Source organism: Salvia hispanica, chromosome 4 (genome assembly GCF_029641045.1).
Source record: "Salvia hispanica isolate PSC_SH4W2 chromosome 4, Shi_PSC_v1, whole genome shotgun sequence".
NCBI classification, from domain to species: Eukaryota; Viridiplantae; Streptophyta; class Magnoliopsida; order Lamiales; family Lamiaceae; genus Salvia; species Salvia hispanica.
In genome coordinates, this window is record NC_142695.1 from 14476299 (window position 1) to 14548387 (window position 72089).

A 72089-nucleotide genomic window follows, 5' to 3' on the forward strand; every position below is an offset into this window, starting at 1 on the left:
TTAAACTTTAGTAATTAATATATTATCCTTTAATAAGATGTTTAAAAGATTAAAAAAGATTTAATTATCCAGTCAATTAAATACCAACAGAATTTAATTAAGCCTTTAATCTACCCTAAGGCTAAGGATAATTAATTAAAAACCATAACTTAAATATCTAAGCGATAATTACGAACTAAGTTTGTATATGGTCTCCATCGATTGGTCCACAACTTATGAAGCTAATTTCTGAATCTTATCGCCACCCATGCTGTGGGGACAATAATCCTAAGAAATAGCGAGTTCATATAGGTGGACTTCTCACTTGTAAATAGTATGGACTAGAAAGCAGTTTCCAATATTATCGCCACCCATGCTGTGGGGATAATAATCCTAAGAAATTACAAGTTTCAGTAGTCTAAACAGAATTTACGAGATAGCTTGGTCTTGTTATCAACACCTGAGCATTGTTATGGGAGTGTGTTGTAGAAACGAGATACTGTAATGCTAAATCTGATGGTCGTGCTTAGGCAACATTTGGCGGCCATGCCGTGCTGCGGTCTCTGGACTATTCGCCGGTGTTGTGACCAGTAAAAATGTTAAAATTTTAATGCGTATTGACCTCTGCTTGAGGGTACAAAATTTTAATTTTACAGTTGTGAGAATTTGAAAAGTTTTATGGTTAATCTACTCAATTTCATCACATAAGTTTATGACAAATAGTATATATTCTGTTTTGCAGTGCAACCTAAATCGTCAACATGTCACTCAATCCTCTTTCTGCAATTCTTAAAGAAAACAAACTGGAGGGCCAAAATTACATAGAATGGAAACAAAATTTGTCGATGGTAAGGCTGCGATGGTAAGTTCGTCACATCGTTCCTCTGGCCCTAGGAAAGAAGAAAGTGACGAACCAGGTCGCACCTAAGGAAGCTAAGAGAAAGAAAAAGATGAGGTCGGGAAAGAAGCAAACCGGAAAGTGTTTCAAGTGTGGAGAGAAGGGGCATTGGAAGCCAGATTGCCCTAAAAAGGGCAAGGCTATAGGTATGCTCCAAGCTTTAGTTGTCGAATCTTGTTTAGCTTCGACTTCATCTCATACTTGGGTTATAGACACTGGAGCTACTGATCATATTTGTTTTGATCCTGACTTAATGCAGGGGACAAGACGGCTATATGATGGTGAGATAGAAGTCCAGCTGGGCGACGCTACTAAAGTGGCGGCCGTTGCAGTGGGAGACGTTTATTTGCGTTATAGTAGTGATAGATTTTTGGTTATGAAGAATGTTTTGTTGATACCTTCTTTTAGAAGAAATTAAATTTCAGTTTCTAAATTGGTTTTTGATGGATATTCGATTTCTTTTAATGACAGTTGTGTTATTAAGAAAGATGGTTCTTATATATGTCGTGGTATCATGGAAAACAATCTGTACACAATCATATCTACACAATTTAATAATCGCAAATTAGAACTCAATAATGCATCGAAAATTTCAATGAAGAGAAAAAAACTTTCAAGTTCAATGAATGAAACGTACTTATGGCACCTTAGACTTGGTCATGCCAACCAAAAGAGGATTCAAACTCTCGTGGATTAAGACCTTCTTAAAGGGCTAGATACTGAATCATTTTCCACGTGTGAATCCTGTTTGGAAGGCAAGATGACTAAGAGACCTTTTAGGGTGAAAGGTAATAGGGCCAAGGAAGCACTAGAACTCGTTCATACTGATGTGTGTGGACCAAAATCAACCGAGGCAAGAGGCGGCTTTCGCTATTTCATCACTTTTATTGATGATTACTCGAAAGTCGGATATGTTTATTTGATGCGCTTTAAGTCTGAAGCTTTTGACAAGTTCAAGGAGTTTAAGGCTTATGCGGAGACGCATCATGGAAAACGTATCAAGAGCCTGCGATCTGATCGCGGAGGCGAATACCTCAGTGCCGAGTTTTTGGACTACTTATTAGTAGAGGGTATTGAATCCCAAACGACTGCGCCGGGCACACCCCAGCAGAATGGCGTAGCTGAAAGAAGGAATAGGACCTTGTTGAACATGGTCCGATCGATGATGAGTTATGCACGACTGCATATTTCGTTTTGGGGGCATGCCTTGCTTTCCGCGAGTCATATTTTAGACAATTTACCGTCAAAATCTGTTCCTACTACTCCATATGAGTTTTGGACTGGGCGCAAGCCCAATCTAGAGCATCTCAAGATATGGGGTGTCCAGCTCATGTTTTGGAAAAGGATCCAACTATGCTGGGCTCAAGGACAGAGGTATGTTTGTTTATAGGGTACCCCAAAGGTTCGAAAGCTTATGAATTCTATAGTCTCCGAGACAAGAAAGTCATTGTTAGTACTCACGCGACGTTCTTAGAGGAAGACTTTGCTATGAATCATAAACCCAGCAGTGAGGTAGCTCTAGAAGAGCTTACTTCAGTCACAAGTTCCATTAACCAAGAACAAGTACCAATCGTACAACCTATTCCCGAATCTTCAACTTCTACACCTGATGTTGTAGTGTCGCGCCGCAGTGGGAGGGTCTCTCATGAGCCCGATAGGTACATTGGTTTGGGGGAATCCATGGATCACTCCTCGGACAGCAATGTACTAGATCCCTGGAATTTTGCAGAGGCGCAGACGGATGTCGATCATTGCGAATGGGTAAAAGCAATGGATTCGGAACAACAATCTATGATAGAAAAAGACGTCTACAATTTTTCCGTCCTACCCGAAGGTTGTACTGCCATTGGGAGCAAGTGGATATACAAACGTAAACGTGGACCCGATGGACGAGTTAAAGTCTTTAAGGCAAGACTAGTGGCTAAGGGGTATACCCAAAAGGAAGGTGTCGATTACGACGAGACCTTCTCCCTAGTGGCCATGCTCAAATCGATCCGGATTCTATTGTCTATAGCAGCTTATATGGATTGGGATGTATGGCAGATGGACGTTAAGACTGCGTTCTTGAACGGTAGTCTTGAGGAGACCATCTACATGGAACAACCCGAGGGTTATGCCGTGAAGGGCAAAGAGCACATGGTTTGGAAGCTTAAGAAGGCCATTTATGGCCTCAAGCAAGCATCTAGATCATGGAATCAGTGCTTCGATCAAACTCTTCATAAGTTTGGATTCGAAAAATGCCCTAACGAGAGCTGCGTGTACAAGAAGGTAGAAAAAGGAAATGTGGTCTTAGTTTTATATGTAGATGACATTCTTCTAATTGGAAACAATAAAAAGATGTTGTCATCAGTTCGAACTTGGTTGTCAAACCAGTTCGAGATGAAGGATATGGGAGATGCGGGACACATCCTAGGTATCAAGGTCCTTTGGGATCGTGAGAAAAGGATTTTGTGTTTATCCCAAGAACCCTACATCGATACTGTACTTAGTCGTTTTAGCATGCAAGATGCCAAGAAAAGTTTCTTACCTTTTAGACATGGCATCCATTTATCTCAAGAGATGTGTCCTAAGACAGCATCTGAGATAGCAGAGATGAGAAGGATACCATACGCTTCGGCAGTTGGTAGTCTCATGTATGCTATGCTTTGTACAAGGCCTGATATTTGCTTTGCTGTTGGCATGGTAGCAAGATATCAGTCAAATCCGGGCCAAGGACATTGGACTGCAGTAAAGAACATACTCAAGTACCTTAAACGGACTAAGGACTATGTTCTAGTTTACAAAGCAGCCGAGCTATGTCCTCTGGGATATACTGATTCAGACTTTCAAGCTGATCAGGACTCGAGGAAATCTACTTCTGGTTATGTGTTTACCTTAGGAGGTGGAGCTGTAATTTGGAAGAGTGTAAAGCAGAAATGCATTGCAGACTCTACCATGGAAGCCGAATATGTGGCCGCTTCGGAGGCTGCAAAGGAGGCTGTACGGCTCAAGAACTTTCTTATGGACTTAGGTGTGGTTACGAATCTTCCCAAGAGCATCACCATTTATTGTGACAATTCTGGTGCTGCGGCAAATTCGAAGGCGCTAGCTATCTTCGATTCTTTGGAGAATCATCAAGGTATAATGGCTGAACCTTAGAAAAGCATGTTTTAGGTTTCAATTAATTTACAGCATGTTATTATTTGAGTTATGAGCATGATACGTGAGATAATTACGCGAATAGAATTTGTCTAAATAATCCGCTAAATAGATCTGAATTATTTGTAATTGATTTATGTGAACGCTTCTGCTGCCAACCCCTTCAATTGGTATCAGAGCCAGTCTGATTATTTGGATTTAAATTTCGAGAAATTCATGGATGCATGCGTTTTTGTTTTTGAAGCATGTTCTTGTTTTTAGTTGTTATATTTTATGCATGATGAACTCAAGAACAATCGAAACAAAGAACTCAAATTTTTGGAACGCAAGAGACGTGCGATTCGTCGGCGCTTGCGCCGAGACGAATCGCGCGACATGCGATCCAATTAGGGTTGTCGAGCGAGTGGGAGCGAGGGAGGTGATCGGCCGGCGACACGCACACGAGGGTGGCCTCGTGCACGCCGTCGGTGAGACCGCCGGTCCCAGAATGCCTCGGGAATTGCAGCTGTCGAGTGGGAGAAGGCGAGCGATTTCGCGGCAACGTGAAAACGAGCGAGGGCTCGTCCACGCCGCCGGCGAAACCGCCGCGGGCCTCACCCCAGATCTGACGTCGTTCGACGGAGGGGGCGGCTGACCGAAGGCGCTGCTCGTTTCAGAGCAGCGGCGGTTCCACCGCCAAGAAACCCTAACCCTAAATCGAACCCTAACCCAAGACAAGTCCAGGCCATGCTACGCAAAACCCGGTGCGGCGGCGCCTTGCGCGGTGGTTGCGGGATTCCAAGAGGTCGTCGCAGACGATGGGCGTTCGTCGGAGCAGCGCGGCGCTTGCCGTGCAGAGGCAGACGACGATGGGAGATGCGGCGCATTCGCGCCGCAGTGGGAGAAAGGAAGCAGCCACCGTCGCGCGGGCTGCTGGAGAAAGCTGGGCGGCGAACTCGCCGTTCTGGCGAGGATCTCCAGGCGGATTTTCGTCGTTCGACGAGATAACGATGAAATATTATTTTAATGATTATTTGATTCCTAAATTAAAAGATATCATTAAAATATTATTATTTAATGGAAATAAAAAATATTTTGGGAAGATTTCCCTAGATTTTAGGAATATTTAGATTATTGACCATATCTAGGGATATCTTTTAATCCTAGATGATGTGGACAAGAATAATTTAATAGTTTCCTAATTATATTATATATATCTAGAATCCTAATAAGGATAGATATGTAGGATTTCATTAAATAATAAAATATATTATTCTCTTCCCAATCTTAATAAGGAATTAATTTAAGTTTATTTATTCATGTCCGTCAAAGATATAAATAATTAATTATTTTAGATAAATCTTATAGAAGACATGAATATGGATTAAACTTTAGTAATTAATATATTATCCTTTAATAAGATGTTTAAAAGATTAAAAAAGATTTAATTATCCAGTCAATTAAATACCAACAGAATTTAATTAAGCCTTTAATCTACCCTAAGGCTAAGGATAATTAATTAAAAACCATAACTTAAATATCTAAGCGATAATTACGAACTAAGTTTGTATATGGTCTCCATCGATTGGTCCACAACTTATGAAGCTAATTTCTGAATCTTATCGCCACCCATGCTGTGGGGACAATAATCCTAAGAAATAGCGAGTTCATATAGGTGGACTTCTCACTTGTAAATAGTATGGACTAGAAAGCAGTTTCCAATATTATCGCCACCCATGCTGTGGGGATAATAATCCTAAGAAATTACAAGTTTCAGTAGTCTAAACAGAATTTACGAGATAGCTTGGTCTTGTTATCAACACCTGAGCATTGTTATGGGAGTGTGTTGTAGAAACGAGATACTGTAATGCTAAATCTGATGGTCGTGCTTAGGCAACATTTGGCGGCCATGCCGTGCTGCGGTCTCTGGACTATTCGCCGGTGTTGTGACCAGTAAAAATGTTAAAATTTTAATGCGTATTGACCTCTGCTTGAGGGTACAAAATTTTAATTTTACAGTTGTGAGAATTTGAAAAGTTTTATGGTTAATCTACTCAATTTCATCACATAAGTTTATGACAAATAGTATATATTCTGTTTTGCAGTGCAACCTAAAGCGTCAACATGTCACTCAATCATCTTTCTGCAATTCTTAAAGAAAACAAACTGAGGGCCAAAATTACATAGAATGGAAACAAAATTTGTCGATGGTAAGGCTGCGATGGTAAGTTCGTCACATCGTTCCTCTGGCCCTAGGAAAGAAGAAAGTGACGAACCAGGTCGCACCTAAGGAAGCTAAGAGAAAGAAAAAGATGAGGTCGGGAAAGAAGCAAACCGGAAAGTGTTTCAAGTGTGGAGAGAAGGGGCATTGGAAGCCAGATTGCCCTAAAAAGGGCAAGGCTATAGGTATGCTCCAAGCTTTAGTTGTCGAATCTTGTTTAGCTTCGACTTCATCTCATACTTGGGTTATAGACACTGGAGCTACTGATCATATTTGTTTTGATCCTGACTTAATGCAGGGGACAAGACGGCTATATGATGGTGAGATAGAAGTCCAGCTGGGCGACGCTACTAAAGTGGCGGCCGTTGCAGTGGGAGACGTTTATTTGCGTTATAGTAGTGATAGATTTTTGGTTATGAAGAATGTTTTGTTGATACCTTCTTTTAGAAGAAATTAAATTTCAGTTTCTAAATTGGTTTTTGATGGATATTCGATTTCTTTTAATGACAGTTGTGTTATTAAGAAAGATGGTTCTTATATATGTCGTGGTATCATGGAAAACAATCTGTACACAATCATATCTACACAATTTAATAATCGCAAATTAGAACTCAATAATGCATCGAAAATTTCAAAGAAGAGAAAAGAACCTTCAAGTTCAATGAACGAAACGTACTTATGGCACCTTAGACTTGGTCATGCCAACCAAAAGAGGATTCAAACTCTCGTGGATCAAGACCTTCTTAAAGGGCTAGATACTGAATCATTTTCCACGTGAGAATCCTGTTTGGAAGGCAAGATGACTAAGAGACCTTTTAGGGTGAAAGGTAATAGGGCCAAGGAAGCACTAGAACTCGTTCATACTGATGTGTGTGGACCAATGTCAACCGAGGCAAGAGGCGGCTTTCGCTATTTCATCACTTTTATTGATGATTACTCGAAAGTCGGATATGTTTATTTGATGCGCTTTAAGTCTAAAGCTTTTGACAAGTTCAAGGAGTTTAAGGCTTATGCGGAGACGCATCATGGAAAACGTATCAAGAGCCTGCGATCTGATCGCGGAGGCGAATACCTCAGTGCCGAGTTTTTGGACTACTTATTAGTAGAGGGTATTGAATCCCAAACGACTGCGCCGGGCACACCCCAGCAGAATGGCGTAGCTGAAAGAAGGAATAGGACCTTGTTGAACATGGTCCGATCGATGATGAGTTATGCACGACTGCATATTTCGTTTTGGGGGCATGCCTTGCTTTCCGCGAGTCATATTTTAGACAATTTACCGTCAAAATCTGTTCCTACTACTCCATATGAGTTTTGGACTGGGCGCAAGCCCAATCTAGAGCATCTCAAGATATGGGGTGTCCAGCTCATGTTTTGGAAAAGGATCCAACTATGCTGGGCTCAAGGACAGAGGTATGTTTGTTTATAGGGTACCCCAAAGGTTCGAAAGCTTATGAATTCTATAGTCTCCGAGACAAGAAAGTCATTGTTAGTACTCACGCGACGTTCTTAGAGGAAGACTTTGCTATGAATCATAAACCCAGCAGTGAGGTAGCTCTAGAAGAGCTTACTTCAGTCACAAGTTCCATTAACCAAGAACAAGTACCAATCGTACAACCTATTCCCGAATCTTCAACTTCTACACCTGATGTTGTAGTGTCGCGCCGCAGTGGGAGGGTCTCTCATGAGCCCGATAGGTACATTGGTTTGGGGGAATCCATGGATCACTCCTCGGACAGCAATGTACTAGATCCCTGGAATTTTGCAGAGGCGCAGACGGATGTCGATCATTGCGAATGGGTAAAAGCAATGGATTCGGAACAACAATCTATGATAGAAAAAGACGTCTACAATTTTTCCGTCCTACCCGAAGGTTGTACTGCCATTGGGAGCAAGTGGATATACAAACGTAAACGTGGACCCGATGGACGAGTTAAAGTCTTTAAGGCAAGACTAGTGGCTAAGGGGTATACCCAAAAGGAAGGTGTCGATTACGACGAGACCTTCTCCCTAGTGGCCATGCTCAAATCGATCCGGATTCTATTGTCTATAGCAGCTTATATGGATTGGGATGTATGGCAGATGGACGTTAAGACTGCGTTCTTGAACGGTAGTCTTGAGGAGACCATCTACATGGAACAACCCGAGGGTTATGCCGTGAAGGGCAAAGAGCACATGGTTTGGAAGCTTAAGAAGGCCATTTATGGCCTCAAGCAAGCATCTAGATCATGGAATCAGTGCTTCGATCAAACTCTTCATAAGTTTGGATTCGAAAAATGCCCTAACGAGAGCTGCGTGTACAAGAAGGTAGAAAAAGGAAATGTGGTCTTAGTTTTATATGTAGATGACATTCTTCTAATTGGAAACAATAAAAAGATGTTGTCATCAGTTCGAACTTGGTTGTCAAACCAGTTCGAGATGAAGGATATGGGAGATGCGGGACACATCCTAGGTATCAAGGTCCTTTGGGATCGTGAGAAAAGGATTTTGTGTTTATCCCAAGAACCCTACATCGATACTGTACTTAGTCGTTTTAGCATGCAAGATGCCAAGAAAAGTTTCTTACCTTTTAGACATGGCATCCATTTATCTCAAGAGATGTGTCCTAAGACAGCATCTGAGATAGCAGAGATGAGAAGGATACCATACGCTTCGGCAGTTGGTAGTCTCATGTATGCTATGCTTTGTACAAGGCCTGATATTTGCTTTGCTGTTGGCATGGTAGCAAGATATCAGTCAAATCCGGGCCAAGGACATTGGACTGCAGTAAAGAACATACTCAAGTACCTTAAACGGACTAAGGACTATGTTCTAGTTTACAAAGCAGCCGAACTATGTCCTCTGGGATATACTGATTCAGACTTTCAATCTGATCAGGACTCGAGGAAATCTACTTCTGGTTATGTGTTTACCTTAGGAGGTGGAGCTGTAATTTGGAAGAGTGTAAAGCAGAAATGCATTGCAGACTATACCATGGAAGCCGAATATGTGGCCGCTTCGGAGGCTGCAAAGGAGGCTGTACGGCTCAAGAACTTTCTTATGGACTTAGGTGTGGTTACGAATCTTCCCAAGAGCATCACCATTTATTGTGACAATTCTGGTGCTGCGGCAAATTCGAAGGAACCGAGAGCTCACAAAGCGATCAAACACATTGAGAGGAAATATCATATCATCAGAGATATAGTGCAGAGAGGAGACATACAAGTGGTCAAGATTGCGTCAGAGAACAACCTGGCAGATCCTTTTTTACTAAGGCATTGGCGGTCAAACCGTTCGAGCGCCATGTAGAAGGAATGGGAGTTTGACTCGCACGAGACCTCAACTCGCTTTCAGTATAAGTGGGAGAATTAGACGTAGTGCACATTTTTTTGTATACTCGAAAGCTGTTTTGAGTATAAGTGGGAGATTGTTAGAGTTTGTATACTAGAAATCACCTTTCGAGTGATTGAATACTGTTAAAACTCTTATTTTATTTTCCAAATGAATAAACAGATTATTTTTGTCATAATGTTGTTATGTTTTACATTTAATGGATGTTTATTGCATATTTAAATGTATAAGTAACTTAACAAAGTCTAAGTCTTTGTTTTCGTAGACCGGTTGTGGGCGTCGTTCACTTTAAGGTAACACGGTCAGTTCTAAACAAAGAAAAAGAATAATTTCACAACCTAGATAGGCTTAGACTACCTATCGTGAAAGGTTGCAATGTCAGTCCGATTATTTCTAAGCCTTACTGAAATAAGATGACGTTGGTGTGGTATAGCACTGAATGGATCTAACAGCGAGACAGTCTTTATGCTATCTACTGAAAGACGAGGTCTCGTAAATTATTTCTCAATCAATGTACGTTAGCATTGAGGATACGGTATTGATTATGCACTACTTTGACTTACCAAATGGTGCGGGTTTTTCGCAACCCAATAAGCCTGGTATATTGGGTAGTGGTGATTAATATCTAGCGGTGCTAGGATTGCTATTATGTTGAATCATGTGCGAGGTGAGTCTCGTTTGATAACATCCTCAAGAGAAGCTTGAAATAAGGTTTTATTATTCGGAACCTAGCTAGTTGGAGTTTAATTACTCTATGAATAATAAATAAGATTTTCTTACTGAGTCCTCTCTTGGAATAAATAAGATATTAATTAATTAAGTCCATAGCAGACAATAATTGATTAATGGATGTTTCTATCTTAAGCGCGAGAAATAAATATAAAGTATTGGAAACCCGAAGTACTTATAATTTCAGATTTGGATGGGGAGTGCAGTATTACTTCTGCAGTGGCTGCTCGTAATACTCCAATTTTAAGCTTATATTAAATTGAGTTTAATTTAATTAGTAAAAAGCTAATTGGAGGAGCCCATTCCATAGATCCCTGTTTGGGCCCAATATGTGACTTATCATAAATAGGAGAATAGAGGAGACAGAAAATACACTTTATTTTTCTCTAAAATTTTCGGCCCCCCTACTCCTAGTGGTTGTCGAATTTTCTCTCCTCCGAGGGAAAGGATTTCTGTCTTCTCTATTTAAGTCCTAGTGCACTGGTGAGATCAGCCCACCCTAATATCAGTTCACAGTCCGGGAACCAGTCAGAAGATCCGCGGTTTTGTACTAAAGATCTTCACGTAGAGAAGGCGCTAGCTATCTTCGATTCTTTGGAGAATCATCAAGGTATAATGGCTGAACCTTAGAAAAGCATGTTTTAGGTTTCAATTAATTTACAGCATGTTATTATTTGAGTTATGAGCATGATACGTGAGATAATTACGCGAATAGAATTTATCTAAATAATCCGCTAAATAGATCTGAATTATTTGTAATTGATTTATGTGAGCGCTTCCGCTGCCAACCCCTTCAGACTTCTGATTTTTACTTCAATTCCATCTCTTTTGCATCTGCCAGCTCAGGTAACAGCAACTCCTAGGTCCGGCAGATTTACTACGCACCTGAACTCATAAACGCACATTAGCGCCCCACATGCACAGAATTTTAACCCTAAACCTATGCATGAAACGAGCCTTATCACCAGGCTCAATACACCAGAGCCTATAGCCTTTAACCCCCTTCTGATAGCCAAGCATAATACACTTCAGAGCCCTAGCTTCAAGCTTAGTTTGTCTAGTATGTGCAAAAGCTGCACATCCAAACACCTTGTACTTTGAGTAATCACTATGAGCTCCATACCACATATAATCTGGAGTTTCTGACATTAGAGCTGTAGTGGGGCACTTGTTGATTAGATAGGCAGCAATATATACTGCCTCTCCCCAGAATTTGCTGCTCAAACCAGAGCTCAGAAGTAGGCACCTCACCCTCTCCAGAATAGTCTTGTTCATCCTCTCTGCAACCCCATTTTGTTGGGGGTTGGAGGGGACTGTCCTATGCCTTTTCATGCCCTTCTCTTTACACCACATGTCAAACTCAATAGAAAGATATTCTAGACCATTATCCGTCCTAAGGAACTTCACACTCCTACCTTTCTCTAACTCCACCTCCTTACACCACATTTTAAATTTCTCAAAAGTTTCTAATTTTTCTCTCAGAATATAAACCCACAGCTTCCTTGTATAATCATCAATAATAGATAAGTAGTATCTTCCTCCACCAACAAAATTAACAGGAGAAGGACCCCATAGGTCACTGTGTATGTAGTCAAGAGGAGCTGTAGATGAGTGTATACTTGTAGGATAAGGGGCTTTCTTTGCTTTCCCCAGAATGCAATGCTCACAGGGATCTAGCTTGCTGCTGCTTTCTCCAGGGATTAGACCCTTTTTCACCAATTCTTTCATACTTCCCTCAGCTGGATGGTCTAATCTCATGTGCCACAGCTTCATATTATCAGTAGATATTGAATGAATTTCTCCATCAACAGCCTCAGCAGTTAGATAGTAAAGTGTATACTCTCTTTCAGCCACCATGACATCTTGCTTCCCTGATTGCACTAGAATCTTTCCCTGGCTCATTAAGATATTGAAACCTTTCTTTTCAAGCACTCCCAAAGAGATCAGATTCCTTTTAACTTCAGGAATGAACCTTACTTCTGTCAAGATCTTTATAGAGCCATCTTGAAGCCTCAGCTTCACATTCCCAAATCCTCTGATCTTACAGATGTGATTAATTTCAAGTAGAATTGTTCCATCAGCCTCCTTGAGATCATGAAACCAGCTCTTGTTGGGACACATATGGAAACTGCACCCAGAATCCATAATCCACCTCTGATTTACCCCCTTATCTACTACATTCAGAAGTTGGGCTGGAGGATCTACACCCTCTACACAATCAGAGGTGTTTTGTCCCTTGTCCTCAGATGCTTGCTTCCTCTTCCAAGCAAAGCAATCTTTCTTTAGATGCCCAGGCTTCTTGCCCCAGTGGCATGACCTGGTTTCTTTTTGTGTATCAAAGGTGGATCCCTTGGAATTTTCCTCATACTTCTTCTTGAACTTTGGCTTCTTGAATTTCTTCACATTTAGAGCTTCTGGGGCTTGTAGATCAGACCCCTTGCTGGTATTTCTCTGAAGCTCTTTGGCCATCAGAGCTGAATAGACCTCTGTGTATGTGATAAGCTTGTCTCTGCCATAGATGATGGCATCAATCAGTTGATCATAAGAGCTAGGCATGGCATTGAGTGTCAGGATGACCTTGTCTTCATCAGAAATCTTGACATCCACAAAGCCAAGATCATCAACAATCTTGTTAAACTCCTCCAGCTGCTCTGTGATGGACCTATCCGCAGTAAAACTGTAGGAGTAGAGCCTTTTCTTCAAGTAAAGTCTATTTGCTAAAGACTTAGCCAAATAGACTTCATCCAATTTCTGTAGAATCTCCAGAGTTGTCTTGGATTCTTAAACTTCTCTCAGCACTTTGTCTCCCAAGCACAAGATCACTGCACTGTGGGCTTTGAGTTGCATTTCATCCATCCTGGCCTGAGATTTCTCATCAAGAACTGGAGCCTTCCCTTTCTCCGCAGGTGTAAGAACTGCAGCTAAACCCTGCTGAATCAACACAGCCTTCATTTTCATCTTCCACAGACCATAATCATTTTTACCCGTGAATTTCTCTGCATCTAATCTCGCTGCCATCTCTGAAAATCGGCTGAACACTTCTGGAAAGACGCAACTTCGAATTTCCCACAGACGGCGCCACTTGTTAACACAGCAAGATCTAAACACTTTAATTATCTCACACACTCACAGTATGAATAATCTCACACACACAGAAAAACACACACTAATCTTGAAGAAGAACGAGAGAGAGTTTCTTGGAGAAAAGGGATTCTCTTATTGATTAATTCTGACTCTAAAAGATACAATAACCGAGCTACTTAAAGCTGGCATAAAAGTGGTAACTGCCACTAACAAACTGAAAACAAGAAACAAGAAACAAGAGCCTCAACGGCTACTTTCTAACAACCTAACTAACTCCAACGGTTAGTTCCTAATCTTGATTTCTGCTTCCATTCTTTAACTCTTCTAGAACTAGGATCTGAATGTGCACTCATTCTCATAAAGGTAAAGGTTCTGTAAGATTAATCATCACTAGGTCATAGTAGTTGGATCCTAAAACTCTACATTCTTTTGCCTGCTTTGTATTAATTATTTTTACACATTTTGTTATTTGGTTATTTATTTCTGTCTAGTTTTATTGAAATCAAACAAAAAATCTCCGTGTCTCTAAATAGTATATGACGCTTAGTATATGATAGTCAGTTGCAATCTCATTCCCTGTGTTCGATATCCCGGTACTGACCATTAGCTATACTAGATTGATAAACACGGGATTTGCATGTTTTTAAGTCCTAGATTTGGCTCGTTTTAAATGTTAATCTTGAAAATTATGTTCTTAAATTGCATATATTATATATTTTGGTATTTTGACGTGTTTGTTGATAAACGATAGAAAAAGATAGAAAAAATGTGCAAAAGTGTCAAGGTTCAACAGCCTCTGTTCGAGCCCATCTGTCAACGAGTTTGAAGTCCAATCAGTGCTTAATATATATCATTCTCTTCGTCTTCGAAAGATCTTCACGTGGGTACCTTGAACATCTAAATCGGAGTTCCGTGGAGAAAGTTGTGGTCATTTTACGAACAATGCGCAGTGCAGTCAAAATTAGGCGGAAATTAAGGAATGAAAGAAATTATTGTCAAATCTCTCCTATTAATTGAGGATTTCGAATTTACCATCTTTTCCATTACTTAGAGGGTACTTTTTACCAATTATAAATCATTTTCAAGCCTATATATACCTCATAAGCTAATTCATAATATTGATCTCAGAGCCTCCAATCCTCTCCCTCTCCATACTTCTTCCATGCCATATTCCACACTTAAATTCATCCATTTTCCATTGGAGCGGAGCTCTACAGATCCAGACAAGAGAAGACCGAAGACTGCATAATTCAACCTTAGGTTTTGTTTTGTTTTACTTCATGTCTAGTACTTTTTGTTGTTTTTACTTGTCTATGAATATTAACATCTTTTGTAAAAATTTTGGTAACATGCTATGATTATAAGTTATTTATTCATTTATTTTTCCTTGTTAGCTCTTTTAGTTATTTCGATTTCTCTTGTGCTTATACATTTATTTGATTGACCATTTTATAAATTCATGTGGATTTTATTATAATACTCGGGAGATGAGTAGTTTAATTTGAAAGAAGAGAAATTGACATCTTTGCCAATATAATAAGGAGATTTTGAGCCTTTGAATGAAACAAATTTATCTTAGGAGCTTTTAGGAGTTGTTGCTTTACTTCTAGGAAGGACACTTCGGTAGGTAGCAATCTACAAATTGTATGCTTCGGGAGAAGATATAATTTTACATCTGTGACAGCTTAGTAACTCTAGAGACCATAATTTAAGAAAGTCCTTTGGATATTAACTTTTGATTGTAGATCCTAAAATTCTACATTCCTTAGTCTGTTTTGTATATTATTTGTTTTTACATTTTCTGTTATTTCTTTATTTATTTCTGTTTAGTTTAATTTATCAAAACAAAAATAAGTCTTGTGTCTCTAAATACTATATGACGCTTGGTACATAATAGACAGTTGCAATCTTATTCCCTGTGTTCGATATCCCGGTACTGACCTTTAGCTATACTAGATATATCTTGTATACTTGCAAATATTTTTAGTGCTAATAAATAGTGTATCAAGTTTTTGGCGCCCTGTAAACTTGCAGGTATTTTTAGTGCTAATAAATAGTAAATCAATGCCGACCGGCTGCCCTTGCCACCGCTGTGTGGGTCGGCATCGAACGGCGCCCATTGCAGGCGAAAAGATTACTTATATTACTAAGAGCATTCACAATGGGTGCCGACCGGGCGCCCGTGCAGGCGTCGAGCCGTCGAGGGGGGGGAGGGCGCTGAGGTGAAGGCGGTCACCGAGAGTGGGAAGGCGCTAGCTCAGTGCCTATTGCGTGCCGAGCGACTGTTGTCCCTCCGTGACGCTCGGATTTTGCACTGTTTTAAGGCCATTAATTGATCCGTTTTTAATGTCAAAGTTGCATTACATGTCCATTATTTGCATAATTTATCTATTTGGTATTTTGACATGTTTTGTGAGAAATGTGCATATTTGAGCCTAAAAAGGGAGTTAAAATGCGAAAGTTGGAAATCTGGAGTTTCAGGAGCGTCCGGCGACCGCCGCAACACTTCCGGCGACCGACGGCGCTCAGTGGCTGACAAAGACACATCCAGCGACCGCCGGTAAGTGCGTGGCAATTTCCACCAAATAGTCAGAAGCTTCGGATTAATGCGCGGCGACCGTCGGCCAAGGTGCGGCGGCCCGCCACAAAAACATGGCGCACGACAGCCTATGTTCAAACTCATTTTTCCAATGATCCTGAAGTCCGATCAGGAAGTTATACATTTTATTCTCTTCGTCTTTGAAAGAACTTCGTGTTCGTACCAAGATCATCTCAATCGGAGTACTGTGGAGAAAGTTATGGCTGATATACCAAAGTCGCGCAAAGTTGTCAAGTGCAGAATTCTAGGCGGAAATTTACAGAAGAAAAGAAGACATTACCTTGTCAAATCTTTTCCTTCTACTATGGGGCACGGAAATTCCATCTTTACTATTGCTTGGAGAAATTCTTTTACCAAATTTAAATCATTTTCAAACCTATATATACCCCATAACTTGATTCATAATATTCACCCTTCCATAGCTCCCAAAAGGGGAGCCTCCAAGGCTCTTCCCTCTCCACTCCATATTTTAATTCTTCCATCATTCTTGGATATTGTTTTATGGAGACTTCAAGATTCGACCTTGGGTTTTGTTTGTTTATTTCATGTCTCGTACCTTTAATTATTGTTTTAGTTCATCTGTCTATGGATTACTAAACAATAGAATTTTGCGGTTTGATAGTAATTACTCCCCACGTCCCACATAATTTGGGACACTTTGACCCGACACGGGTTTTAAGAAATCTAATGAAAAGTGAGTTGAAAAAGTTGGTGGGATGTGGGTCCTACTTTTAAAATATTAGTTTTATAATAAAATGTGAGTAGGAATGAGTTAGTGGAATATGAGGTCAACTACCAAAAATGGTAAAAGTGAAATGGGTAAAATTATGTGGGACGGCCCAAAATGGAATACTAGGTAAAATTATGTGGGACGGAAGGAGTAATTTTTATGTAGTTCTTTTTATGTTTAATGTTCATAACTCGTTCCCCTTGATTTTTCTTGAACTTTTGTTCGACTAATAGGTTGTTACCTTGATTATTGTCAATCTTTGATCGGTTATAGCTTTGATTGATTTACCTTATATGTTCATACAATAATTGTGGCGTGAGTATTGATGCATGATAGGAAGAAATCGTGGTAAAACTTGAGTCGGATGAACGTAGAACTAATTAGAATAACTAAAGAGTTAGTGAAATCATTATCCTTGAAATTCTTCTATTTGCCTGATTCAATATTATTTGTTTTATTTCTTTTACTTTATTTACTTTTGTTTAGTTTCAAAGCTAAATCTCTGTGTCTCTAGATAGTACTTGACGCTTATTACATGATAGCCAGTTGCAATTCTATTCCCTGAGTTCGATATCCCGGTACTGACCTAGCTATACTATTTTTGCCTTGTATATACGTGCAAGTAGTTATAGTGCTAAAAAATAGTGCATCACTCGTCGGACGATTTATTTATTTTTATTCAATAAAATACCCTACCCCCATTTTCCAAAATTGTAACACAATGAATATTTTCCAAAACTCTCATCAATGTCTACTCAAATGAACTTCTATATTTTTTCCTACAATTAACTTCAATTTTGTTGTTCTATTTCTAATGAAAACACCAACAAATTAAAATAGGAGAGTGAATTAAAATAGGAGGGTTGTTGGGAAGAATGTTGGGAGGGCTGAAGGTAGAGGTGCCCACGGTTCCGGAATCGGCGGTTACGGTTCGGAACTGCCGGTTCCGGTTTTGGAAATTTCCAAATCGGAACCGAACTGCGAGGGTGTTTCGCGGTTACGGTTACGGTTCCAAAAGCGCCGGTTTCGGTTTTGGTTTGAAAATTTTTGAACCTGAACCGAGCCACGGTTCAAAAATCGACGGTTTCGGTTCTCACGGTTTCGATTCGAAACCGCAACCGCTGGTTACGATTTTAGTTTTAACCACCGGTTCGGTAAACCTTGGACAGGTCTAGCTGACGGTATTTTCGGGAGGGCTTAATAAAGTGACATGGGGTATTTTCGGGAAGGCTGTTGGGAGGGTTGCCTTACTGTGGATGCTCTAAGGTGTTCAATATACTCCCTCCGTCCCCCATTAAGAGTCACACTTTTCCATTTCGGTCCGTCCCCAATTAAGAATCACACTTCATTTTTTACCATAAATAGTAAGTAGGTCCCACATTCCACTAACTCAATTCACTCACATTTTATTATAAAACTAATATAAAAAAATGGGTCACACATTCCACTAACTTTTTCAACCAACTTTTCTTTACATTTCTTAAAACTCGTGCCCGATCAAAGAGTGACTTCTAATAGGGGACTGAGGGAGTACTAAATAGCTCTAAGGTGTTCAATATACCAAATAGAAATTCATTTGCAATAAAAATATAAACGACAATGACCATTTTACCCTACCTATTCCTAACCGGATGTGCTGCCGTGAGTGAGAGCAGACTGAGAAAAAGCACATCTGTGCCGATGGAGATGAACCAATCCTTTTTCCCGATGGTGGAGCTAATCTACTTTTTTTTTTTATCATCGAAACTCCAATATTTGTTTACCCGAGTCATACAACAATATGGTACAATCGAAAAACAGAATTAATCCCTAGCACCAGCTGAAACTAAAATCTAATATCAATACAAGAACCGCCCATTTTTTTCCCAGAATTGAATCTAAAATTCGACTAGTTTATTTAATTGAGTGTAAGCTAAAATGAAGGTTAAAACAAGCCTAAAATCAATTCATTTGTTCAATTTAATCTAAAACTATTTAAGAATTTTAAATATTACTCAGTCCGTCCACAATTTAAAGAGTCTGTTTCTATTTTGGTTTGTTTACAATTTATAAAATCATTTACTTTGTTTCACTTTTAGTAGGTGGAAACCACATTGCATCAACTTTTTCCACTCACAGTATAAAATTAAATGGGTACTACATTCCACTTACTTTCTCTCTCTCTTATCCACAAAGTCAAACAATTTCTTAAACTCGTACCGAATCAAAATTACTCTTTAAATAATGGACGGAGAAAGTATATTTAATCTAATATTAGTATATTGCTAATAACAAAAATTCTAAACTTAACTCATAATTTTCAATCGAATCAATATCAATTAAATCGAGACAAAGTCATTAATACAATCTTTCAAGATTGATTTCACATTCAGTTTTAAAGCCTTATGAGTTTAATACCAATTCCTTCTATATGTGAATTTAAAGTAAAAAGGTATTAATTCACATATCAAATATTTGGAGTATTATGATTTTTGAGCTTATCATTCCTTGTGTGTTGTCTCATACTTACGCATTTCATTTTCAGACTTTCCCAAACTATTTACATTATTTTTATTTTAAATAAAAAATTATGATATTTAATTAAGATATTAGAGTTAGTTAGTGTGTCCCCTGTCTTATTATATTTAAAATTCTAATTTATTTACACGGTCAAAGTGAAAAGTGCAAATAGCATGAGCTGGAGGGAGTACACTCTTTATAAACTGCTGTATAATTTTGTCATTGTTTTAATACTCCATCCGTCCCACTCTAAGTGAGACAATTTCATTTTTGGAATGTCCCATTGCGAATGACCCATTTCTAAATATAGAAACATCACTCTCTCTACTTCTCCTCTTTCTCTACTTTATTATCTTTATTTTAGCCACGAAACAATACTCCCTCCGTTCCCAAAGAATATGCACTTTGGAGACGGCACGAGTTTTAATGTAAAATTGGTAAAACAAGAGAGATGTAGAGAGAAAAAGTAAGTAAAGTATTATTAGTGGAAAATGGGTCCCGCCTTATTAGAAAGAAGGCACTTTCCAAAATTAGAAAGTGCATATTCTTGTGGGACGGACTAAAAAGGAAATAGTGCATATTCTTGTGGGACGGATGGAGTATTACATACAATCTCGTACCGAATTAGAATTGCTCAATTTAGAGTGGGACGGATGGAGTACTTATACTCTTTCCGTCCCCCAAAAATAAATCTCAATTCATTAAAGAGAGAAAAAAAATCCATAAATAAAAAATTTTATTTTTAAGAAAGGAACTAAATTATATTTTAAAAATGGAGGAAATATTATTTTTGCTACAATAATATAATCGAATTAATGATGCATTGATTCGACCAATTAAATCATGAATGAATAACCTCATCAGTAAACTGGCCAATCTGATTTAAAAAAAACATTGCTGCATGAGTTCATCAGCAATGACACGGAAGTAACGACTACTCTACCACCGTACATTATTTCGAACTCCCTCCGTTTAATAGTAGTAGGGCATTTATTTTCGGCACGGAAATTAAAAAAAATGTATGTGATATTAAATAAAAAGAAATAAAATATTACTATTACGGAACGGATGAGGGAGTATTTTATAGAGTTAAGGTCAAATATGGTCCTAAACACATAGCCGTTTAATCAATTTGGTCCTGAACATTATCTTTTTGATTATTTGGTCCATCACAAATGAACTCGGACCAAAATCACTCCTAAATTGACAAAACTGTTAAAAGTAACGGTAAAAATAACGTCAAGCAGGTGTTTAGCCGATTTTGACCAAATTAAATTACTAATTTTAATTAGTTACACCTAATTAAAGTTATTAAATTAAAAAATTAAACACTCTCCCTCTTCTTCAAATCCCACCCACGGTGACCTTCCCCTCCTCAACATCGCCGGCCAAGACGCCACCGACGCATTCGTCGCCCACCACCCCGGCTACGCCTGGTCCCACCTCGCCCCCTTCCACAACCACCTCCACCTCCACCTCGCCTGGTCTCGCCTGTGACGGCGCGTTCCTCCACGCCCTCTGCGGCGGCGGCGGCGGGTGGTGCGCCGCAACCAATTTTTGTTAATCGTGGTTGATTTGCAGGTACCCGACGTTTCCTTTACAACACCTACAAATACCACAAACTCCATCGCCAAAAAACATCCGCTCACAAAATATCTTCTTTCCTAATTCAATCAATTACAGTGTATCTTAATTTTTTCCCCAAATTTCGCATCTCACAAATTCATCAATGGAGAAATTCGAGCAATCCGAGAGAGTTTTCAGCCACTTCGATTCGGACATCGGCGGTAGAATAAGCCCCGAGAAGCTGCGGCAATGCGTTGCCTCGATCGGCGGTGACATGGTAGCGGCTGAGGCGGAGGTGGCGGTGGCGCTGACGGATTCAGAGGGGGACGGGCTGTTGAGTTTGGAGGATTTCATGAAGGTAGTGGAGGGGGCGGGAGAGGAGGAGAAGCAGAGCGTTTTGAAGGTGGCGTTCGAACTCTACGCGCCCGAGGGAAGCTCGTGCATTAGTCCATAGAGCTTGAAGAGAATGCTGTGTATATTGGGGTGGAGAAGAAGTGTTCACGGCTGCAAGAATATGATCGCCCCTTTTGATCTTAATGGTGATGGAGTGATTAATTTCGATGAGTTTAAGATTATGATGTAGTTTTGTTGATACGTCTCAGATTATGGAGGTTTCAATTTTTTACTTAAATTATTTTAGAATAATAATATTTATATTTGAAATAAATAAAAAATCTGATAAAAATATTTAATTCGGTCAAAATCGGCTAAACACCTGTTTGACCGTTACTTTTAACGGTTCTGTCAATTTAGGACCGATTTCAGTCCGAGTTCATTTGTGAGGGACAAATAATAAAAAAGATAATGTTTAGTACCAAATTGATAAAACGGCCATATGTTTAGGATCACATTTGGTCTTTACTCTATTTTATACTCCCTTCATCCCTTAGAAATAGGTCATATTTCCTTTTTCGTCCGTCCCATAAAAATAGTGCATATTCATTTATGGTAATCTTTTTTCTTCTTCTCTTTTACTTTACTCCCTTCATCCCATTTTAGGAGTCCTGGTTGAGTTCGGCACGAGTATTAAGAAATGTAAAGGAAAGCTGGTGAAAAAAGATAGTGGAATGTGGGTCCTACCTTTTTATACTCCCTCCGTCCCAATAAATATGAAACATTTGGTTTACGGCACGGGATTTTATGCAGTGTTGTTTTGTGAGTTGATGAAGAGAGAGTAAAGTACGAGAGATGGAAAAGTAGAGAGAGTGATATTTCTATTTTAGGAAACATTTCATTTTTAATGGGACAACCTAAAAAGGAAAACGTTGCATTTTTAATGGGACAGAGGGAGTATTAGTTTTATAATAAAATGTGAGTGGAAAAATGTTATTAGAATGTGGGGCCTAATACCTTTTATGGAATATTCTAATCGGGACTCCTAAAGTGGGACACCAAAAAATAATAAACCAGGACTCCTGAAGTGAGACGGAGGAGTATTATTTATGGTTTCACCACCCACTATACAATTTCAATTATTTTTTCTTCTTCTCTCTTAATTCTTAATTTATCAATTACACATTAAATAATTCTTAATTTATCAATTACACATTAAAATTCGCGTTAATTCCGAAGGCTTATTTCTATTGAGCGAAGTGTAGGTAAAAAGTCAGTCCACTCTCTTTCTACTAACATTTTACTAAAGTATATTCCATCTAAAAAGTCAGTCCACCCTCTTCCTCTCTCTTTCTCTCTCTCTCTCTCCCTCTCCATCCCCTCTCCCTCTCCCTCTCCTTACACCGTCACAGACACACATCAGATGTCTTTCTCCCTCTCTCTATATCTCAGTCCTTTTTGAATCTAATGGCGTCGGGAGAGTCTATATTAGTATTCTTCCTGCAAATCTTGAAGGAGGAGTTGAAAGGTTACAAGGGTCTGAAAAATGGAGAGCAACGTGAGTTGGAGCTGCTTGGGAAAGACTTTGGTAGGTTAGAGGCATTCCTGAAGGATTCAGTCGCTGTGCCCGACAAGACTCAACTCTTCAGAGAAACGGTGAAGCAGATCAGAGAGGTTGCTTATGAAGTCGAAGATGCCATCGAGATGTGTTCCACCAAGAACGCTGCAGCAAACACCAAGAGTGTCTTCACCCGCCTCCGTAAATGGTTTAGCACCAGCATCGCAGAGCAAGTTAAGACCCTAAGAGAAGTAAAAGTCAAACCCATTTTAGATTTAATCGACAAGGATTTCAGTAATATTGACAGATCCATCCCGTCCACAGGCAGACCCTTTACGGAAATCAATTTGGTAAACATTCCTGAACTTTCCATTTTCTTTTTCTTTCCTTTGCCTTTGTTTTACGCTCTCTTGTCTCTTTTTAAAAGTAGACTCATTTGCTATTTGAGGATAAATTTGAAAAATAAATCAATTTTATTTATGAAACTTTTTCCTTCAATGAGTGGGTTCCATTTTGTATTTACAGTATGAGTGAGAAAGTACTTTCCCTATCCCATAAAAATAGGGTATTGGGCTGATACGAATTTTTATGTGTAATTAATAAAAAAAAAAATTAGTTGAAATAAGTAGAATGTGATGAGATTCATAAATAATACTCTCTTCGTCCCGGATAATTTGAGTCAGATTGACCCGATACAAGTTTTAAGAAATACTCCATGTTTAGCTTTGTATTAAATGAAGATATGTAGTGAAAAAGGGTTCCACATTGAATGGTGGGGTGTGTGAATAGAATGGTTTTTTTATGTCATTTTTGGTAATTTTGAACTGGGACAAATTATGTGGAATGGACTAAAATAAAAAATTGGGACAAATTATTTGGGACGAGGAAGTAACGGAGAACATAAGAAAAAAAAATTCATAAATGAATATAGACTAATTATATGAGCGGAAAAAAAATAAATTTCAGCCTATAAAAATGGAAGTAGTAGTAGTACTTTTTTTAAAAACCAGATTACTGTATAAGTTTCCCTAGCAATACTGCACTTTTCTTCCCTCTCTAAACCTGCACCGACAGATCTTAAATTGTGGACACTCTCTATATCCTTAATTTAGCTACTCCCTCCGTCCCATAGAAGTTGGCATACTTTGAAAATGTCACGAGATTTTAAGAGGTTTTGTTTTGTGTGTTAAATGGAGAGAGAAAATATAATTTTTATATTCATGTGAGAGAGAACTTTTTCTAAAAAGGGAAATGTGACATCTTTTGTGGGACAAATTAAAAAGGAAAGTGTGTCAACTTCTCTGGGACGGAGGGTGTATTATTTTCAAATAAAATTGTGATATAGATTTAATATCTATCTCAATGTCGTAGCTGGGATTCTTGCTAAAGACCTAAAGGTTCCCTGGTTAAAATAGTTTTATCACTTTATGTCTACAGTTTACACATAGAACAAAATTTGAGATAGATATTAGAAATTATATTTCTATACATAGAAGCATGATTTTTGCAAAAGACGACGGGACAAAATGTAGTCAATTTTTCCAGTACAACTTTAATTGCTTTAACCAAAAGTGTACCTGGTAGGAATTAGAGCTGTTAATTGTGTGGTTGGGCTCGGTGAGGGCTGGCTCAGGCCTCGCCCATCAGCTAAACAGAGCGATCATGGACTAGGCTCATAGGTTGAAATGAGCTTGATATGATCCATTTTCAAACCCAGGCCCAGTCGAGCCGAGACCTAGGATTAGCCCAACCCATACCCAAATGAAACCAACAATTATAAATCTTACTTTATACCCTATTTAGAAATGTGATCAAATGAAAACTCTAAATATTGTATAAACTTAAAACTATGATCTGGACCATTGAAAAATGTCAACAGATCACATACAAAACATCAACAGGAAAATGTCAACAATAGTCATTGATTGATGTTGTGTTGATATTGTGTTGATAATATGTTAATATTAAAATCTTGAAATTTTACATTGAAACAGTGTTGAAGCTGTGTTGAAGCTGTGTTGAGGAGTTTAGAGTTTGTACAATATATAAATTTGTATTTTATCACTACTCTATTGTACTATGCCTTTATAATATTAATTAACATAATTAATTATATTTATTCTAAAATTGTTTTATTAGTTTAATTTTTTTTAAAATTATTCCTTACATATATTCTAAAAAAATTGCAACAAGATAAATTCGAATATAAATATTCAAAATATTAATGTAATTATTTTATAATGAATATATCTCGTTTTTTTTTTAAAAAGTGGGGATGTGAGGAGAAATGATTAGAAGATATAGAACATCAACTTGATTAGAATTTATTGAAATTCTGATATGCATAACTTCTGATTTCTGGTTTTCATTATGCATATTTCTAACAATTCTCTCATTATACAGGATCAATCAATTATGCAAACGCCTGTAACTGTTTTAGCAGATAATTCAACGGGGCAACATTCTGCAACCACGGCACAGAATGAGGATCAGTCAAACATGCTAGATAAAGTAGTAGATTTTGAAGATGAAGCCACCATTATGAACAATCTAATGGAACCAACGGATAAACTTGGTGTTATCTCCATCCATGGAATGGCAGGCCTCGGCAAGACAACACTAGGGCGGAAGATTTTTCATGAGAAAACAATCTGTCGAAAATTCCCACTACGCATTTGGATTGCCGTTACTCAGAAGTTTGACAGTAGGGATGCGTTTCTCAAAATTATGGAAACACTTACCCCAGGGGGCACGTCTAGCCCGACAGACCAAGAGTTGGTCACAACACTTCGTCGGTGCTTGGCAAGTAAACAATTCTTGCTAGTTATGGATGATGTTTGGACAATGAAAGATTGGGAAGTTATACAGAAAATCTTGCCAGAGGAAAACATGGAGAGCAGAGTCCTAGTAATCAGTCGTCTGAGCAATATTGCTAAACAAGTTAATATCAAAAGGGAACCTCATGAAATGAGTACTCTAGGAGAAGGGACGAGTTTGGAGCTTCTGAAATTGAGGGTTTTCGGTGATCTTAAGAGCTGCCCTACGGAGTTGGAAGACATAGGGCTGGATATAGCCAAAAAATGTGGTGGATTGCCGTTAACAATTGTGTTGATTGCAGGAATTCTTCAATATCAGTACACCAAAACACGCGCACCCATTGGTGTTCAAAAGAACTGGTCGACCACCTATGAGAGTATGAATAAGATATTAGAGGACGACGAGGACAAACTCATCTCAAATGTTTTAGAAATGAGTTACATTACCTTGTCCGGGGACATGAGATTGTGTTTTCTTTACACAGGGTTGTTTCCTGAGAAATATGAGATCCCCGCCTCAACACTGATCCAGCTGTGGATTGCAGAAGGATTCATACGACCAAGGCAAGGGAGCTTTGAAGAAGTTGCAGAGAAAATCTTGGAAGATCTTATCAACAAGAGCTTGTTGATAGTGACAAAGAAGAATCTCGATCAAGTTAAAACATGTCGTGTCCATGATATAATACGTGAATTCTGCAAAGCCAAAGCTAGGGATGAGAATCTATTCAGAGTAATTAAAGAATCGAATGAAGGGGTACATGACCCTCCACTTTCTGAGTTACAAACATTCCGGCGTCTTTGTCTACATTCTGATCTCTCAAAATTCCTCTCTGGAAAACCAAATGGACCACTCGTCCGTTCCTTCATCTGTTTCTTGGAGAAACCTTGTAACTTGGATCCAATGCAGATTTCAACCATTCCTTTCGATGTGCTTAGGGTTTTGAACTGCAAGTCCATCAGATTCGGAGAATTTCCCAAGGTCACTGGACTAATTTTGTTGAAGCACATCACTTTGTCTATTGATAAGCTTGATGTTCTTCCAGAACAAGTGTCCCAGTTGGTGAACCTGCGGACTCTCATAGTGATAACAAATTCACTTTCCATAACAGTGAAAGCCAATATATGGAAGATGAAGCAGTTGACACGTTTCAAAACTAAAGCAGCAATTATCTTGGATGAGAAGAATTGGACTGGTAAAGCTTGTGAAAACCTCCACACGCTTAGCAGAGTGTCGCCCAAATCTTGCAAGCCAGCTCTCTCTAAAAGAGCTCCTAAGCTGAAGACACTGGGGATTCAAGGGAAAGTAGCAAATCTGTTGGATACATTTTCCCTGCAGGATTTCCAATTCCTTAAAAAGTTGAAGCTAGTGAACGAGTTAGCACCTTCTCCACTGGCCCTCACTAGACCAGATTGCTTCCCCCTAACACTCGAGAGCCTTACCTTATCGAGCACCAACCTGAAATGGAATGATCATAAGTCCGCATTGGCAAATATCAGCAGCCTTAAGGTCCTCAAGTTGAAAGATAATGCATTCGAGGGAATCCATTGGGACGTGGATATTAACTTTGCAGAACTCCAGTTCTTGCTGATTGAAACCACAAATGTGGTTACGTGGACGGCCTCGGCTACTCATTTCCCGAAGCTTAGGTGGCTTGTAATTAAATCGTGTGGGCAACTGCAAGAAATACCAGTGGGTCTGGCGACAAACCTGGAGAAGTTGGAGATTGAGAACATCAAACAAAGTGTAGTTGAGTCAGCAAAGGCAATAGAGTCAAACAAAAGTCTGGCCGTACAGAACCAACCATCCATTTCGAGGGTTCCATTTACTCTCACCATTGGCACCATATGGTTCTAATCAGGTACCTTACATGTCTAATAAGTCATTTAGCTACGTATCAGTTTGAAACTGTTTTTGAAACTCACTGCTAAAGCACAGTGGGACAATCTATCAATGGAGACTGCATAATCAAATCAGGACAGACATATATCAAGAGCCATCTCTTGTAAGGCCTGTTTATCATCTTCTCACAACATCAAGTCATGAAAAACTGCAAAAAGGTTAATGTTTTATGCTTCTTGTAATAAAGTAATAGACACTTTAATTGGTTGTGTTTTGTGTAATGGAGAATATGATGGATTCGATATTAACTTCTCCATTATCTTTGTGTTTGCGTTTGTGAATGGGGTTTTTGGGCCTGATGTTTTTCTAGCTTCTTATCGTTTGGGATTAATTTCATGAATAGTTACTGAACCGTAGTGTTTGTATAAAATTGGTTACTAAAATTTGATTTGTTTTAATAATAAAAAACTTTACATTTTATATTATTTATAGTTTAATTCAATTTTATTAATTTTTTTAAAATGCCACATAATATTTTCTATTTATGTTAATCATATAATCCATTTACAATTCCTTTTATTTCCAATTCCTTCTTTATTCCACATATTTTTGGGATGAAGTTGTTCAGATTGATAATTAAATTCAGCTTGATTCGACTTACTATTTTCTATTCTCCCTGTCCAAAATCCGATTTTGCATGGTTCTCCCATTTTAACCTGCCTCAGAGATAAAATTCCTACTCCAAGATTTTGCAGAGGATGAACAGTTTTCATGGATGGAGCGATGCACGTCTTTGATGCCAAGCAAAACGTTATTATGTATAGACAACCTAGTTTGCCCTTTTATTCCTTCTCCTAATCCATCTTCATAACTTTTCACGAAGAAGATCCCAAACAACTTTCCTCGCAGTGAGTTAATAAATACTACTGTATGAATATTCGTACAAGAAAATTGCTAGTTGGTTGTAATAACACTAGTTTTTTGACCAATTAATTTCACACTTGCTGGTTTCGTTCTTTGGTTGCTGGCAATATAACGTCGAATCCATGGTATGGCATCTTCGTTGGCTTTTATCATTATGAAGAAGATGAGCCTGTATATGATTATCATGCTGAATATAATGCTCAAATCAACCCATTTCGATTGATGAATGCCGATTTGAAAAGTGTTTTCCAAAATAAACTCTCCTGAGAGCTTAGGCAGATTAGGTGATATGTCGTCGAACATCAACCCTTTCAAATCATTCTTGTATTGCCCCTGCATTAAGCGTCATGTCATAAACTCACTCCTTCTCTTAATAATAATCCCTATTTCCATTTTCATTCTTCCCTTAAAATTATACACATTCTATTTTAGGAATTTTTTTCAGTACAATGAGGTAAGACTCATTCTCCACTACTAATAATAATTCAATCACTTTTTATTTCTATCTCTCATACGTTACTTGTGTGCTGTGGATTAAAATACACGCCCCTATAAAAGTTCTTATTTTTATAGGACGAAGGGAATACTCGATTAATTTTGATGTTTCATGCATATGCATTGATTGATTGCACATTACCTGTATAGCCCAGAAGTGAAAACTTATGTATGACAAAGGATAGCGCCAGACAGGCTTTGGCATGTCATTTGGGAGTCGGAAGAAGCCAGCCGCAAGCATAAATATTCCCTACAACACAGAGTGGCATTGAAGCCAAATATAATACTACTACAACGAAAATCAGACAGATGTTCTATTTCAAATGCATAAAAAAATTAGACAAGATCCTAGATGTCAAAGTAGTCTCCCAATTCCCATTTTCTACTAAGCGTGGGTTGTTAACTTAGCAACATAAATACATGAATAATTAAGCACCAAATTGTATGTATATATACATCTATAATCTCAAGCTAGAGATTTCACTATGTAATTTTCAGATATCATTACAATGAGGGGGCATATATATATGTATAGGCAAAAACAGTGAACCATAATCTTAGACATAATAGGAATCGGGTTGAACCTAAATATATATTGTACGATAAGCCCAACAAGATGATAGATATTTTATGTTATAAAAAACTAGCAAAAGAGAAAAGGAAAGAATTGAAGAGTTATGTTTGGACAGCTTAGGCACCTGAATTCCGGCGCCGACGACGATCCCCAAGTGGTAATCAGGAACAACACTAGCTATGGCCATCATGAGGCTCTCAACCACACTCAAACAAGCATATAGGATCAATATGAAGTATGCATAGTGCCAGAAACCAGAGTGGAACCCCACCATGAAATAGCAGATTGTTGCTGTCATTACATTCATCACTATCAAATATGGCATTGCTGACAAAGTGTTGCTTACAACAAATGCAGCCGCACCGTAGTGCCCGTTCAGCCTCTCCCTTTGGAAAACCTAATCAAATCCACTTAATTTAGCAAATTTATTACTTCTTCATGGAATTAGTCTACTCATTTGGTGAGACTGAAATATTTGAAATTAAATCACTATTTAAAATTATAGGTTACCTTCATATCCTCCACAAAAGAGGGGTAGCCTCCGATGCACATCATGGTTACAACCGCAACGACGAAAGACGAACATGCTCCCCTCGCCTGCATTTCTCAATTATTATTGTTGCTACTTCAAAACATTAGACAAGAGTTGAAAAGAGGGAAACTACACAAATTTGTGAAAGTAAATAGTAGTCCAAAGTTGTACTTATATGAAATGTTACCTGGATGGAAGTATAACCAGTTCCTATATCATAGTAAACAGATCCAACACAGACTGCGGCAAAGATGTATAAGACAAGCCTCAGTCGATAATACCCAAAATCCCTCCACATATTAACAGACGATCGCTGTGTCAATGCCATCGCTTGTCTCAAGAAACTCGCCTCGCTCCCTACAAAATCTGCAACATCTCCTTTCTATATATGCAAAAACAGAACAAAACTTATATTACTACTTTTTTAGATAAAACAACCCAACAAAATAGATTGAATATATTATAGGCCAAAACTAACTTACAAGTTTAGATATTTCCTCAATCTTTTTATTTGCTGAATAATAATATTCTGAGTTATGATAAGAGTCTACGAGAATTTCGGTAGCTTCAGCTATTGTTATTTTGTCTAGAGGATCACCATCTGTCTCAAACTGGATCAAAATTAGGATTAGAACCATAATTTGTATATATCGAAAGGTACCAAAATGGAACGAAAAATCCATACCTGCAGCTTCATTGATCCTCTCAGAGTTGCCTTCACTTTGTCGAAATCAGAGTTGATGCAATGGATGAAGTGATCGGCCGGGTTCCCGAATTCAGGGCATGGAAAACCGGCTCCAGCAAAGAACTGTGTACGATTAAATTAATCCTCCAACATATTTCTCATATTACAACATAATTAATAGAAACATGCCTGGTCAGCTTTTGATGCTTGGCCAAAATAGACTGTTCTGCCACGTGAGAGCAAGCATAGTTTGTCAAACAGCTCAAACACTTGGCTGCTAGGCTGGTGGATCGACGCTATCACTGTCTGTTGATCTTTCGCCAATCCGCGCAGCGTCTGAGTCACAAAGTACGCCGCCGCACTATGCACCTCACAACATATTAATCAAACAAGGCAATACACAGGAATGGATATTGATAGGAATGAGATATTTGACCTGTCTAGTCCACTGGTTGGTTCATCAAGAAAGAGCAATTTTGGCTTCATGAGGATCTCAAGTGCGATGCTGACTCTTCGCCTTTCGCCTCCACTGATCCCTCGCAAGTGCCAGTTTCCGATCACTGTATCGGCACAGTCCTGAAGTCCCATTTCTAGGATGGTGTTTTCTATGATCTCGGACTTCTCGGACCAGGGCATCCCATCCGGGAGGCGGATCCGAGCTGAATACGCAATTGTTTCTCTAACGGTTAGAGTCCCAAGCAAGCTCTCATCTTGTGTTACATATGCCTAAAACACCAAATAATAATAGTTATCAACATTTGTTAAAGATAGGATGGAATAAGCATTGTATCGAATTACTCACAACGGTTCGAAAAGATAAGTTGGCCTTGCGGCCGTTGAGGAGAATAGATCCAGAGAGGAAGGCATCGGGGGAGAGGCGGCCGGATAAGGCATCGAGCAGCGTGGACTTGCCGGAGCCGGAAGGTCCGATGAGAGCGGTGAAAGTTCCTGGCTGAGCATAGCCGGATAGTTGGTTGAGAATAGTGTGTGTTTTCCCGATCTTCACAGTTAAATCCTTCCACGCAAGACTGCATGCAGCTGCACATTCCATCTCCATCATCTTGGCCCTTTGAGTTTGACCATGTTAAAACTCTTAAAAATCTTGTCTCACATCGAGACTTAGGTGATGATCCTAGCTATTCTATATAAGTGTGGATAACCCTCCCCTATTTCTAATATGGTACTGTATTTCATTAATCAAATGATTGAGGATCTTTTAAAAATTACTGATCATAATATTCGTTAATCCCAAATCAATTTTAGGACTAATTCTTCAATATAAACATTTTATTACTAAAACGCTGCGATTGACCTTCTTCAGTAAAATTAAAAGGAAAGTAAGAACAGTTTCAAGAAGAGATAAATTAGTTTAGATTGGAGATCGTGGACACAACTAATGATATCAACTCATATAATCCATAATTAAATATTTTGAGTAAATATATGAAAAAGATCCGAAACGACACCATAGTGGCACATGCATTTGTCAACGGGATCATGGGCCCAAGGAATGTAACCATATAGAGCACCTAGGGTTATTATATGATTAATTAAAATATATCACGATTCACGAACATAAAAGAATTGGGTATCCAATGAAGCATGACCATTGTCCATGGTAATGTGTATTGTGTTAAGAATATTATAATTCACATCCTCAATTGGTATTACATATGGTGGTAGCCAACAAACTAATCAAATTCACTATTGTAGTAACTTTTCACTTTAAAAAGGAAATTCTTTCACTCAAAATCAGCAATAACCTAATCAAAAGAAATAGTAGAAGCAATGTGACAAATTTAAATTCTACGGGTTTTTGGTTAATTTTTAAAGTTTCTAAATAATTTATTAGTTATTTACCTAATTTTCATTCTTTCAAACATCGCTTTTTGCCTGTGTAAAAAAAGCCCCAAAATATTTAATTTACAATAATCAGCAGTCAACACCACCTTTCATAATAGATACAGAATGTTCTTGGAAAGTTGACCCTTTACATGCGATCAAATTTGTCTGCTGAAATCCTGAAAGAAAGAGTAGAGTTTGAGAATGGCAGCTTATGCAGCTCTAGTCTCTCTAATGAATCTCACGGATCAGATCCAGGAATATAATCCTGTCCATTCCTTTTCTTTTGATGAAAAACTGATCCAATCTCTTCTCCAAAATGTCAGTTTCCTCTTGGATTTCATCGAGAGTTCTCCTCAAGGTGCCAAACACCCAGAAGATTTGGATTTGGAGGGCCAAATTATAGGTGCAGCTCATGCAGCTGAAGATTTAATCGAATCTCAACTAGTCGATCAGATTCTTGCTGGATCCAAGAGGATTACTGAAAGTCCAAGCCCCTTGCTTGATCTGCAGAAAATTATTCAAAACATGGATTCCATCAAGAAAAAGGTTGTCAAAGCTGAAGATGGAAGCACATCTAAAGACCAGCAGCCCAAATTCTCCATTCCTGCTGCTCCATCAAGACCTCTTATCACTGGAAACACTAATATGGTGAGATCTGATGACGACTTGATTAAAATTTTGGATATGCTTACGGAAGAGCAATGCAGTCGCCAAATCATCTCAATTGCAGGTTTGGCTGGTATTGGTAAGAATACTTTAGCCAGAAATGTTTATGAACATCCTTTTATTACGGAGCATTTTGAGTTTCGTGCTTGGGCTACCATATCAACCGATTATAATGTGGGAGATATTCTTTCACAACTTCTCTCTTGCAAAGAGGATATCAGTCGTTTATATTTATGGGAATTAGGTGAAATGTTATACCAGAAGTTGTTTGGCCTTAGATATTTGATTGTTCTCGATGATATGTGGAGTACAGAAATTTGGTACAAGATACAACGTTACTTTCCGGATAATGGCAATAAGAGTCGTGTTCTTTTAACGAGTAGGTTGTTCATGTGATTCCTCGTTTAGGATGGATTTGTTAGATGAGAATAGAAGTTGGAAGCTATTATGTCAAAAGGCATTTAGAGAAGATGTTGATTGTCCAGTTGAGTTGGAGAAAATTGGGAAGAAGATTGCTCAACAATGTAGAGGACTACCTCTATCAATTGTGGTGATTGGAGGCCATCTTAGGAAATCATCAAGAACGGTGGAATACTGGGAGTTCGTTGCAGATAATATAAACTCGCTCTTGATGAGTAGTGCAGAGGGAGGTCGATGCTTGAATATATTACATTTGAGTTATGCACACTTGCCTGCTCATCTGAAGCCATGTTTTCTGCATATGGGGATGTTCCAAGAAGATGAGGTTATAGATGCTTCCACGCTTGTCAGACTTTGGGTTGCAGAGGGATTCCTTAAACCAAACAAGGAACAAAGCTTGGAAGAAATTGCAGAGTCTCACTTGATGGATTTGGTTGACAGGAATCTCATTTCGGTTCAAAGATGGAGCAGAAATGGGAAAGTCAAAACCTGCTACATTCATAGTGTTTTAAGAGATCTCTGCTTAGAGATGGCTGAAAAGGAGAAGTTCCTTCGTGTCTTGGAGCGTACACCGCGGCCTCTAGAGAGGGAGCGTGGAGGATTCGGAGATAATTCTTTTGGCCATGATGTGTTTGGTGCTCTGAAATCAGCCCATCTCGTCCGTACTGTGATGTGGAAAGCCGGAGAGCTCCATTTTCAATTCAAATTGTTGAAAACACTAAAAGTGGGTCCTGGAGGAAAAAAATACTTCTTGGATGTTCATTATCTGAAATCCAAGTTTAAACAAATTAACTTGCGGTACCTTTCGCGTGAAATAAATGGGATTGGGGATAGAGATGACTACATGCATCGTGAGCCGCTGCTTCTGCGTCTGCCTTCCTCAATATTGAAGCTCTGGAGTTTGCAAACACTGATTATAAAAGAGCGCCACGTGAAGATTATTGCACCCTCTGAAATTTGGAAGATGCCGCAACTTAGGAATATTGAGTTGGAGCTGGTTTCTCTTCCTGATCCTCCCACGAAATTAATGCAGTTGTATTGTTAAACCTGCAAACACTTTCAAAAGTGGAGAATTTCAAGACAAGTGAAGAGGTTTGTAAGAGGATGCCAAATATCAATAAGTTGGAAATAAGTTACAATGGTGAGGTGATTAGCTGAGACTCCGAGTGTTTTCAGCACAATATTGGCTGCTTCAGTAAATTGGATTCACTGAAGTGTGAATTCATGGCAAGGCAAGATTGGCGTGATTTTGCGTTAAGCCTCAGCTTCCCAAGCTCGCTCAGGAAGTTGTCCTTGAGCAGCTCCTGCCTGCGTTGCCGAATCTTCAAGTCCTCACACTGACTGGTGGTTATATGGTCGGAGAACCGGAGTGGACTCCAATTGAAGGGAATTTTCTCCAACTGAAATACCTGAAGATCAAATACTATGAATTGATAGAGTGGAATGCAGAGGGCTATCATTTTCCAGTTTTGGAAAGTCTTGTTTTGGTAGGCTTATCCAAATTGTCTGAGATCCCTTCAGGCATCGGAGAAACACCAACACTTAGATATATATATCTGAAACACTGCAACTTGTCAGCCGCCATTTCAGCAATGAGGATAGTAGAGGAGCTAAAGGATGGTGGGAATGAAGACATTCGAGTTGAAGTCGAGTTTGGGGAACAAGAGGAGAGTGAGATGTTCAGGAAAATGGTGAAAGAAGAGGGCTTCACCACCAATAATCTTCATCTTACAAACTAAATTGCTTAATATTTTGTTGTTCTTTTTTGTTCACTGCTAGTCTGGTATATCCCTTTTATTGGAATTTCTCTAGAAGGTAACTTAATATAAAGGTAGCGTTCAAATTAATTTTCCAAGAGACTTGTTTTATTGAATTTTGTGAGTATTGAATGGATATATTTAATGGGCCTTACATTGGCGGGTGTCGACCGCGACCGTTGAATGTCTGGTAGAAATTTAGGGCCCGTTTGATAAGCTAGTAATACCTAGATATGGATATGTATCTATACATTTTTTGGTATCATAATTACACTACCGTACCAGCCCGTGTTTTTCTCTATAGCCCATCTCGGCCCAGCAGATTCAGCTTTAAAATGAGCCGATATGTATCTCTCCAAATTGGTCGGACAGCAATCTGCAATCTGCCTCTATTCATGTATCCAGAATAAAAATTTTATTTCCTTCATGCCCTTTTCTTCCAACGCTCTTTCAATCCTTTATCTCTTTCAATCTCAGAATATACTTCTTCCAACACTCTTCAAGCAAATCGCTGACATCTGCAAAAAATAATCCGGTGAGTGTTTATCAATTGTAGAATCTTTTTCTATTTCTCTCTTATCTTCTTTTTCATGATGAAATTATTTCTGAGTTATCAACTCGTTGCCGCCCTATTGTTGAATTATTGTTATTTCAAACTCCCAATTCAATATTAACGATAGATTTTGTTGAATAAAGTTGATTGGAAATAAAAACTTGTTCATATGTTTTTCAAACTTGCTTTCTACATCTCGAATCATAGTTTCATGAATTTTCAGCTTAAGAATTTTTTTTTTGTTGAGGATTAACACATTTTGGGCAGGTATTTCACGAATCAGAGATTCAGAATTCATTAAGCAAATCTCTATATTTTGGTTTCATTAATTCTTTGTGTAGTATAATTGTTCGTAGTTCTATTTCTTTGTGCCAACATAGAGCTTTATCTATTCCTTATGGAGTAGTATTTATTTTGTTTATCATGGTAATTTTATTGTGTGTAACTCGTGGATATGCTGACATTTTTTGGAGTAAAAAACTTTTCAAAATTTTACTGTGTAGCTCATGAATATGTTGACAATTTTGGGGCTTCAAACCATTTTGAAAATGTTTTGGGTGCATAGAACATGAGTTTTTGAAAATTATGCTTCTGTTTTATTCTTTGATGGGTTTTTCTTTTAAAATATTCTGCATTTCATCTTTAGAGACATAGTGCTAGGGCGTGATGACACGATGTTGATGCCGGATTGCAGCTGCGGAAGGGAAATGTCTGTTTAGTGTGTGGGCAAGGATGCGCAACCATGGTGCAATGGCTCTGAAAAGAATCTGAAGTCCAGTTAGTTCTAATCTTCATGGCTATTATGTTCATTTTATTAGATTTGTAATTGATAGACTTGTGTAAAAACAAAATGGAACTAATATGTAGTAGTTTGTGTGTGGATTTCAAGATTTCACTTTCTACAGAGGGAAACTAGTATTATTATTTCTCAAGTTTTGGTTTTATGATGGTGAACATGTTGTGTGTGTTTTGTTAGTTATCTGCTAAACTGCCTACACATTTGCTGACTGAATCAAAGATTTTTTGGAGTCTACATTTATAACTCTTTATGGAGGCATTTGCTTTGAAAGAATCACTCTCATCCACTTCACCAAATGCTCCATTTCTTTCTCCAATATTCTGCAGAGAAATCCCCAACAGATATCATGGTGGTGCTCGTCCTTCAATCTTGCTCAATCAAATGAAAATGTCAATTAGCAGCATATTCGTTCATTCTTCATGGTTCATGGATAGCAAGCTTAATAGGAGTAATACTTATGTTCAATCACCTTAATAAAATCTAATTAGGTTCACCAATCACACCAAAATGCAACAAATATACCCTGAGTTTTATCAGCAGCACCAGCACCAGCACCGCTCTCATACTTTGGGCTGCAAAAAACGCAGAAACAACATCCAGCTAAGTTAATGATAACAACTCAGACAATGTGTCCTCTGGTTCAATTGATAAAGTTCTGCAGAGCGTCGATCAGAATCCATTTCTGACTCTTCCAAAACTTTGCCCAAAGCCAAGAATGCTCCTCCCTCAAATGCAGCAACTGATGAGTTGCTTTCACGTGTGTGGATTTCACAACAGTCTACTACTTTCAGAAATTTCAAGGCAAAAAACTTGGAATCAAAAGATTCAAAACTTAATTTACATCGGAGTTATTTAAATGGTAGTGAATATATCAAAGTATGTGTTGCTTAAGGACTTGTATGTGGAGGTAGAGAGAATGCAGCAATGTTTTTTTTTCCATGCCATTAAAGAGAGAGACATGATGAATATTTGGTCATTATTCATATATTTATATGTTCTCTTCTTTTTTTTCCCACATAGAGTATATACAAAAATAAACAAGTTTGATAATTTAGGTTTGGAGCAATCAATCGTCAGAAATAAGGAGGGAAAAAAGAGAGCCAAATCTTTTTGTTTTCCACGTAGAGTATATACGAATTTAGTAAATTTGATTAGGTCAATGCAAAAGGACAATATAGGAAATAAATGAATTTAATTAGGTCAAATTTGTCATTGCATATTTATTTCTAATTTCATAACTTCCCTACCAAACAAAGTGGACTTATTAGAAAAAAATTAACTAGGGTATCAAACGTGTGTTATTAAAATCATATCTTTCCCTAACATGGTTCTAAATCTTGGTCACTAACTAACCTAGGTATATCCCACATCACTTATCAAACGGACCCTTAGTGTTTATCATTGGTTGATGATCAAACTTCAATGATCACGAGAGCTACATTTGAAGAAAATATATTCTTATTATCTATAGGTAATTTGAGTACTAGATTGGAAAAAAATGTTTAAAAGATCCATAAGCAGTGAATTTCTAAACATTACTACTAGTTCACATGTTACATTCTCTGAAGGGAGGAGACAGATGAGTTATGCTCCACTCTAGAGGAAAATGGTCTTGCTGGCTTTGAAAGGAGTTCAAATCAAGGACTTCCTTCAAGTCTTAAAAGGTTTTCACAATCGGGTATCGAAGAAAAGAAAATTCACAAATCATAGTCAGTCGAGATCTTCTGCTTGCTCAACTTTTGTATGCTATCTGCTTAGCTCACACTGAACAGAGCGACTCAAAAATCGCATAATCTGCATATTACGATGGCTCTTTCCTCTGCGTCTTAAGACTGTACTTGGAGCTGCTTTTGTGATTTTAATTTGGTTTACTCTGTACGTTGTTATGGATATGTTACATACTATTATTTCTCACGTTGGCCTCAAGATGTCTTGAACTGCAATGTTAATTTCTGACGCTGATTTTTTTTTTCTTTCTGAAGTGTTGCCTTTTATTTTGGTCTAATTTAGTAGTGTTAAAGTTCAACAATGCATAAGCTAAAAAGCTTGTCACGATGTCTAACTATCAAGGTCGAACACTAAGGTCCATCTATAGACTATAAATTAGTTAACGAAAAAATACTCTGTCAAATAATCCAACTTTCGATTATGTCTGTTGCATAACTTACAAGAAATTCGTTTTCCACGAATAATCTTGGGTTACATTTTTTTTCCACAATAAAGCCTCTTTCATTTGCTTTTCAAATAAAGGGTGGCAATCAATTACTTCAATCTTGGACAAATCTTCATAGAATTTCCAATACAACTCTTCCAAGTTGTAGCAGTGATGTATGCTCAAGCACTGCAACCTCCTAAAACTCTACGTTTCCCCACCAATAGTCTCTCCACGTCACAGTCTTCAATCATAAGATACTTAATTTTCATAAATGAGTGTCCTTCGACTTCCCACTTTGATCCTTGAAAGGCATTGCCTCTCAGTTTCAGAACTTCAAGATTAGGCAAAGAAGCAATCTTGGTCATTTCTTCCCATGGATAGCCCAACCCACTCAAACTCAACCTTTTTAAACTCGATGGAAGAGCAGATAATGGAGCAACCACCCCGTAGCTGTAGTCAGGATTCACGACCACACATTTAAGGGATTCGAGTTCTTTGAGCTGACAAATATGGTCAAAGCAGCTCAACGGCTCAATGACATCGGGTGCCAGTTCAATTTGAATCCCTAACTTGTTCAAATTAGGTAGACTTTGGAAGATGGTCTTGGTGCAACTGAGAGCGCTCACACCTAAGAGTGTTGAGAGGTTTGGCAAGATTGCCCCATGTAAGTTTGGTAGATCACTTCCCGTGATCTGCAAATGTTTCAGTTCTTTCATATCCCATATACTAAATGGCAAATACGATGAAGTTTTGAAGTTGAAATGTCGACTGACAATCAAGAAGTGAAGGCTCGAGAGGTTGGATATTGAAGCAGGGAGGTCGCAATTGCAAGTGAGGGCGAGGTATCTCAACCGGACTAGTTCCAACACCTCCAGTGGGAAGTCATAGAAATGGATATTAAGAGCATCGAGATGCTGCAGCAATCGCAACTCAAAACATAATGGGACTTGATATTGATGATATGGGCGCAAACATAGGAGGGATTTTACAGAGGATGAACAATTTTCCTCAATGGAGCGATGCACGTCTTTGATGCCAAGCAAAACGTTATTATGTATAGACAACCTAGTTTGCCCTTTTATTCCTTCTCCTAATCCATCTTCATAACTATTCATAACATGGAAAAACTTGTTTTTCTTGGCTTCTTTGCAACAAAAATGCAACCAAGTTGAGTGAAGGCCACAAGTTTTCAAACTCAATCTCTTTAAAAATGTTTTAGACTTGCTTTTCTTGTACACCATAACAAGTGAATATGAAGCAAGTTCCTCCAAGCACTCTAGAGCGTAATCTTCCATGCTTTGTTCAATTATTTCCTCAACAATCCACATATTGATAAGCTTGGATTTAGGGATTTCATAATTATGAGGAAATACTCCCATATATAGAAAACACTCTTTCAAATGTTGAGGTAAGTAGTGGTAGCTAGGATACAGTACCTTGGATAATTCATTGTAGGCATCAATGAAGAGCGGGTGATTTCTGGCCGCACCAATCTTGCCCCACTTCTCAGGTGTTTGCTCGACACCTGAAAGGAGGTTGGCAATAGTGACGATCATAAGAGGAAGACCATCACAATGCTCTGCAATTTTCTTTCCGGCTTTGGCAAGGTGAGGAGGGCAATACTCCTCGCCAAACAACTTCTCACGAAGAAGATCCCAACCTTCTTCTTTATCCAGCAACCGCATATCAAAGGAACATGCAGAAACCGAGCCAACAAGTTCAGCTACTTGTTGTGCCACTTTTCTGACCGTCGTAGTAAATAGGACTTTTCACACCATTATATATTTCTGCATCATACACATCATCCAACACAATCAGATATCTCTTACCATCCAATTTTGCTTTCAAAAACTTGTGTATTTCCTCATCTTCGCCTTCATCTTCGTCTTTGCCATTCGTGCCAGGATCCACCTGAGATAAGACAGCTCGTGGAATGTGGCATGATTGACAACACCTGCCTACTGTCACCCACGCCCGACAATCAAAGTGTTCCAGAATATCGAGATCTTCAAAGATCTGTCTAGCAAGAGTAGTCTTGCCAATACCAATCATACCAACAATTGAAAATGAATTCCGGAATCTATTCGAGTCCCCAATAATATCTTCCTTGAGTTGATCATACTCATCACACAATCCAACCATCTTCGACCTGCTTTCTCGATAATCAGATCTGGAGGAAACAACAGCACTACTAAATCGCTCCACCGTCTCCTTCAACAATTGGATCAAAGTGTGACTCTCTTGCTTCAGATCCTGCAAATCTATGGAGAATAAGTATGGTTTAATTTCATCAGGATCCATGTTTTCTTCAGATTGTGCCAGAACTTGCTCTTCGAAGAGGGATGTGAGCGTGCCGTCGAACCTACGTATCGCTGTAGTGATTTGTTGAAGTGAAGCTGACACTCTGCTGCGGCCGTCCAATCTTTTCAGATATTTCTGAAAAGACTTCAATTCCTTGTGTAAAATTTCTGCAATTTGTAGTGAAGCAGGATCTAAACAAACATCAAAGTTGCATAGTAGGCGTTCCATCGAAGATTTGAGATCGACGATAGCAGCATAAGCAGACATCTCCACAGCAGAGTTTGCTAAGTAATCCCAAAAACTACTTTGGGGAACAGACAATCTCGCTAGTAATTGCAATTCCTAATCTTAGTACTTTCTCATACTCATAAATTAGGCTCTTTTTGTATTTAGGTTTATTCCACAAATATCTTTGTTTATATTTAGATTTATTTTATAAAAGTAATTTATTTATATTTTTAATAATTTCTTTTTAGAATAAAGGTCAATTTTGGTCATAAATATATAGCCAAAATACGAATATGGTCCAAAATATTTACTTTTTGAAAAACATGTCCATAACAAATGAAATTATTGTCGATTCAATCCATTTTTTTGACAATTCCGTCGATTTCTGATTAGTGAATTTTTGACCCGATTAGACATAATCTGGGATTATTACCCACTTAATTATTTTCTAAATATTTAGCTAATTAAATTTTTATCTATTTCTTTTGTAATTCTTTTTCCATCTCCTCCCTTTCCTTTGAAAACACGCTGTCTGCACATCTCTATATCTATCTCCAATTTCTATCATCGGCAATGCTACCTATTTCCAGTCCCTCGAGCTCACCGCTTTGCCCTATCAAGCCCTCGGTCCTCTCCGATGTCCGCCTTCGCAGCTCATCGTCGAGCGGCTCCCCCAGAGGGAGCTGCTTCCACCATCGTCGGCCCCTGATGTTCGGTGTTCGTTGTCGAGAGCGAACAGCGCCGTCGCGGTTAGAGTCACCGTTGAGTCCCTCTATCTGCGATGAAACCATCTCTGTCCCCAAATTTCTGTTGGCTCGTCACGGCGCCAACGCCTCCTTCCTCTGCTCTCTTCGTTCAAATTCAGACGTTGGGACAACGTTGGACACCCGGCCGCGTCACCTACTGCTCTCGAAGCTCCGTCCACACATTCTCACCGCTATCACACATCACATACCAACAAATCTCTCCAAAACTCTCACACACCAACACCTTCCCGCTACCCCGTGCAGTTCACGTCCATCTGTGATACGATTGTGATCGGATCTGTGCGTCCGACAAGAGTTTCCGAAGGGGGAGGATCGTTCGTGAAGGTTTTCTCCGTCGAGCAGCCGCCGTCCACTAGGGTTTTGGAATGATAAATTTGCAAGAATGAAAGAGACGGTAAAAGTAAAAGATGATAAAAAGATAATTGTATTTCTTAATGATTGACTCCAATGATAACAAAGACTCTAATTTATAGTACTACTAATTAATAACCCAACTTAATGATCAAGAAATAGGAAATATATGCTAAACAATAATATATTAAATAAAAGAGATATGGGAATATCTTGTACATATACTCGTATCAACTCCCCCCTCTATGAGATTCACCTTGTCCTCAAGGTGGAAACCAAGAAGCAAGAAGGCGGTCCAACTCACAGATTTGGCTACCATGAAACACTCCAAGAAGCTCTATCCCCATGCTTGTAAGTTGCCAATACAATAGAACAACATCTGTTGTAAGTTGCCAATACAATAGAACAACATCTGCTGCTGCAATCATCAATCTCAGTGCACTAAAATTCAAGTCAGCACCACTAATTATAGCCACTCCATTAGCACCCTTGAGGCCATAGTACACACCATAGGTCTCAGCTCCAACTAGAGGTAGTTTTAGAATACTCCATATCTCCTCAAACATATTCTTTATTGATGCACAAGTAATATGGCTAACAAGACACATATGTTGGAATAATTGAATGAACAATTACATAATGCTCTCTATGATGATTAACCGAGAACAGCGGAGAAGGAACACAAATTGTAAAGCGGAAACGTACCTTGATCCATAACGAATTGAACGGTGGAATTGCTTTGCAGCGCCTATGGATCTTCCAAACGATCAGAGACATTCTTTGCAATAGTCTGCCGAGAGAATACAAAGATATCGAATGTTCTTCTGACGTCTGGGGACCATAACCCTAGCTTATATTTATATTAAATATAAACCCCTTTATTTTCTATTCGGTCCCTCATCAAATAGAAAATCACAAAATGGTATTACACTTATTTCCATAACAAAATAAATACACTTTAGCCCAAACTTTAATCTTTAATAGATCACTTTAATTGGGGAACTGAAAGATAGCCATACACATTAAATTAGTCATGTGGAAGCCCAAACTTCTAACAATCTCCCACTTGGGCAACACATGACACCAAATAAATGTGTACAAACCGAATGAGCGCTCAAAAGTGCTATCACATAGTGTATTTCCGAACAATCTTATTATTAACCATATCGACATAGGACTAAAGGGGCAGTCACCATATTTTTTCATGATTAAACCCAACAGTAATCACATATGCAAATATAATTAACAACAGATCAATTATGGAGTGTAGCATGGAAATTTCATGCAATGTGATCATACATGCCTATTTCCAACTGGTCCTCCCAAAGTGAGATCAAACCTAAAATAATGGACAAAACATAATACTTTATTTCTGCAGAGAATAACATGAGTTTTATAACTACATGTTCAAAACACAATATAGAGCAATAACCAAAACTTCTCCCACTGAACGGAAGTATCCTTAAACAACATAACACCCATTTGGGCTACATGCCCATGAAAGACCTTGGGTGATAGTCCCTTAATGATTGGATGTAATCATCAAATCCATTCCCTTATGCTCTATATGTATTTGTCCATTCAGAATTCTTTATTTAACAACCAGGAAGCTCCTGTTGTTTTATAATATAATACTGTAGAGTTATTGTCACAACATAACTTAAGTGGTCTTTCAATACCTTACAATATGCAGCCTAGTGACAAAATTTCACAGTCATATTCATTAACTAGATGCCCCAAAACAAGTTACGAATTCTGTTGTCATGGCAGAAGTAGCTACAAGTGTTTGCTCAGCACTTCTCCACGAAATGGCTCTACAGCCAACAGACACACGTAACCTAAAATGGATCCTTTACTGTATTGGCATCTAACAAAATCAGAATCAAAATGCCTAAAGATCTCTCCAAATGATCTAATTTTCTGTATGCGAGCATGTAATGCTTAGTTCTCTATAAATATCTCATAACCCATTTTGCTGCTTCCTAATGATCCATATCGGGTTATTAAAATATTTGCCCAACATATAAACAATTAAAACCAAATTGGGTCTAATACACACTTGAGCACACATTAGTCTCCCAATCACCGAAGCATATGGAACCTTCTGCATTTTCTAAATCTCAAGATTTATCTTAGGGCACTGAATGACACTAGGTTTGTCTCCTTTAGTCATAGGGGTATTTCTTTATTTGCAATTTTGCATTTCAAATACTTTAGGCACCTTTTCACTATATCCCTTCTGTGACAATCGATAATTATTTCTTTCGATTTCAAATACAAAAGAAGATGCATTTGCTCCCACTGAACTTGTGATACACATAACCATCAATAGCATTCTTTTTTATTCCAAATGAAAGAATTACTTCATAAAATTTGTGATACCATTGACGAGAGTCTTAATTGAGGTTGTTGAGATTGACTTTAAATGATATCATTCGCATGAGATTGAATGTTTACAACAATATCATCTTGAGGTTCTTAATATGCTTCTTCTTCTTCTTCAATGATAGTAATTGATACATGATCATTGTCAGAAGCAGTAGTAGGTGTCTATACAGGCTCCTCCTCAAATGTAATGTTCCTTAACACATTCTTCCCCCCAAAATCAACATCCTCGAGGAATACTATATTTCTCATCCCAAAAATTAGTTCCTTTTGTGGGATCATAAAATTTAAAAACCCCTAAATTTTTCTGAAAGACCAAAGTGAGAATATATGCTACAGTCTTTAATGCCTCTCTCTAAAGCGAATGCGACAAGGAAGAATGATAAATCATACTCCTTCACATATCTTTAAGAGTTTTATTTCGTCTTTTAGCTACACCACTCATGCTAGGCGATCCCGGCATGGTGTACTAAACGACGATCCCACACTCTTCCAAATAGAAGGCAAAATGTCTTTGACATTGTTCACCTGAGCAGTCATTTCTGTCGTAGTATTCGCCACCACGGTCATATTTGACTTTCTTAATGCCTTTGTTGAGTTGGAGCTCAACATAAGCCCTGAATATTTTGAACTTGTATAAAGCCTCAGACTTTTAATAGATTAAATGTAGGTGCCCAAAACAAGAATATTCATTTGTGAATGATATAAAATATTGTTGATCATTCCAAGAAACCGAAGTGAATGAACCACAATTGTCCGTATATATCAATTCTAAAATGTATAGCTCTACTGGCACCTAATTTCTTAAGTTTGGTCTGATTTCCTTCGATACATTGAACACACAAATCAAGTTCTGAAAAGATAAGTGTTGTAACGCCCCGTCTTTCGAACCCTAATTTTTGTGACGTGAAAATTTTTGCATTAAATGCTTTTAATGCTATGATATGTGGAATTAATTGATGAGTGATTTAATTGCAATATTCTATGTGAAATTATTGCGATTTTGAGTTGAGAATCAACTTGTTGAATATGTGACGTGGCTATTGAATAGTCAACATGGTGGAAAATATGACGTGGCCGTGGAATGGTCAAAGTCGTTGGAAAATGTGGAATGGAGGTGGAAATTCGAATATGTGAATATTTTGATGTGGGAAGAAATAATATTTTTTGGTGAATTGTTTTTCTAAGGGATGAGTGAGAATTAAATAGGAGCATTTTTTTTAAGTATGTGGAAATTTTCGACCCTCTCCTATTTATGGGAAAGAAATCCTATTTTTCTTGGATTTAATTATTGCTTGGGATAATTATCCAAATTAAATCCAAAGTCCGATTATCCCTATTTAATTGATGAAAATTTCGAAACCTATGTTGGTCTAGAGGGATTTTTCGAAAATCCTTATATTATGGGAGAAGGGAATTTATTATTATTTTATTTGATCCCTTGTTTATTCTCTTCCATAAATAAATTCAAATATCCTAGCATATCTTGCCAAACCTAAGAAGATCCTACCATATCCTAATTAAATTAGGATTTATATTAAATTCCTTGTAGGAATTTGATATCACACGCCACTTTTGGCTATTATTGGGGGAGATTTATTATTATTTTCTTGCTCCGTGATATTTTATTCTACTCCGTGGAATATTCAAATTAAATCATAGGCTAATTAAATAGCCTAAGAAATTCGAAATCCCCTTTCTTCTCAACGGTTTTAACGCCAACTCTTCCTAAATCTCTCCAAATCTTTAATTTATTTAATTATTGGAGTATATCTTGCACTCTATAAATATAAGAGGGAGAATCAAAACCCTAGGATCAAAAACCGTCGCCCACTCCTCCAAATTTTCGTCCACTTCTCTCTCCCCACTCTCTCAAATTTTTCTTCTACTTTCTCCATTAATTCTTCATCTTTTGGAGAAGAATTGAAGCTGCAATTCAAGAATTTATTGAAGAATCAAGATTTTACTTGTTTCTACCGATTGTTTTGCAAGAAAAGGTACTTCTATTATTAATCTTTTCTTCCTCTACCGATTAATCGGTGTTCTTGAATCCACATGCATTTAGAACGAGTGAAGGGGGATTTTAATCGGTGAAATTTGATGCATGTGTGTGTGTGTGTGTGTGCACGCCTCGGTAGGCGTGTACATGCGTGGTGTGTGTGCGTGTGTTGTGTGTGGAAAAACACTCATGCGTGACACGATTTGATGATAAATCTGGAGTTGTTGTGTGATAAAAACGATATGATAATCGTACTTTGATTTTGATTGATGATTTTAGAAATAATCAAAGGGAAAAGGGAAACGTGAGATCATGCATAATTTTAATCTATGATTTGAGACTTATTTGAAAAATATGAACTAAAGGTGATAGTTCGCGTTCCCGGTGGGATATCAAGAAGAAGTGCATTTTTGTTGAACTCGAAAGAAATCGAGGTGGGCTTTATTCTAAACTCTCTTCTATGTGCAAATTTATGATGTTGGAGAAATAAGGGTGGATTGAACTGTTATGCCATGCCTATAAATTATTTTGGATATTGTGATTGCCTGATGCCTAGATTGTGAGTACGCTCCATTAGCTATAGCGGCTATAAAAACGAATTCGGGTCTGAGTAGGGCCGCAAACCCTATCAGGCTAGTGCACACGGTGGGATCGGGAGCCGTCCTTGCTAGTCGGCCGATCTCGTGGGCGAATAGTGTGGCCACACTTTCGTCGCACTATGAAATGATGATTGATGAGAAAATGGGAGGTATTGTTTGACTGGCCAGTCCATGATATATTTTTGTGATACTCGATGCTTATCTTTAAATAAATGCAAAACTCGAGTTCACTATGGTAAGGGTGGCATAACTATAAAATGTTTTGGCATGAGTCCACTGAGTATGTTTAAAATACTCAGCCCTGCATGTGTTTTCCCTATGTGCAGGTTGAGCGGCGATGGGCGGTCGGTGGTGTTGAGAAGATTGAATCGAATAATATGGATGGTTGGGTTTTTGAGTGTAGTCGTGTCTTCATACATGGCTCCGCTTTCTCTTGATATGCTTCCGCTGAATATTTTTGGAAAACTTATTATTTTGGTTATGGTGAACTTAATTCTTTGTTTTGGATTGAAGGGAATTATTGCGTTTGTTGGATTTATGCTAAACCTTTGACTTTTGAGCCTAATCTATTAAGTCTTGATTCTCGTGAGTTAGTCGTTGACTTATGGCCTTGATGCTCCATTAAATTCTTGGTCAAATCTCTTTAATTGAAACCCTAGTCTATGTTCTTGTTGCACTTAAGTTCGCCTAGTTAACAGTCGCCGCATTTATTATACCCTAGAAATGTCGGGATGTTACAGTTGGTATCAGAGCCTCAGTTCTTTCCGCTCTGGACCCAAGAGTCTTGTTGAAATAAAATCTGAAATTTGGGGAAAATGATTAAATAATAATCGTCGAAGACTCAACACCACGACTCGTCACCGCTCAACCACGATGAACGAGGTAACAAGTATCTCTTTAATATTGATTTGAATTATGAAATATTGGAAGTTGAAGCGAATGGGAGTTGTTGTGATATTTGGAAATTTGTGATGGGGTATAAAATGATGATTATGCATGCAATTGAAATTTGCGGATTATGATTATGCAAAATAAAAGATGAATGTTGTTATGCAAGTGATTTGCGACTAAGATCGCTACGAATCGAATAAATGAGAGTCTATATGATTTGTGATTTTCGTGATGAACGACATCTATGAGTATTGATTTGAATTGTGAGATGTTGGAAATTGCGATGGGAATATTACTCTGGTGAAAATGAAAATATTTCAATGGTAACAGAAGTTAATATGACGTCTTTGAAAAAAAAAATATTGCTGGGAGTGCGAAATGATGTATATGCATGGATATGAAATTGCTAAGTGCGATTATGCCAAGTGAACCTGTATTTTACTCGATAAAGAAAATCGGCGAATACGTGTTAGACTTCTATGTGCCTGGATGAATGAAATCCTATATGACTGTGATTTCTTGATTGTATGTGAAACAATACCTATGGGAAATGTGAAGTAAATACTATGGCTTTTGGAAAATGTTGTGAAGATATGAAATGGGAGACATTATGAGAATATACAAATTGTTTTTTTTCAATGAGGCATGAATGCGTTGAATGTGATGGATATTGAAGTATGATTGTGAACTTGTATTGGTTGATGTTGAGATTTGTTATCACTTCTGCGAAACTAAAGAATTAACTTGAAGGAAATACACGTTGCTTCCATGAACGACAAAACTTTATGCCTATGTGATTGAAATTTCATGACTATGAAACTGTGAAAGGCAAAGCATGATACGCGTGTGGTTGCGAACTGTGATTGTGATGTACATGCGCATGAACTGCATGATTTATGAAATGCGATTCCATGAATGATTGATTGACTGAGTGTTTCTATTCACATATATCGATTTACGATGCTTGTTATGAAACACCAAATGGGTTATATGACAAACATGTTTGATTGTGCAATATATGTATGAAGTTTCATGTGGTGATAACCTATGACCAATGAAGTACAAGGCATCGTATAGAATCACTTCGAGAGTGAAATGTGAAATTTGTGAATTTTGTTGCGAGCGTAGAAGCCCAATGAAGCTTGAATAGCATTTAAGTAATGATCGAATATACGTTGAAGTGTGAGACTTCAAGCTATGCTTGAAATTATAGAGTACCTAAAAAGTAGGCCATTCTTAGGCCAGACTGAACGTGCTAGAACTCAGTTGCAAGATGACAACTGCAATATCACTTTCCTGAGTGACAAAACCAACGAAGATATATATATGTTGAACTTGGTGTATCCTTACAATGGTGAGATCATACCTAAGAGCTAATAAAACTATGCAGTCTTGCATACCCTGCCAAAGTGGCGACGCGACACAAATACGACGACGTTTATGACACATTAAAATCGCGTGTATAATGGCAATCGAAAATGACCATGTGACATGGCAAGAAGAAGACTTTGAAGATGAGACCATCAAAAATAGTTATTAATTTCGACGATACGATGAATCTCATTTTGGAACCCACGGTTTCATAGAACGATGTTACCACGTTCATGCTCGCGAAAAATGTGCGAGAGAGTGCGACCTTCGTAGCTTGAATGACCGATTTTTAAATCAACAGTACTTACTTGGATTCTAAGTTCTTTTCGGGACATTTTGAATAACCGTGAGCCATTGTCTATTTAAACGCCTTGGTTGATTCACAATTTGCAAGTGATATCCATTATTTCTTTTCCTATAACGAGTCATGACTCACTTGGCTTGAAAATTTGGTGTTTGCCCTTGTAACTTTGGACATCGGGATTGAGTGGTCTTCTTTAATTCGTCATTCATAAGGACGATATTTGATTTTACGAGCCTCCGTCATTGAACTTTGATCCTAAAGTTGTTTGCAGTTATGACCTTTAGTATGATCACATCTCTAGACCTGATTTAGTCAAATGATGGAATATTCTACTTGGAATTTTGTTCACCTCTTCATTTCGCCAGTTCGTTCTTGCAGAAGTGAAATTCTTTGTAGCTCAATGATTTTTCTTTCGCCAACACCAAGTTGAGGCTATGATGTTCTCTCCTTCGTTAACGGGTTTGATCGTGTTAATTTTCTGAAAAGTTCCAATCACTTTGAGTTGCCCTCAACAAACCCGTGAATCCATTGATGTGATTTCATTTTTCAATGACATGATGTCATTGAACCATTGATAGTGCTACTTCATGACATTTGTTTATGTTTCTAAATTCTGCCGCGACTGATTGTTTTAGGCTTTGACATGTTTGAACGATATCATTCATTGCTGTCCAGAATTTTTGCAAATTTTGATCGGGCAGTCTGCTATGGAATTTGAGATTTATGCTAGTTTCATCCTGTTTTCATGACCTACCTCATGTTCTTTCGAACTCTCGTCTGAAGTAAATTCTCAAGCTCTATGGGTTTTACTTGATCCCTCTAAACCCATTTAAAATTCTCAGAATGGACGAGTTAAGTTCAACGGAACTTAGTCCTTGCTTTGTTTCAAACCAATTGTCAATGATGAGATTTGAAAGTGTCGAGCTAGAAATATTATCCTTGTTTCCTTGATTAAGTTTGGAGCCTCCCGATGAAAGACATTTTGGTGGTGCTTTTTCGAGTTGAAATCAATTTCTATCCAAGTAAGACTGTTTGATCAATTTTTGAATTATTGATACTAGACTCAAGGAAATGTTAGAATGGTGCTTTCGAATCACGCGCGGAAATTTTTACACCAACTAAAAGCGTCGACATAACCAATAAACGAGACATTAGATCATCTGCAACAATGAACTACCTGTCACACGCTGATAGAAGATCGAACTTAAACAATAATCTCTACAGAAAGGAAATATGTGTGCGAATAGCTTATGATCAAGGCGTGACTATTAACGTGATAATTGTTTATCGATAAGATGATGGTGTCTTCACCAGTGGGTGGGACGATAGAAATCTCTCGAACATACTCGAATGTAGAAATTGTTATGGGAGAACTTAAGTTAGTCGCTCACGATTTGCAAGTTATGACGATGGAGGATATCGATATAATCTTAGGGATGGAATGGTTGACTACAAATTTTGCGACGATTCGTTATAAGGAGAAAGAAATACCTCTATAAGCTCCACAAAAGGAACCCACCGTATACCATTGAATCTCGATGAACCGACGAACCGCGATAATCTCTGCACTGCAAGCTACCGCGATGATGAGAAAGGGACGACCTGCCTATCTCGTCTATCTTCACGGAAATGAGAAAAATGAATGAAAAGTGGAAGACGTCGCTGTTGTGCGGGAATTCCCAGATGTTTTTCCCGAAGTGCTACCTGGACCGCCGCCGGATCGACAATAGGAGTTCACGATCGATCTCGAGCCGGGAGCCGCACCCGTATCTAAGGCACCGTATCGAATGGCACCTAAGGAATTGGAGGAACTCAAGATACAACTTCAAGAGCTCATGGACCTAGGTTTCGTTAGGCCTAGTGTCTCGCCGTGGGGCGCACCAGTGCTTTTCGTCAAGAAGAAGGATGGATCAACGAGGATGTGTATCGACTATAGGGAGTTGAACAAATTGACCCTCAAGAACAAGTACCCACTGCCGAGAATAGATGACTTGTTTGATCAACTTCGATGAGCAGGAGTCTTTTCAAAAATGGACTTGAGATCCGGATATCACCAACTACGAGTTCGAAGAGAGGATATACCAAAGACTGCATTTCGTACAAGATATGGACACTACGAGTTTGTTGTGATGCCGTTCGGCCTAACGAATGCCCCAGCTGTGTTCATGGACTTGATGAATCGAATATTCCATCCGTACTTGGATAAATTCGTTTTAGTCTTCATAGATGACGTACTAGTCTACTCAAGGAACGAGAAGGAGCATGAGGAGCACCTACGAATCACGTTGGAAACGTTGAGGACCGAGAAGTTGTACGCCAAATTCAGCAAGTGTGAATTTTGGCTGAAGGAAGTGAATTTTCTAGGACACATTGTGTCGGCAGAAGGAATCCGAGTGGGCCCCGCCAAGGTTGAGGCGGTACAACGATGGAAGTCGCCTTCAACACCAAACGAAATTCGAAGTTTCCTAGGATTGGCAGGATACTACCGAAGATTCATTGAAGGATTCTCCAAGATAGCGAGACCAATGACGCAACAACTCAAGAAGGGAGTCAAGGTGAATTGGACCCCAGAATGTGAAGCAAGCTTTCAACTCTTGAAGGAAAAGTTGACAACCGCGCCAGTGTTAGCCGTGCCCGAATCTGGAGTGAATTACGTAGTCTACACCGACGCTTCGAAGGTTGGATTAGGATGCGTATTGTTGCAAAATAATAAAGTGATCACCTACGCGTCACGACAATTAAGACCACACGAGTTGAACTACCCAACGCACGATTTGGAGTTAGCAGCAGTGGTACATGCCCTAAAGATTTGGAGGCATCATCTCTACGGAGTTAGATGTGAAATCTTTACGGACCACAAGAGCTTAAAGTATTTCTTCGAGCAAAGAGACTTGAATATGCGACAACGAAGATGGCTCGAATTAGTGAAGGACTACGATTGTGGCATCAACTACCACCCCGGCAAAGCAAATGTAGTGGCAGATGCTTTGAGCCGTAGAGATCATTCGCAAATAGCTACTTTTCTAACAGTAGAGGAGAGCTTGATAAGAGAATTTAGCAAAATGCGATTAGAAGTGATAAGAGCCCCCGAAACAGTGGAAGAGCGAATTGCCACTTTGGTGGTTAAACCAGATCTAAAAACGAGAATCGTTGCAGCGCAACAGATGGATGCGGAACTCGAAGAAATTCGAGTGGAAGTGAGAACAGGCAAATCGGGAAGTTTTAGTGAGGAGTCCGACAATGCCCTCATCTTTGAAGGAAGACTATGCGTGCCCGACAACGAGGAACTCAAGAATGAGATCATGAGTGAAGCTCATGAGACTCCATACACTGTTCACCCGGGAAGCACGAAGATGTACCAAGACTTGAAGAAGTCATTCTGGTGGAATGGTATGAAGAAGGATATCGTGGCGTTTGTGGAACGTTACTTAGCCTGCCAGCAGGTGTAGGTGCCCAAAACAAGAATATTCATTTGTGAATGATATAAAATATTGTTGATCAATCCAAGAAACCGAAGTGAATGAACCACAATTGTCCGTATATATCAATTCTAAAATGTATAGCTCTACTGGCACCTAATTTCTTAAGTTTGGTCTGATTTCCTTCGATACATTGAACACACAAATCAAGTTCTGAAAAGATAAGTGTTGTAACGCCCCGTCTTTCGAACCCTAATTTTTGTGACGTGAAAATTTTTGCATTAAATGCTTTTAATGCTATGATATGTGGAATTAATTGATGAGTGATTTAATTGCAATATTCTATGTGACCTAATTGCGATTTTGAGTTGAGAATCAACTTGTTGAATATGTGACGTGGCTATTGAATAGTCAACATGGTGGAAAATATGACGTGGCCGTGGAATGGTCAAAGTCGTTGGAAAATGTGGAATGGAGGTGGAAATTCGAATATGTGAATATTTTGATGTGGGAAGAAATAATATTTTTTGGTGAATTGTTTTTCTAAGGGATGAGTGAGAATTAAATAGGAGCATTTTTTTTAAGTATGTGGAAATTTTCGACCCTCTCCTATTTATGGGAAAGAAATCCTATTTTTCTTGGATTTAATTATTGCTTGGGATAATTATCCAAATTAAATCCAAAGTCCGATTATCCCTATTTAATTGATGAAAATTTCGAAACCTATGTTGGTCTAGAGGGATTTTTCGAAAATCCTTATATTATGGGAGAAGGGAATTTATTATTATTTTATTTGATCCCTTGTTTATTCTCTTCCATAAATAAATTCAAATATCCTAGCATATCTTGCCAAACCTAAGAAGATCCTACCATATCCTAATTAAATTAGGATTTATATTAAATTCCTTGTAGGAATTTGATATCACACGCCACTTTTGGCTATTATTGGGGGAGATTTATTATTATTTTCTTGCTCCGTGATATTTTATTCTACTCCGTGGAATATTCAAATTAAATCATAGGCTAATTAAATAGCCTAAGAAATTCGAAATCCCCTTTCTTCTCAACGGTTTTAACGCCAACTCTTCCTAAATCTCTCCAAATCTTTAATTTATTTAATTATTGGAGTATATCTTGCACTCTATAAATATAAGAGGGAGAATCAAAACCCTAGGATCAAAAACCGTCGCCCACTCCTCCAAATTTTCGTCCACTTCTCTCTCCCCACTCTCTCAAATTTTTCTTCTACTTTCTCCATTAATTCTTCATCTTTTGGAGAAGAATTGAAGCTGCAATTCAAGAATTTATTGAAGAATCAAGATTTTACTTGTTTCTACCGATTGTTTTGCAAGAAAAGGTACTTCTATTATTAATCTTTTCTTCCTCTACCGATTAATCGGTGTTCTTGAATCCACATGCATTTAGAACGAGTGAAGGGGGATTTTAATCGGTGAAATTTGATGCATGTGTGTGTGTGTGTGTGTGCACGCCTCGGTAGGCGTGTACATGCGTGGTGTGTGTGCGTGTGTTGTGTGTGGAAAAACACTCATGCGTGACACGATTTGATGATAAATCTGGAGTTGTTGTGTGATAAAAACGATATGATAATCGTACTTTGATTTTGATTGATGATTTTAGAAATAATCAAAGGGAAAAGGGAAACGTGAGATCATGCATAATTTTAATCTATGATTTGAGACTTATTTGAAAAATATGAACTAAAGGTGATAGTTCGCGTTCCCGGTGGGATATCAAGAAGAAGTGCATTTTTGTTGAACTCGAAAGAAATCGAGGTGGGCTTTATTCTAAACTCTCTTCTATGTGCAAATTTATGATGTTGGAGAAATAAGGGTGGATTGAACTGTTATGCCATGCCTATAAATTATTTTGGATATTGTGATTGCCTGATGCCTAGATTGTGAGTACGCTCCATTAGGCTATAGCGGCTATAAAAACGAATTCGGGTCTGAGTAGGGCCGCAAACCCTATCAGGCTAGTGCACACGGTGGGATCGGGAGCCGTCCTTGCTAGTCGGCCGATCTCGTGGGCGAATAGTGTGGCCACACTTTCGTCGCACTATGAAATGATGATTGATGAGAAAATGGGAGGTATTGTTTGACTGGCCAGTCCATGATATATTTTTGTGATACTCGATGCTTATCTTTAAATAAATGCAAAACTCGAGTTCACTATGGTAAGGGTGGCATAACTATAAAATGTTTTGGCATGAGTCCACTGAGTATGTTTAAAATACTCAGCCCTGCATGTGTTTTCCCTATGTGCAGGTTGAGCGGCGATGGGCGGTCGGTGGTGTTGAGAAGATTGAATCGAATAATATGGATGGTTGGGTTTTTGAGTGTAGTCGTGTCTTCATACATGGCTCCGCTTTCTCTTGATATGCTTCCGCTGAATATTTTTGGAAAAATTATTATTTTGGTTATGGTGAACTTAATTCTTTGTTTTGGATTGAAGGGAATTATTGCGTTTGTTGGATTTATGCTAAACCTTTGACTTTTGAGCCTAATCTATTAAGTCTTGATTCTCGTGAGTTAGTCGTTGACTTATGGCCTTGATGCTCCATTAAATTCTTGGTCAAATCTCTTTAATTGAAACCCTAGTCTATGTTCTTGTTGCACTTAAGTTCGCCTAGTTAACAATCGCCGCATTTATTATACCCTAGAAATGTCGGGATGTTACAAGTGTATTCAATATAACATATGACACAAGTCTCACAATCTTTTATTTTGAGATATAACCAAAACATTGGTGTCATAAATTAACCAAATTCTAATTATTTGATTTACTTAGTCCCTTTTGATTCAACATGTAAAGCTTCTGAATATGAAGTAACATGATTGAGCATACAAAGATTGTTATATGCACTTAAGGAAACAGTGCCCACAATACTAGAATTATTTGAAGGAAGAACTTTACTATTTCTGAATGAACAAGAGAAACCAAATTTGTTCAAAACAGAAACAAAAACCAAATTTTTTCTAAAAGACAGTACAATAAAGCATCCTTCAAAGACAAAACAATTCCAGTCTTTAATAACAATCTACAATGCCCAATAGTCTCTACTTCCACCGATTTGTCATGTCCCACATAGATGTATCTTTCACCATCAATTGACTTTCGGTAGCTCAGACAGCCTTGCACTAATAACCTTATGTGAGTAGTATCACCAGAATCTACCCACTAAATATCATTAGAGACTAAATCTAAATTAACTTTAGAACAGACCAAAATAAGAATTGTAACTTCCTTTGCACACCATGCGTGATATTTACAATTCTTCTTTTTTATATCCATGTTTACCACAAAAGAAACAACTATCATTATCTTTATATTGTTTCTTTTGTGATGGACCCTTATCCATAGTAGCATTCTCAATACACTCTCTTAATGCCCTTTTACTTTATTTCTTGAGATACTGACCAGATGTGCAACACCAAATGCACAAGCAAGTCTTTAAAATTCAAGCTTTACTGAAGCAACGTGAGACATTTGCATAATGTGCTCCCTTATGTTGCCCTTGCCCTTATAATTTATTGAGATCAAGCATGCTTGTCTCAGCCTTAATGTTTTTGCAAAACGTACCTTAATTTTGGCAAGGTATTCACTGTCCTTAGTGATATACTTAGATGTAGTGCCTCCAAAGGCTTCTAGGCTGCTATGCCTAATGATCAGTACACTTACACGATTCGAGTATTCCTACTTCTCGTAGTTTCTCCTTTGATAAGAAGCACTATAGTCCGTAGGAGAAGTAGATTGCTCAATCCTCAGCGCGTAATCTAGATCCATACAACCCAGAGCAATCAAAATATAATCTTTGTAATCCTTAAAATTTGACCCATTCAACACTGAAATATTGTTCATGATGGAAGAAACTGCAAAAGCTGACATCACAATTGAATAGAGAACAAAACCAAATTAATTGTCATGCTCACATCATAAAATTCAAATAAAATGGTAGCATCTCGAGGTACCGACACAACATTCAAATCAAGTCTGTGGACAGTAATATGAACTTGCAAGTGGTAACCTTTTGCAGTAATCAAACACTAACAATAAAATCATGTCAAGCAATGTCCACCTGTGGGCATCATATTTACTCACACAAAAACTGGATAATCATCACGTATTTATCACCACAGGTATGTGTGTGTTTCGTGCCAAATATTAATCTTCCTATGGGCCGACTAATATCCGCATTAAAAATACGCACACAATTACCGTCCTAACATTCGCAGTAAAGAAGTCTAGACAAGAGAGGTTACTGTTGCAACGTCTTATTTCGACTAATCTATTTTGAACATTAGTAAACCATATCGAGGTACCGAGCACAACATTCACAATAAGTCCTTTGACAGTGATGTGAATTTGTAAGTGGTAGCCTCTTTACAGTGATCAAATACTGACAATAAGATCATGTTAAGCAGTGTCCACCTATGGGCATCACACATTACTTACACGAAAACTGAATAATTGTCACGTATTTATCACTAAAGATATGTGTGTATCTCGTGCCAAATATTAATCTTCCTGTGGGCCCGACTAATATCCGCATTAAAATACACACATCAATAAAGGAACATGAGATGCACCAAAATTATTGAATTTAAAACTTTAATTGAATTCTTAAAAGAATTCTTAATTTTTAACGTTATATTAGAATATAACGTACATAAAAATAATACACATTCAATTGAATCATCAATTTCACATTTCAATTTGTATCAATGCATCAACAAGTATTGAAACGACTATATTAATTCACCATCATGATCAACAAATTCAATCAACCAAAAAACTGGTCTTGGAATGCGTGCATATAACATGATTGATCTACAACTTATCGTGAATTCTTATGTATAAGCATTAATTGAATTCTTAAAAGAATTCACACTAAACTGTATGTGTACATACATAAATTTTCTGTAATGAAATTGCTCACCAAATCCAACATGAATTAAAACAATTCATTAACCAAAGTTAGAATCTGTAGGCGTACAAATTATACACGCAAACTTAAGGATGCAGCGGCTAAAAAATGAATTCATCCATAATCATACCTCATGAATTCTCAAATCAATTAGTTTCCAATTAACCTTACGCATGAAATAAAGAATCAAGAAATCAATCCAGTCATATTCCTTCACGGTAAGCACGAGTTCAATTCATCAAAATTCAAAATAATCAATGTATATACACACCTTGAATTGAATACCATTCCTAATTAAACCATATTAAAACATTCAAATAAAATGACTTATATGTGTGCATAAACGTAGGTTTTGAAAAACTCTTCGAAAACCAAACCAAATTCTTAATCAAAAGATTTTATATTTTATAGCAATGAATTCTCAATTGTGATTCGACCCAAAAGGAAACTTGATTAAATTCTTCAATAAACGTAAATGGAAAGAATTCACAATAATATCAATCACAAGATATTTCACACTATGCAGAACAAATAAAAAGTTCACAAAACAACATTAAAAAAATGTTGCGGCATACACGAATCTTAAATCGCAATACAACTAATCAAGAATTTGAGAATTCAGTCACAAACCCTAATTTCAAGAAACTTAATTTCTTGAATTTCAATGTACCGAGTAAGAATATAAAACCTAATTTCCTTTTCCAAATTCTCAGAGAATCATCAATAGAGTGGCTCTGATACCACTTGTTGGAATAATTGAATGAACAATTACATAAAACTCTCTATGAATGATTAACCGAGAACAGCGGAGAAGGAACACAAACTGTAAAGCGGAAGCGTACCTTGATCCATAACGAATTGAACGGTGGAATTGCTTTGCAGCGGCTATGGATCTTCCAAACGATCAGAGATATTCTTTGCAATAGTCTGCCGAGAGAATACATAGATATCGAATGTTCTTCTGACGTCTGGGGACCATAACCCTAGCTTATATTTATATTAAATATAAACCCCTTTATTTCCTTCATCAAATAGAAAATCACAAAATGGTATCTACACTTATTTCCATAACAAAATAAATACACTTTAGCCCAAACTTTAATCTTTAATAGATCACTTTAATTGGGCAACTGAAAGATAGCCATACACATTAAATTAGTCACGTGGAAGCCCAAATTTCTAACAACATACCCTCGTCAATTCCTTGCTACAAAGATGATGGATATCCTCATCAAGTTCCATGACTGTCCCCTTAGCAACGAAACCTCCAGCTTGATTCAACTCTACTCGGTCAAGGTGCAACGATGACAGCATTACATTGGCATTAAAAGGTTTTAATTTTCACTTGTTTAAGTACCCACTGAACATAGGCTTCAATCTTCTTCCTATCCCATGCAAAGTTTTGCGAGACACTTCCTCTTGGATCAAATGCATACCGAATTAATAAGCGTTTCACCTCATTGACGATATGCGTCACCTTAAGGCGATCAATGACTCCCTCATCCATGGTGCCGTTATGCTGGGAGTCGTTCGCAGCTGGTGTTGGGGCTGCATCCGGCAGCGGTGCTGCTGAACATTGATGGTTCAGTATATCCCTGCAGGAGGGTGAACGCCGCAGTGGTGCTTGCTGGTCGCAAGATGACAATATGAGCTGAATGCACTGTCCGGGCAGATTATGCAGCGGCTGAGGAACACCAGGGAGTGAAAACATCAAAGTCTCCCATGGTGGAGGGCCTAGAAGGTGGGTTACAGGCTGATGCAACGACTGACTTCCAAGAGGCAACGGCTGAACAACTGGAGGCGGCTGTGCCTGTGGTGGTAGGTTGAACCCTGACAACGGTCCTGAGGTGGGCTGCTGCCAAACCGGGGGAGTGTTCGGTGGATCCGACTCAGGAAAATCAGGCAGAAGGAGGCTGTCCACGCGATGATCGGTGATGGCAAGATGAGACTCCATCTCGGCAAATACCCCCAACCTTCGGTCACGCTCGTGCAGCGGAGGTGCAGCTGCATCAGAGGTCTTGTAGAACGGCTGATTTTTGCGCTTTAAGGTGCTGACCCAAGCCTTGACCATAACTACATCATCTTGTTCTTCAGTTGCACATGAAACGTCTGCACATGAAACGTCAGCCGTCTGGGAAGGAATCGGCTCCATCGCCTTCTCTGCATCTACTACTTGAGAAGGGAAATCTGCCACTTCGGACAGAAACTCAGTACGACTGTCTTGTGCAGAGCTATCATGCCAGGCTTGTTTGTAACCACGTTGCCAATCCGGGTTCATGACTCCATTTTGCGAGTTACCTTTAAAATTCTACCAGACACGCCATCACTAATGTTGAGAAGAAACTTGGGAAGAGCAATTTCCACTTGAAACCCATGTCTACCATTAGAATGACAATATTTTTCATAATTCTCTCGGAAGATTGGATCCAGCATCCCTATGTATACTTTAGAAAAGAATTCAAAAAAATATATCTGGGCAGCCTCTCCATCCCTATTGTTCTCAGCTACCAGCAAGGAATAAGAGCTATTAAAAAGAACGCCAGGATCCCATGTAGATGGTACCTCATTCTCGGCTCTTTGTCTGAGCGAAATTGCAATAGAGGATCCCGAAATTATAACCGATACACTGCTCCAACCTCCTAAATTTGTCCATTTCGGCTGCTTGACATTGATGGCCTGCCAATCATCTTTGATCTCGGACTTTCTACATTAGGAACTTTTGAAACTTCAACAGAAACATCCAAGCCCTCTTCCAAGATCCATTTGTTATCCAACTCATTTCTTCCAATTACACTCTCTCCAAATTTCACATTAATCTCCTTAGATGCCTCAACATTACTCACGGTAAAAGAACCCTCAACACTAGAATGAATAACGTCTTGTGCCTCAACATCACCAATTGGATCTTGATTAATAAGTAATTGATCACTTAAAATATCATCATAATGAATTTGGCGAGATTGCACTGATTTATGTGCACCAATATCGTTGGCAAGGGACTCTATTGAGCCATACCTGATATCATGGTTGCACAGTGGGGAGTGTTGTGTTGGTGGCTGCTGCAGGCTGCCTGCGATGTCGGTGTTGATGTGCAGTTGCACGGTGTAGGGTGCAGCTGAGTAGTGCGGCGCTGAACAGAGGGGCTGGTGGACGCTGAACGCTGGGGCTGGAGGAGGACGCATTGCAGCGTGCGGATCGCTCAAGCGACGCTCGTGTGCATCCATCTGGGACACCAATTGTTCGACATCTGCGGTCAAGCGCTCAATCTGTGAAACCAAGTCAGCAATCGATAAGTTCGATTCCGAATCCAGCGTCACTAGATCACGTGGCATGCTAAGAGCCTCCGTACCCGGATATGGCGGTGTCTCCGGAAAATTGAGACCCATATAGGGAGGTGTTGGAGGATAAGGCCGTGTACAATAAGTGGATTAAGGCCAATGAGATGGCGAAGTGCTATATTTTGGCTTCTATGTCAAATGTGCTTCAACATCAGCATCATTCCTACGAATCCGCTTATGAGATCATGGAGAACCTTAGATCTCTTTTTGGGACTCAGAGTCGATCTGCTAGATCTCTAGCGATTAGGAGTCTCATGAATAAGACGATGAAGGAGGGCACGCCAGTCAGGGACCATGTCCTTGAAATGATGCGGCATCTCAATCAAATTGAGGTCTTGGGAGGATCGATTGATCCAGATTCTCAGGTGGACATAATACTCCAAAGTCTTCCGGCAAGCTTTCAACAGTTTAAAGTCAACTATGAGATGACTAAGCAAGACCTTAATTTGGCTGAGCTTCTAACTGAGCTTCAAAACGCTGAAGGCATTTATGCCCAAGCCAAGCAAGCTATGTTGGTTGACCGCGCCTCCAGTTCCAAAGTCACTAGACCTAGGAAGGATGGCAAGGCGGAGCAGGCTGCCAAGGGATTGAAGGCAAGGAAGGGCAAGAAGAAGGTTAAAGCAAGTAAAACTGGAAAGTGTTTCAAGTGTGGTGAAAAGGGACATTGGAAGCCTGATTGCCTCAAGAAGGGTAAAGGTCCAAATGGTCAAGGTAAACACCAAGCTCATGTTCTTGAAACTTACTTAGCAACTGTTTCTACCCATCAATGGGTAGTAGATACGGGAGCAACTGATCATGTATGTTTCGATCCCGCTTTGTTGCAGGATTCAAGGAAACTAAGTGAAGGGGAGATCATTGTCCATCTGGGGGATGCTACTAGAGTGGGAGCGATTGCAGTGGGAGCTGTTTATATTCGCTTTTCTAGTAGTAGAGTTTTGGTATTAAACAATGTTTTATTGATACCTTCGTTTAGAAGGAACTTGATTTCTGTTTCTAAACTGGTTTTTGACGGATATTCTATTTCTTTCAATGATGCTTGCATTATAAGGAGAGATGATTATTTTATCTGTCAAGGTATCATGGATAATAACTTGTATACTATACGCTCTACGCATCAAGTTGTTGAGTCGAATAACATATCTGTTTCTCGCAAGAGAAAGACTTCACCACATGATATGAATGATATGTACTTATGGCATCTAAGGCTTAGGCATGCCAATCCGAGAAGGATCCAAAAGTTGGCGAGCCTTGGCTCAATTGAGGGACTAAGCTTAGACCCTTTTCCAACTTGCGAATCCTGCTTGGAAGGCAAGATGACCAAAAGATCCTTTAAGATCAAAGGAAATAGAGCCAAGAAAGTACTAGATCTCATTCACTCGGATGTGTGTGGTCCATTCCAAATTCAAACTAGGGGAGGCTATGTATATTTCATCACCTTTATTGATGATTATTCAAGACTAGCCCAAGTCTATTTGATGCAACGCAAATCAGAATCTTTTGAAAAATTCAAACTATTCAAGGAATTTGCAGAAACGCGTCATAGTAAGACTATGAAAGCCTTACGATCTGATCGAGGAGGCGAGTATCTTAGTGATGAATTTTTGGGTTACTTAGCGGAAGCTGGGATTGAATCCCAACTGACTGCACCTGGCACTCCTCAACAAAATGGAGTTGCGGAAAGGAGAAATCGAACATTTCTTGAAATGGTTCGATCAATGATGTGTTATGCTCAGTTGCCAAAATTCCTTTGGGGGTTTGCGCTAGAAACAGCGTGTTACACCCACAATAACTTACCTACAAAGTCAGCGCCCAAAACACCTCATGAGTTGTGGACTGGGCGTAAGCCCAACCTAGAACATCTCAACATATGGGGTTGTCCGGCGCATGTGCTACTTAATGATCCAAGTAAATTGGACTCTCGCACAGAGGTATGTTTGTTTGTGGGATATGCTAAAGGAACAAAAGGCTATGAATTCTATAGTCCTCAAGACAACAAAGTATTTGTAAGCACAAATGCGAAGTTCTTGGAAGAGGAGTATATTAAGAATCAAAAACCCAGAAGTGTAATCACTCTTGAAGAAATGAGAGATGATGACGTTCCAATTACACAAGAGAAAACTCCACAAGAAAATATTGCACCACGTAATACAACTTCTTCTACTCCTACGATTGTAGAGCCTCGTCGTAGTGGGAGGGTTTCAAAAGAACCGGAAAGGTGGATTGGTCTGGGAGAGTCTTCAGACTCAGCTTCCGGACATCTAGAACCTGACCCCTGGAACTACAAAGAAGCAATAAATGATTTGGATAGTCTCAACTGGATTGAGGCAATGGATTCCGAATTACAATCAATGGAGGATAAGGACGTTTACGACCTTGAAAACCTACCCGAAGGCTGCATTGCCATTGGGAGTAAGTGGGTATTCAAGCGTAAACGAGGTCCGGATGGGAAAGTTAAATTGTTCAAAGCTAGATTAGTGGCAAAGGGTTATACCCAAAGAGAAGGCATCGATTATGATGAGACCTTCTCACCCGTCGCTATGCTTAAATCAATTCGGATTCTCCTATCCATCGCAGCCTACATGGACTGGGAAGTTTGGCAAATGGATGTCAAGACCGCCTTCTTGCATGGTAGTCTTGAGGAAACCATTTACATGAAACAACCCGAGGGCTATGAAATTAAGGGCAAGGAGCACATGGTGTGGAAGCTTAAAAGATCCATTTATGGACTCAAGCAAGCATCCAGAGCATGGAACATGTGCTTCGATAAAACTGTTAAATCATTTGGTTTTGATCAGTGCCCAGAAGAGAGTTGCGTATATAAGAAAGTTGAAGGTGCGAATGTGGTGTTCTTGGTACTTTACGTGGATGACATCTTACTAATTGGAAACAATAATAAGATGTTGTCGTCCGTAAGAAACTGGTTGTCTACCCAGTTTGAGATGAAGGACTTGGGAGATGCAGGACACATTCTAGGAATCAAAGTGATCAGAGATCGCAAGAAAAGAATGTTGTGCTTGTCTCAAGAATCCTACATCGATACTGTACTACAACGTTTTAGCATGGAAAATTCCAAGAAAGGTTTCGTCCCTTTCAGACATGGAATTCATCTATCAAAGGAGATGTGTCCTACTACACATACAGAGATAGAAGACATGAAAAAGGTTCCATATGCCTCGGCAGTTGGAAGTCTCATGTATGCTATGTTGTGTACACGACCTGATATATGCTTTGCCGTAGGCATGGTGGCTAGGTATCAGTCGAACCCTGGCCAAGGACATTGGACTGCAGTAAAGAATATACTCAAGTACCTGAAGAGGACTAAAGAGTATGTTCTAGTTTACAAGGCATCTGATCTATGTCCGATGGGGTACACGGATTCAGATTTTCAATCTGATCGTGATTCGAGGAAGTCAACTTCTGGTTATGTGTTCACCTTGGGAGGTGGAGCCGTTATATGGAAGAGTGCAAAGCAGAAATGCATTGCGGACTCGACCATGGAAGCCGAGTATGTAGCTGCTTCTGAAGCTGCAAAAGAGGCTGTATGGCTCAAGAACTTCCTAAAGGAGTTGGGTGTGATTCAGAGTTTGCCCAAGAGCATCACGGTATATTGTGATAACTCTGGAGCTGTTGCAAACTCAAAGGAACCACGATCCCATAAGGCAAGCAAACACATTGAGAGAAAGTACCATATCATTCGGGAGATTGTACAGAGAGGTGACATACAAGTAGTCAAGATTGCAACAGAAAACAACCTTGCTGATCCTTTCACGAAAGCCCTCTCGGGTGGGACGTTTGATCGTCATATGGAAGGGATAGGTGTTAGATGCATTAAAGACTCAGACATGCTTTCTCTATAAGTGGGAGAAATTGAAGAAAATTGACAGTAGTATACTCGAAAGCATGTTTTGAGTATAAGTGGGAGATTGTTGGAACATATATACTAAAAAGCATTTTTCGAGTTTTTGAAATTGATAAATTGCTTGTATATTGTAAACACTCTTCATTTAATGAGAATAATAAATGTTTTCTTCACACTGTGTATTTTACTTTAATGGGTATTGACCGTATTTAATTATATATTAAATTATATAATTAAAACGCCGGAAAGTAAAATCAGTCTAAGTCTTCTACATTGAAGGTTGGGTCGTGGAACAGGTCATCACAGTAGGTGGCCCAACCGGTACCTTGTAGAAGTAAAACTTTTTCACAACCTAGATAGGCTTTGGCTACCTATCGTGAAAGGTTGCAGTGTCCATCCGAAAGTCGTCTTTACCTTGAGAATGACTAGTGACACTGGTGTGGTATAGCATTGAATGGATCTAAAGTATAGACACGTCTTTGTTGCTATCTACTGTAAGACGATGTCTTGGTGATTTAATATTTCCTAATCTTTGTAATAATATAGGACACACGTTATATAATCATACGCTGCTTTGACTTATCAATAGGTGCGGGTTTTTCGTAACCCAATATTCCTGATATCTTGGGTAGTAGTAATTAATAACTAGAATGGTGTCAGTTTTATTATTACATTGAATCGTGTGCCTGCGCGGTTTGACTATATCCCCAAGAGGTGTTCGAGAGAAGTTCTATTATTCGGAAACCCGGCCGGTTTGGATTTAATCTAAGAATAAATAGAAAAGGAAAAGTATATTTTTAATATACATCTCGTACTAGACAAACTCTTGGAAATAAAGATATTAATTAATTTAAAGTCTATAGCAGACTACAAATTAATTAATGGATATAGAAAGTCTTAGACACGGGAAATAATATATTAAAGAGGTTAACCCGGATTGCTTGTAATCACGGATTGGATGGGCGGTCAATATTTCTTCTATAGTGGCACAAGAAATATTCCATTGGCCTTATATTAAATTATGGGTTATAATTTAATTAGTAAAGAAGGTCCAATTGGGGAGGCCCAATCCAAGCCCCATAGATCCCTAACCTAGCCCATCATAAACTCTATAAATAAGAATGTAAGGAGGAGACACGCATGTAATCACAAACCCTAGCCTCCACACTTGGCTTTCTTGTCTTCTCCTTCAAGATTCTTATAATTTCTAAGAGATTCCTCCCACAAGGAATTTAGATCTATAGAGTTAAGGGTCATAGGTTAGAAGATCTTTGGTCTTGCATTCACAATCAAGCTTCAAGATCTACACGGGGAGAAGTAGCAAGCCACTTCGATTCTTTGGAGAATCATTGTTGTAAGTATTCAACAACATAATTTAAATTAAATTATGTGATTAATTGCGCAATTATATGTCTCTACATGTTCAAGCATGAAACTGAATCGACCCACATAATCACCTAAATAGATTCTTATGTGGATTTATTTGTTTTGCATTTTCCGCTGCGATTATCCCCAACAATTGGTATCAGAGCCATGCTTTTAGGCTCTGATTATGTTGGTTTAATCTTGTTTTTTCAAACTTACATGGATCAATGAAGAATATTTTAGATCTATAAGTGAATACTCTAGATCGGCTAAAGAACATTCTAGATCTATGAATTTTATTCAAGATTGATGAAGAATGTCTTGATCTACGATAGAGTACTCCAAGATCTATAGAATATATTCTAGATCTATTTTATATAGTTGTTAAATGGAATATTCTAGATCTATAAGAATATTCTTAAGAATATTGTAGATCTATGATAGTTTATTCTTGATCTATGTTTATTGTGTTCTACTTGTGTAGATCTACATGTTTGAAAATGTGATGGATGATTGTTTTCATGCTTGCAATATTGCGTGATTGTTGAATCTTGTTGTTCTTCGTTTTATTGTAAACCCACGGGGGTTGACCGTGGTAGATTAGGATTTGTTTTTCCTTATATATTTCTTTTGTAAACAAATGTAATAGTTAGAATACAAAGAAATGTAATACAATGGAGCAAACAAGACGAAGAACGGAACCGGCGACAATGACCTAGGCGGCGGCCGAAACCCTAGCGGGCTCGGCCGCACGCAGATCTAGGTGGCGATGGCGGCTGGCGGCTGAGCAAACGGCGGCGGCGGCAGGAGGCCATGTGGCGGCAGCGGCTGCTTTACAAAGCAGCCGCAGCAGCGCTGCGTCGGCGGCTCCAGGCTGGCGGCGGCGGCGGCAACGGCTGGGCAAGGGAGACGGCAGCGGCTGGCGGCAGGCGGCTGGGCTGGCCGCAGTCTCGGCGGCGGCTTCAGCCGCACGCAGATCGAGGCAGCGGCGGCTGGCGGCTGACGGCACGGTGGTGGCTCCCGGTGCTCGGCGGCAGGGCAGCCCGATGAAGACGGCGGCAGCACGGATCCCTAGAAGGCGGCAGCGGCTAGTTGTTTTTATTTAGGGCAAAACCCTAATTAGGGTTTTAGATGGCCTGATTAATAGGCAAGGCCCAATGTGTGGTCTTGACCTAATTTTTATGCCCTAGATATTTGTTTTATTCAAATGGGGTATATATATTTTATTTAATCCTTTTTATCCGGAGTACCATGGTTCATGGAAAGGATAAATTGTGATTTATTTTAATTATTTGGTTTTAGACACTTAGTGGTTTAAAATCAAATGATTTATTTGGTTATGTGTGATGTGACAAAGTGTGCAAATTTATTTGCCTATGTGATTTACATCTTATGTGAGTTAAATAATTATTTGCTTGCCTGATAATCAAATGAAAACCATTTTAACAAAAAATGACTAAGCGATAATTACGAACAGTCATGTTGTATATGGTCTCCATAAATGGTATTCAAATGTGAAGTAAATTATATAACATTACGACCTTTCTTTAGAGGAGTTATGTTATTAGTAATATTTACAGCTTTCATAAGATTTGAATAACTAAAATGGTTCTTTTAAATGAAAGGCATGTTTCTGAAGGAATATTGATTCCAGTGGGAGCGATATTATCATGAAATGAGCATTATTTAAAAGATGTTAACCATGGTCTTAGAATCTTGTTGAGTGGCGTGCGACCTTTCTTTAGAAGAGTATTCAAAGCAAGATAAGATTCTTGAGGACTAGAATTATGGTACTAGCTTAGGCAATATTAGGCAGCCATGCCATTCTTATGGTCTCTGGACTATCTGTCGGTATGGTGACCAAGATTTTTTTTTTAAAATCTAAATAATCCATGACATCCTTTTGGTGCTTGTTTATTTAGCGTTTTAATAGCATATGTGATTTTCGAATGTTTTATGGTTTTTACATTCCTTAATCATGTATGGTTGTGTGATGGATACCTTTTATTTTTCTCAGTCAATATCAATTATGTCGCTCAATCCATTATCTGTGATCTTGAAAGAAAACAAACTCGAGGGGCCTAACTATGTAGACTGGAAACGTAATTTGGACATTGTCCTTATCGCTGATGATTATAAGTTTGTGCTTGAAACCGATTGTCCTACAAAACCTGCTGATAATGCTTCTGCGGAGGATAAGGCCGTGTACAATAAGTGGATTAAGGCCAATGAGATGGCGAAGTGCTATATTTTGGCTTCTATGTCAAATGTGCTTCAACATCAGCATCATTCCTACGAATCCGCTTATGAGATCATGGAGAACCTTAGATCTCTTTTTAGGACTCAGAGTCGATCTGCTAGATCTCTAGCGATTAGGAGTCTCATGAATAAGACGATGAAGGAGGGCACGCCAGTCAGGGACCATGTCCTTGAAATGATGCGGCATCTCAATCAAATTGAGGTCTTGGGAGGATCGATTGATCCAGATTCTCAGGTGGACATAATACTCCAAAGTCTTCCGGCAAGCTTTCAACAGTTTAAAGTCAACTATGAGATGACTAAGCAAGACCTTAATTTGGCTGAGCTTCTAACTGAGCTTCAAAACGCTGAAGGCATTTATGCCCAAGCCAAGCAAGCTATGTTGGTTGACCGCGCCTCCAGTTCCAAAGTCACTAGACCTAGGAAGGATGGCAAGGCGGAGCAGGCTGCCAAGGGATTGAAGGCAAGGAAGGGCAAGAAGAAGGTTAAAGCAAGTAAAACTGGAAAGTGTTTCAAGTGTGGTGAAAAGGGACATTGGAAGCCTGATTGCCTCAAGAAGGGTAAAGGTCCAAATGGTCAAGGTAAACACCAAGCTCATGTTCTTGAAACTTACTTAGCAACTGTTTCTACCCATCAATGGGTAGTAGATACGGGAGCAACTGATCATGTATGTTTCGATCCCGCTTTGTTGCAGGATTCAAGGAAACTAAGTGAAGGGGAGATCATTGTCCATCTGGGGGATGCTACTAGAGTGGGAGCGATTGCAGTGGGAGCTGTTTATATTCGCTTTTCTAGTAGTAGAGTTTTGGTATTAAACAATGTTTTATTGATACCTTCGTTTAGAAGGAACTTGATTTCTGTTTCTAAACTGGTTTTTGACGGATATTCTATTTCTTTCAATGATGCTTGCATTATAAGGAGAGATGATTATTTTATCTGTCAAGGTATCATGGATAATAACTTGTATACTATACGCTCTACGCATCAAGTTGTTGAGTCGAATAACATATCTGTTTCTCGCAAGAGAAAGACTTCACCACATGATATGAATGATATGTACTTATGGCATCTAAGGCTTAGGCATGCCAATCCGAGAAGGATCCAAAAGTTGGCGAGCCTTGGCTCAATTGAGGGACTAAGCTTAGACCCTTTTCCAACTTGCGAATCCTGCTTGGAAGGCAAGATGACCAAAAGATCCTTTAAGATCAAAGGAAATAGAGCCAAGAAAGTACTAGATCTCATTCACTCGGATGTGTGTGGTCCATTCCAAATTCAAACTAGGGGAGGCTATGTATATTTCATCACCTTTATTGATGATTATTCAAGACTAGCCCAAGTCTATTTGATGCAACGCAAATCAGAATCTTTTGAAAAATTCAAACTATTCAAGGAATTTGCAGAAACGCGTCATAGTAAGACTATGAAAGCCTTACGATCTGATCGAGGAGGCGAGTATCTTAGTGATGAATTTTTGGGTTACTTAGCGGAAGCTGGGATTGAATCCCAACTGACTGCACCTGGCACTCCTCAACAAAATGGAGTTGCGGAAAGGAGAAATCGAACATTTCTTGAAATGGTTCGATCAATGATGTGTTATGCTCAGTTGCCAAAATTCCTTTGGGGGTTTGCGCTAGAAACAGCGTGTTACACCCACAATAACTTACCTACAAAGTCAGCGCCCAAAACACCTCATGAGTTGTGGACTGGGCGTAAGCCCAACCTAGAACATCTCAACATATGGGGTTGTCCGGCGCATGTGCTACTTAATGATCCAAGTAAATTGGACTCTCGCACAGAGGTATGTTTGTTTGTGGGATATGCTAAAGGAACAAAAGGCTATGAATTCTATAGTCCTCAAGACAACAAAGTATTTGTAAGCACAAATGCGAAGTTCTTGGAAGAGGAGTATATTAAGAATCAAAAACCCAGAAGTGTAATCACTCTTGAAGAAATGAGAGATGATGACGTTCCAATTACACAAGAGAAAACTCCACAAGAAAATATTGCACCACGTAATACAACTTCTTCTACTCCTACGATTGTAGAGCCTCGTCGTAGTGGGAGGGTTTCAAAAGAACCGGAAAGGTGGATTGGTCTGGGAGAGTCTTCAGACTCAGCTTCCGGACATCTAGAACCTGACCCCTGGAACTACAAAGAAGCAATAAATGATTTGGATAGTCTCAACTGGATTGAGGCAATGGATTCCGAATTACAATCAATGGAGGATAAGGACGTTTACGACCTTGAAAACCTACCCGAAGGCTGCATTGCCATTGGGAGTAAGTGGGTATTCAAGCGTAAACGAGGTCCGGATGGGAAAGTTAAATTGTTCAAAGCTAGATTAGTGGCAAAGGGTTATACCCAAAGAGAAGGCATCGATTATGATGAGACCTTCTCACCCGTCGCTATGCTTAAATCAATTCGGATTCTCCTATCCATCGCAGCCTACATGGACTGGGAAGTTTGGCAAATGGATGTCAAGACCGCCTTCTTGCATGGTAGTCTTGAGGAAACCATTTACATGAAACAACCCGAGGGCTATGAAATTAAGGGCAAGGAGCACATGGTGTGGAAGCTTAAAAGATCCATTTATGGACTCAAGCAAGCATCCAGAGCATGGAACATGTGCTTCGATAAAACTGTTAAATCATTTGGTTTTGATCAGTGCCCAGAAGAGAGTTGCGTATATAAGAAAGTTGAAGGTGCGAATGTGGTGTTCTTGGTACTTTACGTGGATGACATCTTACTAATTGGAAACAATAATAAGATGTTGTCGTCCGTAAGAAACTGGTTGTCTACCCAGTTTGAGATGAAGGACTTGGGAGATGCAGGACACATTCTAGGAATCAAAGTGATCAGAGATCGCAAGAAAAGAATGTTGTGCTTGTCTCAAGAATCCTACATCGATACTGTACTACAACGTTTTAGCATGGAAAATTCCAAGAAAGGTTTCGTCCCTTTCAGACATGGAATTCATCTATCAAAGGAGATGTGTCCTACTACA

General features: G+C 38.7%; 3 protein-coding genes and 3 pseudogenes across 7 annotated transcripts; 4 read left to right on the top strand and 2 right to left on the bottom strand.

Moving 5' to 3' along the window:
* The first annotated feature begins 20586 nt into the window (after positions 1–20586).
* Positions 20587–21335, top strand: LOC148927309 (calcium-binding protein CML38 pseudogene; annotated as a pseudogene).
* A 1067-nt stretch (positions 21336–22402) lies between these two features.
* LOC148927310 (putative late blight resistance protein homolog R1A-10) lies at positions 22403–27668 on the top strand. 2 transcript variants are annotated; one of them, XM_089057188.1, is made up of 3 exons: positions 22404–22993; positions 25047–27318; positions 27396–27668. In XM_089057188.1, exons 1-2 carry the CDS (start codon positions 22553–22555, stop codon positions 27312–27314), a joined length of 2709 nt encoding a protein of 902 aa, XP_088913314.1. In that variant the 5' UTR covers positions 22404–22552; the 3' UTR covers positions 27315–27318; positions 27396–27668. The 2 variants fall into 2 exon arrangements, with proteins under 2 accessions (XP_088913313.1, XP_088913314.1); XM_089057187.1 differs by having other exon boundaries at positions 22403–22993; positions 25047–27668.
* Positions 27669–28196: 528 nt separating this feature from the next.
* Positions 28197–31569, bottom strand: LOC125194705 (ABC transporter G family member 11-like; annotated as a pseudogene). The gene is made up of 9 exons (XR_016128933.1): positions 31312–31569; positions 30946–31235; positions 30510–30870; positions 30307–30435; positions 30012–30206; positions 29803–29889; positions 29417–29689; positions 28861–28968; positions 28197–28556 (listed from the first exon to the last, which is right to left on the bottom strand). The product of XR_016128933.1 is annotated as an ABC transporter G family member 11-like (transcript).
* Positions 31570–32556: 987 nt separating this feature from the next.
* LOC148927311 (putative late blight resistance protein homolog R1B-8) lies at positions 32557–36682 on the top strand. Of its 3 annotated transcripts, none has more exons than XM_089057503.1 (2): positions 32557–35732; positions 36397–36682. In XM_089057503.1, exon 1 carries the CDS (start codon positions 33430–33432, stop codon positions 34483–34485), a length of 1056 nt encoding a protein of 351 aa, XP_088913629.1. In that variant the 5' UTR covers positions 32557–33429; the 3' UTR covers positions 34486–35732; positions 36397–36682. The 3 variants fall into 3 exon arrangements, with proteins under 3 accessions (XP_088913629.1, XP_088913630.1, XP_088913631.1); XM_089057504.1 differs by having other exon boundaries at positions 36405–36682; XM_089057505.1 differs by having other exon boundaries at positions 36445–36682.
* A 2201-nt stretch (positions 36683–38883) lies between these two features.
* LOC125193516 (putative late blight resistance protein homolog R1A-10) lies at positions 38884–40389 on the bottom strand. Its single transcript, XM_089056555.1, has one exon. The coding sequence runs from the start codon at positions 40387–40389 to the stop codon at positions 38884–38886; it is 1506 nt and encodes a 501-aa protein (XP_088912681.1).
* A 24404-nt stretch (positions 40390–64793) lies between these two features.
* On the top strand, positions 64794–65459 carry LOC148927312 (secreted RxLR effector protein 161 pseudogene; annotated as a pseudogene).
* Positions 65460–72089: the final 6630 nt, after the last annotated feature.

What these genes read in the sequence shown, in the direction of transcription:
- LOC148927311 (XM_089057503.1), top strand. Translation starts at nt 33,430, where the DNA reads ATGGATTTGTTAGATGAGAATAGAAGTTGGAAGCTATTATGTCAAAAG.
- LOC125193516 (XM_089056555.1), bottom strand. Translation starts at nt 40,389, where the DNA reads ATGCGGTTGCTGGATAAAGAAGAAGGTTGGGATCTTCTTCGTGAGAAG.
- LOC148927310 (XM_089057187.1), top strand. Translation starts at nt 22,553, where the DNA reads ATGGCGTCGGGAGAGTCTATATTAGTATTCTTCCTGCAAATCTTGAAG. An exon ending in CCTTTACGGAAATCAATTTG is followed by an intron (nt 22,994 to 25,046) that starts GTAAACATTCCT and finishes CTCATTATACAG; the next exon opens with GATCAATCAATTATGCAAAC.